The following is a 72,089-nucleotide window of genomic DNA, read 5'->3' as shown; positions in this document are numbered from 1 at the left end:
TTGGATCAGACAATGATCCATTGCATCAGGCATTCTGCCTACAACAAAGGCCAACTAGACACCCCTGAAAAGTCCGTAGCAGAGTAGAGATACCCAGTTAATGTTTTTTACCCCCAGAAGAGAAGAGAAGGGCTCATTAGTAGGACCAAATGTTATCATGTACTTTGAAAGTTGGATATATAGCTGAGATCCTTAGAGAGAATTCCTACCTCTGCCATGCCATCTTCAGCTATCTTTCCATCTCATGAAAGTTAAGCTATCCTGACATACCATGTAATACTGCCGTGAGGATGAACCTGAAAAGCCATTGGAAATTAAAAGCATTGACATTCTGCCACATTCTCTGGCCATTTGTTCTAGATTATTGTAAGGTGCTCGAGGGGAGGCATTTGTCGATTTTTGCTTCACCAGCAACATCCCCTTGTGCGCATCGATTATGCTAGTCTTTGAAAAATTAATGACTGGACACCTAGAGTGCTTATCTCACCCTGTAAGCCACTGGCAGAGAACAGCCCTCTGACAATTACCTCAGAAATTAGTCTTCATTATTCGTTTATTCATTCAAAAACATTTATACACCACTTTCCTTAATATGAAGTCAGTTCACATAAAAAGCAAAAAACAACTCCAAGCCACAGTTAACATAAAGCATGGTGGTCAGCAATAGAGTTGAGCAACAAAAAGAATTAATCAAATCCATATCTAAAACCTACTCAGAAATACACACACACACACACACACACACACACACACACACACACACACACACATTCTAGAAAGGTTTCATGAATACCCTATAGAGGTCATCACATAGGCTTGGATAATTAGCACACAAACCAGCAGTTGGATATTTTAATTCATGTAGCATAAATATACAGAACAGGGATCCGATAACATCACTAGTGGAAGGAGATAACCATACAGGGAGAGGTAGTGTCTAAGATAAATTGGTCTCAGTCCATAAATGATTTTAAAGTATATACCTTGCATATATAAACTGCACAGATTACTAAGGTATTATTATTATTATTATTATTATTATTATTATTATTATTATTATTACTACTACTACTACCACCACTGCACCACTGTATTTACTTCAAACAGGTTTTCTATTATCTTGCTCCTCTTTCCTATACTGTCTGTAGCTTCTAAGTTGTCAAGAAGGGTAGCCCCACACAGGGTGATTATAGAAATCATCTCTAACACCCCATGTAAATTTCCTGGCATTCTGAACTCCTACAGGCTCTATAAGTCTCTGGCTTGGGACCATTCCAACTGGTCCTCCACACTTGCCTTTGAAACCATATTATGGAGGCACGTATGGAAACATAAAGGCTCAAGGGACTACCAGTATTTGGGTGGCGTGTGTGCTCTGGTACAGAGATGTTTGATTTCTGCACTCTTGAGAGTTACTAGACTCTCCGGGGCTAAACAGTCCAACCACCTTGTGGGTGCATAGGCTTTATAATAAAGCTGACATAACCAGCAGCATAAGCTTCACAGGTACAGAACATGCAAAATATCACACTGATAGTGATGTGGATGTTTCAGAGAGATTGAAAGCAAGAGCTTACATGTCCAATGTGAGCTTTCAGTCTGCATTAATCCTTGTGTGCTGCTTGGCTGCATGAGCATGAGCGCAAACTATCAGTATGTCCATGGTGAGTCCCTGCAGGAAGAAAGGCTACGTAGCTAAAAATAAATCCGAAAGTGATGTGTATGAATTGGCTCTGAATTATTCGTGGGTTGCAACCCAGGTCCAATCCTCACCACAGTTACATGGGAGCAAATCCCAGCAAATCTAATGGGATACTTTTTGGCCCAAGTGCCATGGAACACATTACTTGCTGTTAATTATTTTCTGAGATAGTGGGGTAACATCAACAGCAGTGCATATGAGAAGTGCCGGGATTGCATACTAATAAAATGAGAAGTGATAGGAGTCCTCCCCCATCACCGCTACGGTTTTGTTAGCAATTACAGTACCTTGCAGTCAAAAATTAATTAGCACAGCTCATTTTGTTGACGTCTTTTGTGCTACTTAAAAAAAACCCCCGACTGCTGAACTAGAAAATATCTTTAGATACAACAGTGCAGTCACCAAAATGGAGCACTGCCTCTGAGCTAACTAAGAATTTATCTAACTTGGTTTCCAACAAAACAGCTGTAATAACGGTGATAGGGTCTTTCTGATTTTCCTTTCCTAACAGCTTTTACAGATTATTTTATTCTAGCAGTTTTTTTAACATTCTTACCTTGACTTTCAAATTATTCCTCATTATATGTCAATGAAAATTATGCTACTTGATTAACTTAACCTCTTATTTATAACTAATTTTTTGCAGATATCTCAGGTGAGGAACAGACTTTGTATTTCTTTGCATAGCGATGTTACTAGAACAAGTACAATTTGCACTAACGTTCAACAGCTCTAAGAACATAAAGCTGACATTGCCATAATGGATCAAAAGAACTATCTAATTTGTCAACTACTGTATTTAACAGTAAAAGCTGGAGTGATCGCCTCAAACGATGAGGCGAATATTATTTATTGAAATGCTTTTCTAACTGACCTATCTGGAGGCTTTACAGACCTCAGCGCCTCATCCCCCAACAGAGGGCATAAGAAGCTAAATCACTTTGCCAAGTAAGGATACCATGGATTTTGTGCTCCTGTGCTTCCATCAAAACTAAAATCATTTTGCGTTAAGAAAATGATGAAAAAATACACTGGATGGTGTGGGATAACAATTGCTTGATGTGACATCATAAAACCTCCCTGCACACAGATGAGAATTAATATTCAATAAACAACCAATGCTATACAACTTCCCTGCAAACTTTCTGCAAACAAATCAGTATCAGTTTTCAATAAACAGGTTGCCTGTAAGTGATCAGAGTTTGAAATGTTTCACTTGTACCCAAGACTGCCAATGAAACTTGAATGCATGAAAAAGAAATGTTCCATCAGAGTTTGCATTAACTTTTTAAATTCTATGGAGAGCATGTGAATTGATTTTCTGCAGAACACACAAAATAAATATATACAATTAAATGTCTTTGGAAATGTCTTAAAACTAATAGAGAACTGGTAACAAAAGGAGAAAGAGATTCATTGAATAAGCTTGTCTGTCAGGGCAGTGGCAAAATCAGATTTGCAGCAGCACAGCTGAAAAATGTGCCATGGTTCCTCTTTTTATATTGTGTCTGTCTTCAGCTTTAAGAAATGAGGTCTTGGTCTGCTTTAACTGAGACTCCTGCCCAGCTAATATAAAATCCGTAATACACAGTGAAGCAGAAAATAGAATCTAGATTGCCTCCTTTGGTCTGGAGATGTGCAAAATTTCATTGAAAAAAAGACATACTTGAAACGGGTCTCCAAACTGCAAACAACAAGGTTAGCTTCCAAAGTGGAACTGAGAATTGAAAAGCTGTTTCTAGCACACCGTCAAAAGGAACATGTTTTCTTAAACAGTAAGATCAAAACCCTCTTCAGTAATGAGTATCAGAATACTATTGAAAAGCTGGCAGTGGGCCAGTATAGAATATAATCTCATTTGTATGGGTAGCCTAGGAAACTTTCAATATCTACAGTCGAGCAGGGAGATTTATTTATTTTATAGTCATGTAAATTGGTATGAAAGGCTCATAATGTTTGGCAAACAGGGTTTAGTAGTGCAGCTGGGTAATTTTAGCCTCTGGACATAATGGGCATTTCTTTAAGAAGGAATATGTATCACCTCACTTACAGAAAAAGGTGGTTCGCCAGCTCTACTGCTCATTTTTATTGAGTTGGGCCCTGGACTTCTGCCTCAATGTCCTGCCCTGAGGGTACCATTGACAGTGCTGGAAGAAGGAGACAACTTATCTGGTCATCCTAGTCAGTGGTGTGGCATGGGGGAGACAGGGGAGGTTGCCCCAGATGCAACACCCGGTGCTTCCTCAATACAGCTGTGCATTTCTGTTGAAAATAGCTTTTCCATGCGAACTAGGAAGTGACCTCCCCGGACAATGGAATGACTCTTCTTATTTCTATGGATGCAATCACCTTGGTGTTGTGGGTGCCATTAGGCAGTCAAATGTGCATGCATACGCCATTCGTTTTTCACCCACCCACCCACCCCTTCCATGCAGCCCCGGGTGCTGGCAACCCATGCTACGTCACTGATCCTAGTTCATGACTAATGAAGAGCTCATCCAGCTATATGCAACCCAACTGCCTGACATAAGAAGGGCCAAAGCTCTGTGGCAGCACATCTGCTTTGCATGCAGATGGTACTTGGTTCAGGTTCTAGCATCTCCAGGTAGGGCTGGCGATGTTCCTTCTCTGAAACTCTGAAGAGCTGCTGCCAGTCTGTGTAGACACTCCTGAGGTAGATGGACCAACAATCTGAGTCAATACGAAGCAGTTTTCTACCACTGTGCTCTTGGGGTGGGAAACAACATTGGCCCATATGTGTGGTGCGCTTACTTCTGCTCCTGGGACGTTTATCACATGGGTTTATGATGTCCTGATGCTCCAATGGGAGGACTGGACATCTTCTTGCTGCTCTGCCACGGTCTCACACATGGTTGCTGTGGAGATCACACAGGGCCCCCGGAGGTTTGACGGTCTATTGACCCTGTGCCACCACTGTGATTGCTTTCTTCGCTGCCACCACCCCGTTTCTCCCGGGGACACACGGAGTCCAGACAGTTGTTAACATAAACAAATAATCAAGGTTATTTTTAAATGCAGGAACAAGCTTATGGTTTCAGTTAATTTTCTTGACCATTTCTTAATCTTAGTTCCTAACAACTTCAAACTGATTATCCCCAACTATCTATCTGACTCCACCTAACAATTCCTCTCACTCTCTCACAATACAACTCGACCAACCCACTGACTATTCCTCCCTCTTCCTTCTCCCAAACCTCAACTGACTTTCAAAACCTCCCACTCTAACTTTTACTCCTCCCCTTGCATTCCCACTGGCCAATCACATCTCACTCACTTAACCCTTTGCTTATGGCCCACTTAGGAGGCAAACGCCACAGTTGTGTACTCAGCATGGTAGGACCTTCCATATCCTTGCCCTCCACACATGGAGAGCAAGATTATGCCCAAAGTCATTTTACTGTCCACCAAACTAATATTAAAAACCCCAGGGTTTGTTCTAATATGCCTTTCTAAGTTGCTGCCAAGAAATGAGTGTAGGACTCATTTGCTGCCACAAGGATAGATTCTCTGGTGTGCTTCCCTTGAGTTGGAGATGTAATTGTGATGTAAAATATATTCCAATAAATACAATCTCTCATGTTTTCAAATTTCAGGCCAAATAAGCAATTTTTAGCTGTCTCGGTTTTGGGCATTAAAGATTAATACATCTAATATAATTTGCGTATAAGCAAGCCATTTTTCAACATGCACACCAAATTGGATCATCTGATTTATTCTGGATATAGCAAGGTTATTGCAGTCATGTTAAACCCCATTGCCTTGGAATGGAATTGAGCGGGTGGGACAGGCATGCACAGCTTAACGGAATAGAAATACCTTCTGCTGGTCTGTCTGGTGGTTGCAAGTTACAATTTTACCATATCAAAACAGTCCTCCAAAGGCAAAACTATTAATCTTTACTGGATTATGAAGGGAGCCTGTATTTGATTCTGAGACAGAAAAGTGACGGCTGAGAAAAGAAGAGCACTTTTTTTGCTTTAATATTATCGTTTCTGTTTCTCTGCAGGTGGCCCTACCTCACATTTGTTCTCATCTACACAGCATTGCATAATAAGGCTTAGCATTTTTTCCTTGTTTATGTGTATGCTATGTTATGACTGGTAGCAACAACTTTAAAACTTTTGAATAAAAGTTCTGATTTTAAAAAAATACATCCAGTACTACTTTTCTACAAAAAGAGGTGCTGGAACTCACCATGAATTCCTCCTTTGTTCTCTTAAAATGGCAATGGCGCCCACCTGAGAGGGGCTGGAATTGAGTCCCAATGAGTTTGGCCTTAAAAAACCCAGCCCTGATTACATCTATATTTTTCAGTATTTTTATCACTTCATATACAGTATTTTTTAGAAAAACAATCCTGTAAGGTAAGCTGCTGTCACTATCTCAACATTATAGATATGAATCTGAGGTTGGGCAAATGATGACTTGCCTTAGGCTTATGAACAAGTTTGAGGAGTATCACAAGATATTTATCAGAGATTGTTATGTTATGTTATGTTATGTTATGTTATGTTATGTTATGTTGTTATGTTATGTTATGTTATGTTATGTTATGTTATGTTATGTTGTTATGTTATGTTATGTTGTTATGTTATTGTACACCTTTAGGCGCCAGGCAAAAACATTCCTTTTTAACCAGGCCTTTGGTTGACCTGATCAACATCCCATACCCTTTTAAAATGTGGCTCTTTTTTGTGGAGGTGGGGTGGGTGGGTGGGTATTATTGGATTATTGCTTTTTATTTTATTTTATATATTATGATATTTTTATGGGAACCACCCTGAGACCTCCAGGTATAGGGCGATACATAAATTCCATAAATAATAATAATAATAATAATAATAATAATAATAATAATAATAATAATAATAATATATTTATTATATTACATTATATTACCCACTCTTCACCCTAAGGTCACAGGGTGGGTTACCGCATGAAAACACAATATGCACAGTATACAACATTATGGGGAATATTTGGGTGTATCAGAACTGGAGGTCCCATTTGTTTACTCGTGTTCTGGGTCAATAAATCATTTCAGTAGCTCTACTCCCACTTTCTCTATGACTTCCACATTTCTAATTATTATAGTGCTTGTCAGTCCCACTGGCTGCCAGACCCTGTTGGCTCCTTCTGCCTATGGATAGAAAATGCCAGAAGGAATCTTGTAGACAGCATGTCACATTGGTTGGCACATACCTTTCTGGTTTCTTCTGCAAGCTTGTGAGGCATGCCCCTGCCCTGTGTGTGTGTGTGTGTGTGTGTGCGCGCGCGCATGTGTGTGTGTGTTTGTGTGTGTGCCCTAGAGGGTCTGGACCCTCTTCAGATACATCTCAAGTCCGACTATGGCAAATCTGTCATCTACAATTTTCTCCTTCTGGTAGAAGGCTTGCAGCAACCCAGGCCGGACTGCCCTGGACCCTTCCTCACATCAGTGCTTGGAACCTGACTCTCACAGGTAGGTAGGAACGCCAGCTATAAATCTGGAAATCATCCCTAATCTTTTAAAAGCATGGACGCAATAGGGCAAGGTGGGTGGAGGATGAAACCACTGTGCTATTCCTATTTGAATTCCTCCCTGGCTCCTTTGGCCATCCTCCAGTTGTGGGTCAAAATGAAGTTCACTTCACAGCCTAGATGGGAGAAGAGGGAGTGAAGGAATGGTGGTGGAACAGTCCATCCATTAGGGTCACAAGCTGCACATGTTCTCACTACTTCAAACAATTTGATCCTCCTGCACCCAACAAGCCCTATGTTGCAGGGTGGGGGAAATAAATGTTTACCACACGTTGGAATCAAGTAGACATAAATTTTTCAAAATGCTGATTTGACAGCTTTCAACTGCAGATCCTGTAATCAAACTTTCTTCTCACTAGTTTCTTGCCATCATATTGCACCTCCTTAACTCCAGGTGACCTTCATGCTGTTTCAAAACGCCATCTACTCTGCCCTTGCTGTTTATTTGCCTTCATGCCTTGCCAGATTTAAAGATTTTCTGTTCTTCTCTTCTCTCTCAGCTCATGATCCCAATGTTAAAAAAAGAAATCCTGATGTGAGGATAGTTTCACCACTTTGTTCTTAGATGCTTCCTCGACCCCCAATTTTTATCTGTGCAATTTGATACAATGCCTCCTTTTCTGCTGCCAAAAAATCATATTGCTTTGTCTTTATGGTTTTTACACTCTGGAGTTACAACTTTCATTAGTGCATGATCGGGGCTTATGGAAGATGAATTGACAAGCCAGTTCCCTTGTGTTTTCAACTGTCCCATTATCTCTTATTAATTCTTCTATAAGGTCTCATACATGCAACGTTCAGCAAGACTGTTATAAAATGTTCAGCTGCTTCCCCTCATTACCAGCACACCCTATTAAAGGTTGCCCTTAAATGTGACCTGTATAATATTATGTCTCCCTATAAAGTTGCCATCAAAAGCATTTTTTCTCCATTTGGAGCATAATCTCACTGTTTCATTTTAGTGAGAAATGACGTGTAAGGTATGATCAGCATTATCACTGGAGGCTGACGTTAGCACGTTTATGTAATGTTCCTGTGATTTATTGCATGGGGTGGGGAAATCTTTCAATTCTTTGTATAGTTTTAGTTCTATTGTGTGCTTAAAAATACTCCGTGTTAGAGTTGAGTTGCAAATCCACATATCCCGGGACAATTCTACTGATTGCTATAGAACTAATCTGAAATAAGTGGTGGTGAAGCAGAACCATTTCTGCACTTTGTTCTCAGACCTGTTGGTGGACCTCATTGTAGCCCCCATGACACTCCCCATGGACTATGATCTCACTTTAAAGCATGCCTAAAAACCACCTGCCGCAGCTGCATTTTGCACAGGGAATATCAGTAGTGATTGGATTTGCTGTCTTTCTGGGTAACTTGTCCGCCATATTGATCTGCTCAATGACGAATTCCTGGCAAGCTTCTGAGGATTCCTAGGGCTTACCAGGATACAGTTTGAAAACCATTGGCTTACTATACCATTCATCTCCCATAAGGAACCAAATATGTTTTCATTGATGCATTTATTATTATATTGCTTTTTAATTATTTATAATGTGTATAGGTTGACTTTTAGGGTCAAACCCAAGGCAGCTTTCAACACATAAATTCACAATTTGAAATCAATACAAGTTTGAAACCATCAAACATAAAAAACCTATTAAAAATACAACCAAAATACAAGGATTCAGTCTAGTAAGTAAATCAGATATTAGCACTGTTCATATACACAACAGACTATAATAAGATCTGCATTCAAGAAAAGGCTGTTTACAAGTTGGTCTTTAGAACCTACTAGAATGCCTGCAATGATGGGATGCATTTCAACTAGAACAGAGTTCCAAAGGTCTGAGGTCATAGTTTAAAAGGGCTATGTCCTGCGGGCACACAAGCTGAGGCTCATCTCAAAGTACGGGCAAACTGGTATAGATGAAGGTGGAAAGTAGTTTTGCTTGATGCTTTTTAAACATGATGTTCAGCTGCCAAGTCTCACCAAGCCCACTGACCATTACCCCTACCTTCTGATCTGTGAGGGTACAAGTGATACTGCCAGATACAGCCTCCAATATATTCCAAGGGACTCTGAGACTCTGGGTAGAAAGCTAAAGGACCTTGGTTACTGCCCAGCAAGAGAAAGGAAAACACTGGAACTAAACAGATTGTATCATCAGGAAAGATTTGGCTTCCTGGACCACTGTCTCCACGTCCACAAAGAAAGACTTCCGGCAAGAGATGGGTTGGCAAGAATGTGTTTGCTAAGAAGAGAAGACTGAGGAGTGATATGATAGCCACTTTCAAATAGTTGAAGGACTGTCACACAGAACATGGAGCAAAGAACACCAAAGGTTGAAATAATTTTCACTAAAAATAAATAAATAAATATTTATAATTTTTATTTCAGTTTTACTTGAGACATTATATTTAAAAAGATAACAATATTTTGATTAGATAGAAATGATATTTTCCTGGGTGTAAATGATAAATTATTAAAACTTAACATGCCCTGTTACTGAATTTATATTCCAAAGTGTAGTGGGAAGACCATATTGCTACTGCCAAGCTCACATCCCAAGTGTTCAGGGGGGGAGGGGTTGGGGCAGGACTGGAAACTGGTGGGAAACTCATGAATAATTGCATATGTCTATGCACATGCACATGTGCAATTTGGATACCTTCAAAACCTCAGGTACTTTAAAATGCTGTCTGACACTGCTTTTTAAAAAGTGTTGCCTTCCTTAAAAACAGAAAAAGAGAAGAAACGAGAATGAAAAAAGGAAACCCTTACTGAATCAGATCAGTGGTCCATATACATAATATCCACCTCATTTTTTCTGCCAGCTCTAGATACTTTAAGGAAATGTAAAAAAAAGTTCAAGGTACTAATTTATTTTGTTGTGTAACCCTTTTTTGAAAAGATTTTATAGAACAACATCTATAGAAACAAAATAAGGGTGCATTAATAAAAATGCACAATAACATCCCTTCAGCATATTTTCTTTTCTCCTTAAGTTGCAAAGTAAAGTCTTCAAAATAAAAAAATATATAAGACAGGTTAATGAGGTGGAACTTGAAAGAGGGAGGGGAAAAACTACTGGAGGAAGAAATATATGTTATCTGGGGAAATGCCAGAGAGCAGAGTGCCAGATTCAATTAAAGTATTCTAATTTTCCTCATTTCTAAAATACAGTCCATACTCTGGTTGCCAATAAAGTCAAATGTGAGGATGTGTAATAATTTGCAATGCAGGGAAGATGCAAAAGGATTAATCTGTTTCTGTTCTCCCAATCCCAGTGGGTAGCTGGTGCCATTGGGTTTTGTAGGACAGAAGGCAGAGTAACCAACAATAGGTGGAGCCACAAACAGGCAAGCCAGATAATTCTAGTTTAGTCTCCATCCTCCTCCTTGCTGATCTCTACAAGGGCAACACAGGCAGTGCCACCCCCTGGAATGGATTTAAGCAGGAAGACAGGCAGGCAGAGAGTTCTGAGGTTTCCCCAGATGGCACATGGGTGGGAATAGTAGGGCAGGGCGGGGAAACCTTTTGCACTAGCATTAATCCTTGTGCTAGCGCAACTGTTTAGTTGAAAACCAGGAAACCATGATTGGTGGAAGGGATAAGTATTGTCCTGTCTCCCTATCCTATCTATAGATGTGCACGTGAACAAAAAGAAAGAAAGAAAAGAAACATGTAATATTTGCCTATTTACAAGAATGTTTCTCTGACTATATGTATTTCAGGATTACACAAATGGGGGAAAACAAGTCAGAAGATTGTTGTAGAAACAAATTCCTAGCAGTCGTCTGCTATGCAGCATCAGCGTGGGGGGATCAGGGGGGGTCTTAAAGAGGAGTCATAGAAAAAGAAGCAGGTGGAGAAGAGACATTCTAATGGTTTAATAAAAGCTAAGTCTACCTGAACTTAGCTGGCCATCAATACTTTTTAATAGTCTGTCCCATTCCATGTGATGAAATTAATGTCACATGATATAAATTCATTTTCAGAAAACTATAGCCTCCTTTCTGGGCTCTTGGCTTGTAATTTTAAGTAAGCCCACCATGGCCTATCCTGTGGACCCATAAAAAGTTCCTAAGTATCTGATCAATCCTAACGAAGTATTTATGTGGAATTATCACTAGCAAGCTCAAATACCATAGATTATATATGGAAGAATGGCCACTTTAATAATGTTTATCCATCCCCAGAGTGAAATTTGCAAGGCCTGCAACTTCTGTTCATGTCAGACTGACTCTTAATTTCATTTGCCCCCTCTGGTTCTCATCTGAAGCAAATCAATAACAAACACACCATATTCTCTTTTCTACAAGCTAGTAATAGGTTTATCTGCTCCTGTTTACTTCCCATCAGTGTGGCATCTCTCTCTCTCTCTCTCTCTCTCTCTCTCTCTCTCTCTGGAATCCTGATCCTTTTAGATTTGTACAGATGGAATTCCATATTAATGAATGTTTGCTATTTATTGAGGGCTGATTCATGTCTGTCTCTTGAAAACATTCAGATGACATCACTGATCCCAGTAGCACACACACTCGATGGTGGCTCAGATTTAGCTAATACCTGTTACTGCACTCAGTAAGCCTTTGAAATAAGACATACTAACAAATGTATAGGACTTTTTGATGACCAAACACTGCCAGAAACAGACACATATTTCTGGTGTACCTTTCCTTGTGCAGCTGAACTAAGGATCAGAAATTGTCAGTTGGGCGTGATTTTTCTGCAGCCTGTAGAAATACAAAATTTCATGGATTGTCTCTCATTCTGTCCTTTACCAGTAATGATGGAAATGAGGTCATTGTCAGTCATTCACTGCAGACTGAGAACTAAAGGAAATCTTATATGCCTTATGGTTTTTTTAACTCATTGGGAAAGAGTACCGTTGGGGGAAGCTTTGAAGTTTCACTATATCCCTCCATTTCTTTCATATGCAGGTCCACTCGGTCAAAAAAAGCAATGAAAAGAATGAAGGATTTTTTTCTTTAATCCATCACATAGCCTATAACATTTTCTTTCATTTAGTGATTGCTGTAACCTCTGAAAACCACACTTCTGAAAACTGCTTAGTCACACCGTTGGCCTACTGCTCTCTTCATTGGATAACAGGATTTTTCTTGTATATACTAGATATTACTGACACTATAGTTAATGAACGTAAGGTTCTTTGACAGCTATGTGCAGCTGCACTGTAATAATAAAGATACCTGCTCATTTGAAAGAACGATAAATTGGGTGCTTGGCAGAGGGGCCCTGAACGAAAAAAAAAGAACATTATACATTTGTTACTGAACTTCTCATAGCTATAATTGTAAGACTGTGGGGTTGATCTTCAGCTGTGCCATAAGCTTTTGTGGACCAGAGCTATTAACACAGTAGTCCAAGTCCAAGGTAGTCCAAGTATGGACAAGTTGCCATTCTGCGCTTCTTTGGAGAAATGTACAGGGTTTAAGTCTAATATTAATTATTATTAATCCCTCCAGATGTTGTTGGCCTACAACTGCCATCATCTTTGACTATTGGCCATGCTGGCTAGGGCAGAGGGAGTTAGAGCCCAGAAACAGCTGGAGGGCTACAGGTTGCCTATCTGTGGAGAGCCTAAGTTAAAACATTTGCATCTGATAACAGGAGCCTGGTAGTGTCATCTTGCACAGAGACCATAGTCCAGCGATTACTCCTATTGGCTCAAACATAGAATCACAGAATTGTAGAGGTGGAAGAGATACCAAGGGTAATCCAACCCCCCCCCCCCCATGCAGGAATCACAGCTAAAGGATCCCTGACAGATGGCCATTCAACCTCTGCTTAAAAAATTCTAGTGAAGGAGAGTCTACCACCATTGAGAAGCGGTGGAGTGCAATGCACTCAAAAGAATTTTTACGTACTACCTCCCCTGTGAACACTGGATGGGGAAAGACTATGTGTGGAAGTGTATCTTTTATCATTTCCTTTATATAAGAAGAGACTGGAATACGAGGGCAGAACCACTGAATGAGTCTGGGGATGCAGGAATGTGGCTGCAGGTCTTGGGTTTCTATTTTTGTCTTGTAAAACCACTCCTTCCAATAATGACATTTTAACAAAGTGCTGATTTTGTACTTTGAATGGCATTGATTGGAACCACCATCAAACTAGAAGGATTAGGAGGCACTATCTTTATGGCCCTAAAAGGAACTTCAAGTAAGCTGGTTGCTTTTCAGAGACTGTGTCATCTGTAGCAATTGGCACAACAAATGAATTCAAGGTCCCATAAACAAGCAAAAAATTGAAAATAATAAAACAGCAGCAACAACATCAATTCCGTCAGTAACAAATAGATTCCTGTTCTAGCTTGCTTCCAGGCACGCGTGAAGTCTCAAACTATGAGTGAAGAAACACACTCTGTCAGCCATACAAACAGAAACAATTTCAGGAAAAGATTCCAAGATTCAATGTGAACAGAATTCTAACAGGCAACAAAGAGCAAAATTAAGCCAGTTCCTCAAGTGCGTTGGCTTGGAGGGTTCGTGGTGACTCACTTGGCTGCGCGGGGTAATATAATGTCAGTAGATAATAAAGAGTCCTCATAATCACAAGCTCCTTCTCTTTGCTGCAGGATAAATGCATCAGCATCATCTCTGTTTCTCAGATAACCGTCATTTTCACAGTGTAGCATCTTAATCAACTGCTGCCTTCCACTGCGCTGTGCATTATACACTTGTCTTGTTTTGGCAGGGACAAGATAAAAACACTTCTAGTTTAGGATCGATCCAGAGCATCATCCGCCTATGTCCCCACTGGTCTATAATAGTGGCTGAGGATTGCCAATATCAGGCAGCAGCTATGCAGATCAGGAAAGGTTAAAGCTAAATTCACAGCAACAAGGAATTAACTGAACAAAGGAATTAACTGGACCAGTTTTCAGCTGCAGGCTAGGATGTTGCTTCATTTGCACTGGTTTCTCCTCTGAAGGATGATCTCCTAGCCTGTGGAGACATCTCCTTCAGGAAATACAACTCCTGTTCTATATGGCTATTTGCAAAAAAAACACAGAATGGAATTTTCAGATGGGAAAATGATGGAGAAGTACAATCTTCACTAACACTGGGGAAGTTTGGAGAAGAGGAGCAACTGCTCCACCCAAAGCCCCACCAGCGCCAGTTGGCCAGAGCTGAAGGAGATGGTGGTGGTGGGCAGATTTTTGCTGTGCCAGCTGTGGACCTTAAAGCCTCTAGCACTCTATCCCCATAAAGACTATTTCAGGGCTTTGTACTGGCTACCACAAGTGGGAAACCTGTCACTGGTAGCTATCTGCCTACTCAGGGGGAGCACAGGCCTCCACCATAGTGAACCCCCACCTCTGGTGGTCCTTTCCACCACCAGCAGAGGTCACTGTGCAGAATCCTGTCCCCCAACACGCACCATGCCATCCATCGGCATTGGGAGTTGGGGTTGCAGCCTGGAAATTTTATTTTCTCTTATGCTACCTCAGTTGTTAAAGGGATGCACAGATGAGATGGGGCCCATATTATTATCTACTCAACTAAGAAAGGTTTATTGCTACTGCTATTAGCTATTACCCTTTCCAGAATAACCAGGGGAAGCATTAAACCTTTACTGTGGACATCTGTGTAGCCTGGAATTATTGTTTATATTATAGCTGGGCCCAAGAATATTTTTTATCATTTTATAATTCCTTCCTCATTTTCTAATTATATTTTCATGTTGTAATTAATAATTATCATCAGGTAGAATGAATGCTGAGATTAGCCCAGCAGTCTGGTAGGCTTATGGATCAATGTCTTATAACATACTAATTGAAATTTTACCAGACAGTAAATAAACCAATGCCTTTATTTTCTTTCTTTCAACCTTCAATTTTTAAGTAACATTTTTTAATACCAGCACAGGGTAATTCCTGAGTATAAATGGCTGTGTTACCCCAAGACATTTCTAAAGTATTAGAAGACTAGAAGTCTAAATCAGATTTTAAATCCAGTGCATGATCCTCAAGCCAGATAATAATAATAATAATAATAAATTTTATTTATATCCCGCCCTCCCCAGCCGAAGCCGGGCTCAGGGCGGCTAACAACACTAAAATAGTGCCACATTATAAAAACATCATAAGAATTAATTAAAATCAAAATTGATGGCAACCATAAACTAAAGTATTGTAAAGATTGCCAAAGGAGGGAGTCAGGCTGTGCCCTAACCAAAGGCCTGGCGGAACAACTCTGTCTTGCAGGCCCTGCGGAAAGATGTCAAGTCCTGCAGGGCCTTTGTCTCTTGTGACAGAGCGTTCCACCAGGTTGGAGCCGCAGCCGAAAAAGCCCTGGCTCTAGTTGAGGCCAGCCTAACCTCTCTGTGGCCTGGGACCTTCAAGATGTTTTTATTTGAGGACCGTAAGTTCCTCTGTGGGGCATACCAGGAGAGGCGGTCCCGTAGATACGAGGGTCCTAAGCCGTGTAGGGCTTTGAAGGTTAAAACCAGCACCTTAAACCTGATCCTGTACTCCACCGGGAGCCAGTGCAGCTGGTGTAGCACCGGATGAATGTGATCCCGCAGCGAAGACCCCGTAAGGAGTCTCGCTGCGGCATTCTGCACCCGCTGGAGTTTCTGGGTCAGTCTCAAGGGCAGCCCCACGTAGAGCGAGTTACAATAATCCAGTCTGGAGGTGACCGTCGCATGGATCACAGTGGCTAGGTCAGGGCGAGAGAGGTAAGGAGCCAACTGCTTAGCTTGGCGGAGATGAAAAAATGCCGCCTTTGTTATAGCTGCAATCTGCGCCTCCATGGAGAGGGAGGTATCGAAGATTACACCCAAACTCTTAACGGACGGTGCTGGCACTAATTGCACCCCCGCAAGAGATGGGAGTTGGTTCAGAGTATTCAGAAATTGGTGAATTTGTCTTGGACCAAGGTGGCCTGTACTGAGAAACAATGTGGTTAAGTGTTTGCAATGTAGAGATGAGCAGATCTTTTCTTTTCCATTGCATTAGTTTTCTGTAGGTTAACACCGATCCATATTCAAGTTCAACTTGCAGAACAGACAACACCAGTTTTGAAGTGGTGCACACACAATTTGACAGAAACTCTTAATCGTGTATCCCCAGCCCATTTACAGACAACCAACAGGCAAAGGAATGCAGAAGAAGAAGAAAAGCAATATTTATACAATTGCAATTGCATGATTCCAGTGGCGTAGCGTGGGTTGTCAGCACCCGGGGCAAGGCAAGTAATTTGCGCCCCCTAACCCGTGGATTTGCGCACCCTAACCCTAACCCCCAGATGTTGTGCCCGGTGCGGCCAGCCCCCCCTGCACCCCCCACGCTACGCCACTGCATGATTCAGATAACTTTTACTAGAATCTTCATGAACTGGAACATATATGCATTCAAAATGTATTTTAAAAAAGAGAGAGAAACAGGTGGGGACAAAGTCAACTTTAAAGGTGGCTAACATGAAAACTTCTGGAGCTACCCATCTCAAATTTGGCAGGGTTGATCCCCTCTGTAGGGGCTACTATGACCCTAAATTTCATGTACCTACTTGAATATTGTTTGTGAGTCATTAGAGTGCCACAGGATCTTTGTCTGCTTTGGGTGCAACATAACATTTGCTACCTTCTTTGGAATTTACTTCACAGAATAGTTGTGGTGATAAAATAAAAAGACTATACATACACTCTCATGAGCTCACCAGGGAAAGGGAAAAATACAGATGTGAGGAATACAATTTCTTCTGCACACTTTAGGAATGCGTGACAGTGCTTCATTGATGTGTCCCAAGGTAGTGGTGATGATCCTGTTGTCCTGGCCTTGAATAATCCAGGTCTGCCCGAATATATGGTACATGTCTAGGCAATGTGGTGCAGAATACATTCTCATGATATATTACCACGGTGAAGAAAATATATTACCATGGTGAAGAAAACAGCTACAGCATGTTTGTGCCTTAGAATGAATTAGTTGCATACTTCATTGCAAACCCTGACCCAGAAACATAATTTCGTGTCTCTTCTTTAGTTCTTTTGGAAAATAATTACATTTGAATCAAGACTAACAGCTGGAAACTGTTGGCTTCAAACGCATTCCTTCGCCTCTTGTTTTCTTTGCTATTCTTTAAGTTTGCTCTTCTCCCCCCTGCCCAAAAGGATTCATTATTGACCTAGAAATAATGGTTCATCAGAACTGAAGCAGATTGTGACAAGCCTTTAAAATAATAAAAAAAGAAGAAACCACACAGCATTGATCAAGTATGTTTGGGGAAGATTCTTTCACCTAACACTAAATACAGAGTTTATGACAAGCCAAGCCAGAGCAGTTTGATTAGCAGACATTTCTTCTTTGCATGTGATCTGGGGTGTTGTGAAGGTCAAATCACACATTTAAAAGATGAGTTAGAATCCCTTATAAAAGGCTGCCTGGGCCATACATTCAAAGGAAGCAACCGTTTGCACAGTGAAGTGTTTATTGCTTACATGACATGAAACCTAGCATGCCTCTCAGCCAAGTTGGAATCACTCCCAAACAAGCACTGCAGATTTAATCGTACTCCTGAAAGTGTTTGGTTTTGGGTTTTGTCTGAACAAATTGCTAGAGAAATGAATGCAGCCAAATTAAAAAGAGAAGTGGGTGGGGGGAGAGAACAAGTGTGGGGGTGAACTGGAAAATGGATTGATTTCAAAACTGTGAAAATTGATTTAAGTCTACTAGGGATTCAGAGGCCTCTGGGGCATATTAAAAAAAAGAAGAAGGAATGATGAAAAGGCATGACAAGCATAGCAAATGAGGATAGATTGATGGTGTCTAGAGTACAATGTATGTGGAACGAAGCTGTCTGGACTCTAGTGTGGAATAAGCAACTTTTTTTAAAAAAAACAAAACCTAGAGTGAATGAAATTGCCTGTGGTGGAATGATTCTCTTTATATTTTGAAAAGGAATGGCAATACCCACAATAGAATGACAAGTACAAGTGGGACCTGCAAAAAAAAAGTTGCAGTGCAGAGTGCTCCTGTTTACTGTCCCAGTTAGTCATTCACAGACAAACCTCAGTTCTCTGTTCCCTTGCTCATTAGTCAGTCAGTATTCCACAACCACTGAACATGCTCATGGGGCTCCCACCCCACTAAACATGCTTTGTACTTCTGCAAACCTTGGTCTTCTCTTCCGCAAGATGGTGATGCTTCCCATATCAGTTACCTATGGCTAAACAGGCAACATCACTCAGGCCTAAACATTAGAAACAGAGGAAAGGAGTGGTACCAAGAACAAAACATTGCAGTGTGGAATGCTCCTGTTCATTGTTGCAACGTATCAGCCATGCACTCTGCTCTCCCAAGATATTCTAGCCTATTCCATTCCACATAGTTTTCCATTTCTTCCCTCCAAGTCAAGCCAGCATTCCAATGTTGCTGAGCATGATCAGTGCTCATCGGGATGCCTTTGGGGTTTCCTCTCCTTATGTCCCCCCACATAAATACTTTTTGGACTTCTTCTACAAACCTTGGGCTTTCCCCAAGTGGGCTCATACCATCCTTTTTTTTTCCAAAGGTGATATCATTTGAGATACATAAGCAACAACACTCACTCCTATGCAGTGTAAATGGAAGGAAGGATCTAGCTAGGAATAATGGTGGGATAACAGTCTACAGTGGAATATTCTTTGATATATTTCACACGAACTGTTAATTATGGAATTATTAGGGTTATGTTGTGGTGATATTATTGTTTTTATTCTGTGCTCTTCTTGTACCATTGCATTTAAAGGCTGCTTATTTTCTGTGAATTGCTTTGGGAACCAATGTATTTGTGGGAAATGCTGCATATAAATAAAAGGAATGACTTTATTTGTTGAAAGACTTATCCAAACAGCATAAGATTATAGCATGAAGACTAGAAAGAAAGGATCTCAATTAGAATTAATGTCATTATAATTCACCACTGTCACTTCAAATGAAATGCTTCCTGCCAATCTCTATGTAAATATCTGAGTGGACGTTTTATTTATTTTTTTACACCATTTGCTACTCCAGGGTGAAGTTAAAGGTACTTTCCTTGCTTCGAATTCACTGCTGCCAGTTACTCCTTCCATTCCAACGTTTCATTATTGATTGTATCATTTTGTATTAAGTTACTATCATTATTGTAGGGGGTGTTGGTTGGTCTCAAGACATTATAGAGACAACCCTGTCACACCAGCCTAGTTATTATATTTTCATCCATAAATAAAAGCCCTCCAATCCGGGCATGGCATTTCAATTCATAGGCTTTGCTCCCCATTCATCCCACTGGAGCGAATGAGATGCCACTATCCCTCCACACAGTGCTCTATAGCACTCGTATTTGATATTTATTCAGCACTAAATAAAGGAAGCAGGGAGCAGGTTTCGAAGAGAGGCTTGAGGAGCAAAGGGACCACGTCTCCATCGACCCATCACTCCAGAAATCCCTCCGCCGCCCGGCTGCTTGCGGCTGCCAATCCTCCGCTTTCTATTCGATTTGTCCTGGACCTTTGCAGCCCCCGCGGGGAGTTTGCGTCAAAAGCAAAGCAAGGGGCGCCGAACGGGGGACTAACAAGAGGCAGCTGAAGATGGCAGGTGGCCAAGAAGAACGGGCACACATCCCTAGAAAACCTAAGTTTTAAAAAACTTTTTTTTTTCCCGTCTGAAAACCTTTTGTTGACATGGGCTAGAGCCCGAGGAGAAAACTCCAAAGAAAAGCTTGGAAGCGCTCGTTTTTTCTGAAAAGCCTCTCGGACGCCACAAAGGCCGCAGAGAGCGAGCGACCCGCCCCACCCGCCGCCGCCGCCTCCTCTCGCCACAGGGCGAGGAATGCGCGGCGGAAGGGCTGGGGCGGGAAAAGGGGCGCGCGCTGGCCGCTGCCCGGGGCAGCCGAAAGCCTTTCCCGCCTTCTTTCCCTGGAGGGAGCCCTGCGAGTGACGTGCGCGGCGCGGCTCCACGCCGGCCCCCGTGCAGCTCCTCCCGCCCCTTGCCCAGACAGGGGGAGGGAAGAGGGGAGGAGTGATGTGCTGCTGGGGAGAGCCGGGCTGCGCGAGCCGAGAAGTGGCGACTGGAGGGAGCTGCCGCCTCCCCGCCTTCCTCGTCCGTACCTGAGCGACAGGAGCCACAGCAGCAGCAGCAGCAGCAGCGAGGTCCGCTCGCTCCCCTGGCTCGGGCGGCGGCGCTGCTAGCCGAGGAGCGCCCGCTTCCCCGCTCGCCCATGGCTTCCTCCGGCAGCGGCATGGAGGAGGTGCGCGTCTCGGTGCTGACCCCGCTCAAGCTGGTGGGGCTGGTGTGCATCTTCCTGGCGCTGTGTCTGGATCTGGGAGCCGTGCTGAGCCCGGCCTGGGTGACAGCCGACCACCAGTCTTACCTCTCCCTGTGGGAGTCCTGCGAGAAACTCAACAACCCGGAGACCTGGCGCTGCATAACTACCTTGAACAGCGGTGAGAGGGGGGGGGCACCTGCCCGGCACATTTTCCCTGCCTTCTTCTTGACTTGAAATTCCCCCCCCGTTCCCTCCCCGTCCCGCGCCTCTCCCTCTGACCCCACCCATTGCAGCAGCGCCCCCCAACATCTCTTCGGAGAGGGTCCTCCCTGCTCCCCACCTCCATCCCGCCCCTAGAATAGCATCTCCTTCCCTCATTCCCCCCCCCCTCGCAGCTTACCCGCCACCCGCTCAGGTTAGCCTTTTCCTCCGCAGCACCGGACTACTCCTCTGCCCCCCGTTTTGCCCCCTCTTTCCTCTCCAGGATCCATCAGCGTCACCTCTTAACAGAACGCCTTTTCTTATCCTTAATACTTATGCTTGCATAGCGGTAGCCTCGCCTTCTCAAAACGCCTCTTTTGCCCCATCATCCGGAGTCGGCAGCCCGTTGTTACCCACGTAGGGCATAGCTCATTGCCCTCACATTGCCTCCTGCTGCCCACCTGGACCCAGCACAACCCGCCTCTCCATCCCTGACCACTTTTCTATCTCACCTGACTTCACACCACAGCACTCCCATCCCTGCATCCTAATTTGAACCTACTCCTTTTTTCCTCCCACCTCATCTCAGATCCTCCCCAGTAGTCTTTCTCATTGCCCAAATCCAAATGCCACATTCTGCTTTAAGGTAAAGGTAAAGGTACCCCTGCCCGAATGGGCCAGTCTTGACAGACTCTGGGGTTTGTGCGCCCATCTCACATCTATTGGCCGGGGGCCAGCGCTGTCCGGAGACACTTCCGGGTCACGTGGCCAGCGTGACAAAGCTGCATCTGGCGAGCCAGCGCAGCACACGGAACGCCGTTTACCTTCCCGCTGGTAAGCGGTACCTATTTATCTACTTGCACCCGGGGGTGCTTTCGAACTGCTAGGTTGGCAGGCGCTGGGACCGAGCAGCGGGAGCGCACCCCGCCGCGGGGATTCGAACCGCCGACCTTTCGATCGGCAAGCCCTAGGCGCTGAGGCTTTAGCCCACAGCGCCACATTCTGCTTTAGTTGTGATCAATTCATCATACGTGCCCCCAATGCCCTTCCTTCCCAGCACCCCATGAGCTGCAGGCTCAAGTCTGCCATTCCAAGTTCCAATCCTCTACCTTTCCCTCTTTCTTATGCTGAATTTATTCTTTATGTCTGCCTGCTTATTTCCCCAGCTGTCCCTCCTCCTCATAGTCCCATGTAGACAGAGAAGCAATATGTTTAAATGATGTGTCTACATCTACACATACAGCATTATGCACTCCTTTTCTCTTGTCAGGGTACAGGATTTTCTCAAGTCAGGATACAGCAATGGCTAGAAAACAGGGCTACTGTAGCTTTTTCAAAGCATTTGCATCATAGGATACCCTGTTGTTGTTTTTAATGAATTGGCGTATTCCGTTCATGAAAAGAGCCTCAATCCTGCATGTTGTGGTGTGAAGGTGTTTTGTGGATTATCTTGCTGTTGTTTTTAACTTCAAATCAGCATTTTACCCTATACCCAGTCCTCAAGCTGAAGCTGACAAAAAAAGTTGTGGCTTTCAGTTCATTGAATCTGTAGCCAACATAAGAAGCAAGACTCTCCTGTCACTGTATTCTGACACTTTCCCTTTTCTGTTATTCCTGTGCTCTCCTCCTTCTCTGTCCCTGATGAGAACTTTCACTAGGCAACATATGCAGCTTTGTCTCTCAGCCTCTTCCCCCCTCCCCCATGTACCATATCTTGTTGGCCTTATTTATCCTGTTTCATTTTTTCTTTCAGTAAGCAAAATAATATCTCCCCCTAATGGAAAAATTGCCCCTTGAAATGAGCAAGATTGTTTCAAAATCATCCCTCCATCCCCATATCAAGTGGCTTGCTCAGTCTGCAAAAATCCTTTTTGTGAGAGTTGCTTCTATTTTCCACTGTATCACAGCTGCTTCTATAATCTCTGTTGGAAACATCTACAAGTTAAACTGTAGCCTTCACTTACTAAGCCCTAAATCTGGTTTTGAATCATGTATTACCCTTGTGTTTTAAGAAATTGTGCAATAAGAGATTGGTTTCCTATTGGTTTGACTGCCTGCTGTGTATTTTGCTAAATGTCTTTGTTTCTTTGAAAATTCTTAAAAATGTTCTTGGAGATCTTTGCTTCAAAACTGCAGCAGAGGTCCTTTCTTTTATTTTGTACTTTTTATCACTCCATCAAGTAAGATTTGGTGTTGGGTGAGGTTTGCTGTCAATTGTGTCATGTAAAGTAATTCATTTTTATTTATTTATTTAAATAATTGCTTCTTTGCGCTGTTACCAGGGAGTCTAAACAAACTTTGTAACAGAGCTGTATTTTTAAAAACTCTCTTCTCCCCTCCCACCCCACCCCCTGAAATTTATGTAGGAATGTCAGCTTTGACTTGATGTGTCTCCTTAGCAACAGGAATCCTTTTGCCCCTTTCTCTGTCTTCTAAAATGATATCCCTTGATTGCATAAAGACTTTTCAGATGAATTGGGTGGAGGTGGGAAGTGGGGGACCAAGTTTCAGTTCAGCTGGTTTTACTTTATTTCCTTACCTTCAAAAGTATGAGGGATTAGGAAGGTTAAATAGTGCGCAGATCAGCATTAGAGGACTGCTAAGCACTCTCCATTTGCATCTGGCAAACATCTCCCTTTTTAGATTTTTCCTATAGAAGTGTGAGTGAGGGGAATGGGTTGGATGTGAGCTGAAGGCTTGTCATTGCATTTTTGAACAATAAATGAATGGGAAGAGCAGGTATTTGTTGTTGTGTCTTCCTGAATGCCTTCCTGCTCCTTCAGGAAATTTTCAAGGCTCTCCCATTCTATGGAGTCATAGACTAAGCTTTACTGATTTTTTTTTTTGTTTGTTTAAAATAGTTTTCCATGTTTTACAAGCTGCTGGGAATGACTACTGAGGCTATTTTAAGCAAGACCTTTCCTTTAATTGTTTCTGGGTCTAGAGTCAAGCTTTGAAAGCTTTCCTGAAATATGAGAATGTGCACTGTTTACACAGACATGCATATGCACAAATGTTTGTCCTTTGATACAAACAAATCCTCTGCACAAGCTGGCAAAAGGCCCTCATTGCATTGGGTGAGTAATGGATTGGGTCCTAAGTCTATAGTGTGATTTGTTCTACATTCACAATAGTCCTTTGTTGTTAAGAACTTAGCTTTTTTTCTTCTACGTAAAACAAAGTATCCCTATTCTGTCTCATTGCAGGCAAGGCTTTTAAGGTTAAAATAATTGGGATATACTGGAAATAAGCAGAAATAGCTTCCTTTAGGAAGACTTTTTAATTATGACACCAGGGCAAAGAGCATTGTCACTGGAGAAACAGAAGGAGCCAGAGGCACAAGGCATCTCCCCCTACCGTCTTAAAACATTTGCTTCATTGTCCCTTGAAGGAGAGCACCTCAAGTGGCACAATCAAGGGCAGCCACACACCGGAGCCTGCTAAAGCATATCCAGGGTTTAATTAAAAACCTTTGTCTTAATTAGACTTTAGGTCCTGACTGCTCTCAGAGAGGACACATTTGGTTGTATCTGCAGCAAGGAACATCCTCTGAGCAATTACCAGAAAACAGTCTCTTTGTCCAGTTTTGCTAACGGCCAGCATATCCCTTGTTAACTATATAATGTGCTATATAGCTGTAACACTAACTGAGCATCAGCATGTTTCTGCTAACACTGCTAATACCAAAGTGGGAGAGAGGGCTGTGTATATATTTTAAATATTTCAGGAGGCATCCAGCCGTATTAAATTTGCCTGATAATAAACTAGACATGCAGTTGTCCCCCATCTGTGCAGATGATTTGATTAAAAAAAATACATGTTTTGATCATGGCATTTTAAAATAAGTCGGTAGATTTCAGCAAAGACCCCAGACTCCCGGGCAGCCCTGTTGATTTCTCTGAAGCTACATGGAAGTAAAATTGTGAAGAGTCATAGCTTGGAAGTCTGACATTGTTGTTTTGATGTAGATTAGGCCATTTAAAATAGCAACATGGCTTATTCTTACATCAGAGCTATGTGTAAGTGCATGCATACTGTATTTTCTTATGATGTTTAACGTGTGAAGAATGTAGCCCACATGTATGGCACACTGCATTAGGTTTTCAAAGCCTTTGCTGTAGAATCGTATGATGCTGAATTATGCTTGACATACTATGTTGTTTATTACAGATCAGGCATACTACCTTTGTAGTATTGGCAAAATTAAGTGGCACTTTGAGATATGGTCTTTCTAGACAATGTGTATTTTCACTTAAGCACATACACATGCATTTATACAAAAAAAGCCTTTTGGAGTCTGAATCATCAAAATAATATTACACTGAGAAAAACATAAATAAACATTATAAAGCTTTCTTCTTTACAGGATATTATTGTTCTCTCTGGTGAAACATGTATCATAATGTTTATACAGCAGCATTCAGATGTGTTCCTTATAACTTTTGGGAATCCATAGGACTAAATGCTTACTAGTTTCATCTAGGATCTTTCAATGTATTGTTAAAAATGTAATACAAATCAATTACTCCTTTCTTTCCACATTGCTTTACCGAAATATTGCAATATCCCATTTTAAATCTATTATCTACTAACTAACCTATGTTTTAACAGTCATAGTTTGTGTGTCTGCTTATTTTGCATGAGAGCAGCTGTTCCAAGTGGAATTGACAGCTCAAAAGCAGCTTCCTCCTGGGAATATGTAGATCATGGCTTTAACTGAGTTGATAGTGATGGATATTTGCAAATAGCTCAGCAAGACTGATAGTCACAACACACTGTTCTTCCCTGCCTTCCTGGAAATGTTTTCTTAAAACTGAAAAATAATAGCTAAGCAGAATGGAAAAAGCAATTGTTAACATAAAAAGTTTTACAGACGCCATGGCCAACAAGCTGTATAAAAGGCAAATTCATGTCTTACTCTGAAACGTAACTAGAAGATGGATTTTAAAGAAGGCTTTATTTTAAAGCTTTCCAGAATGTACCCTCTTTTCTCAAAGGAGTAATTGTGATATATTGTATAAGAATGCAAATCTTTACAGCATCCTTGCATCTGTGGTGGAACCCCTCCCCATTTTGAACTGTTTCTACAAGTTCAAGATGCTTCCTCTGCAATCCAGGAAGGCTAATCTACATAGAGCGTGGTGCTGATAACACCAAGGTTGCAGGTTCAATCCCCTTAAGGACCATCTGCGTATTCCTGTATTGCAGGGGTGGACTACATGACCCTCAAGGTCCCTTCCAACTCTACAATTCTACGGTTTTCTGATTCTTCTAAATCTTTTCTTCTCTGGTGGCAAGACATGCAGCAACTGGGAGTGTCTAAATGGTCCTCACCGGCAGCCATACCACTAAATAGATAGTAGTTACTTTGAGGAATTGAATAGAAATGTGCAAAATCAGATTTTAAAAAGCAAGCACATCAACATTTCTGACACTTCCAATTCAGAAATCCTTATCCATTTCAATGGATTCTATAGTATAGTGGTACCTCTGGTTACGAACTTAATTTGTTCTGGAGGTCCATTCTTAAGCTGGAACCGTTCTTATCCTGAGGCACACTTTCACTAATGGGGCCTCCTGCTGCACGCGTGTCTCTGGTGCGCAATTTCCATTCACATCCTGGGGCAAAGTTCGCAACCAGGAGCAGCTACTTTCGGGTTAGCGGAGCTCGTAACCTGAAGCGTTCATAACCAGAAGTGTTCGTAACCAGATGGGCGGGGTATAAATAATAAATAATAAATAATAATAATAAATTATTATTATTATTATTATTATTATTATTATTATTATTATTATTATTATTATTATTATTATTATTACCACTGTATTGTTTATTAATTTCTACAGATTTGTAGACTGCCCTTCATCACTTCAGTGTGATCTCAGAGTGGTTTCCATCAATTCACATGCACATACACACAAAATAAGCAACAAAATAAAAACAAATGTTGAAACAATGCATTTAACAAAATAGTAATAGGGTAACAGCATAAAGCATGAATAGTAATAGTAGTTGCTGGTTAGCTCCAAAAGCCCATGTTATCTTTACCTGCCAGCAGAAGCCCATAAGAGTCTCCATTATTTGGACTTCCAGAGGAGGGGACTTCTAAAGTCAGGGGCCACACCAGAGAAAGCCCTGTCATGCACCACGTGGTGGACCAAGCCCATTGAAGCGACCACAAGAAGCCCCCCCCCCTGTCAGCCACATAGCCCTAGACAGATGGCAAAGTCATGGACAAACATGGGCGACTTTAAAAGAGGATTAGACATGGCGTACATGGTTCTGACCCTTCCCAATTTATCTTGACAACAACTCTGTGAGGTAGGTTAGGCTGACAGTGAGTGGCCCAAAGTCACCCAGTGAGCATCATGGCTGAGTGGGGACTTGAAACCTCGGTCTAGTCCAGCACTTTAACCCCTGTCTAGGAATGATAAGGTCAGTGCATGTTCCTATGCTCCATAGGGTCACATCACCAGCACTATAGCAATGTTTCACCAGTGCCATGCATTTCCTTATGTAGTCAGCAACATCAATGCCTGTACTTGCCTCTAGTCAAAGAAGAGCTAGAGTCAGGTCCACTTGAAATCTTTGTGCATCTTGCAAGGTAGTCCTATAGGTGTCTACGTGGAAGTAAGCCAAATGTGGATTGCCTCCAGGAAAGTCTATAAATAGGATTGCACTTCTAGGAAAGGTTACTCCTTTGCCTTTAGCATTGTGTGCCAACACAATATCAGGAAAGACACACAGCAACCCATGTTTCTTTGATTGTGATCTAGTTGTGAGTCTGCACATTATCACGTGGTCCTGTGAAGAGACACTAACACACACAGGAATGTCAGGGAGCAGCTTCCACAGTTTACTAACTACCTCTTCGTGTTCTTGCACCTTAAGAATCAAGTGAGCAAAGGCTCCTTATCATGCCTGAGGTGTCACCCAAATCAGGGGGGAAATACTGATGGAATATATGGCGAGTGGCCTAGAAAAGGGAGGAAAAAGCAAACAGAGCAACAGACACATGTTCTTTAAGATCTCCCAGAAAAAGAACATAAGTGAGCCCCAACCCCAATCCAATAAAATCCCTATTGGTCAGTTTTTAGAGGATAGACATATCTGTGTCGGTTACCTTGATTAACTTATGGCGAAAAGGCTACACATCCACCTTGTGTTTTAGACACAACAGGAATAAATGCAGACTGACAGGCAGTGGCTCTTCCACGTTTCAAATGAGTATTTTTCCAGCCCTATATGGAATAGGCCAGGGATAGGCTTGGGCCTTCCACTGAGTTATAGCCCCTTTCTCTGTGTCTCTCATAACTCTTCTAGATCTTTCTGGGAAGTTTGTGCTTGGACCATATCATGTATAAGCCAACTGTTGTATTCAGTTTTTTTATTCTAAGCATGGAAGAAATCTTCAGTGAAGTGTATCCTAAACTAATTTATCTTGCTGTTACTGCTTTTGTATATTGCAGCATTTAAAATTTTAATGCCTGCTTCTCCTTTAAATATTTTTAATTGGGCTTCCAGAATTTAAAGGATGCTTTTACTGCTAGTGATAATATAAGTAGTCTAAATATTTTATGAGGTTTATATTTAGAATCAAGTGGACTGTAACCTTGACTCATACTCAGTTGCAAAAGATGATGTGGTAGGATTCATATTCATAAGCAGTGGGAAGAGAGAGGTGCTAGCTTATGCAATATTGACTTCTTCAGTTAATATGACAGTGTTTTTTCCTAGAAAAATAGATGCTGGTACTCACCATGAAATTGTAAGTACCACACTTTTTAACGACAACAACAAGGTGCCGGTACTCCATACCCTTGAATTCCTCTGAAAAAAAGCACTGATATAAGGAATAGTAATTATTGGATCACTGTCAAAATGAGAAACAGTAACAGGTGGCATTCCACAGGAGCCCCTTCAGTTTAGTGCTGTCAACATATCATTACTGACTCCGATGGAGAAATGGAGAGTATAGAAAGTTAGGACACAAACCAGCCAAAGTTAGCACTTTATACATTTCAGTGGAAAAATGAGCCCACATGGCCAGCTCTCTTCCATTGGAATCAATGAGAATGACCACTTGATGAACCGTTCTCCAAGTTTGCCATGCTAGAGAACTAGAGAGAACTGCAAATGCTACAGAGCACAAGATAACAATATTTTATGGTAGAGAGTTCTATAGTTTAACTTTCTCTCACTACCCAGCTTCATTGGATGACCCCAAGTTTTAGCACTATGTCCACATTCTTCAACACCATGAATAATTTCTACACCTTTATCATATGTCCCCTTAATTAAATAAGAAGTTCCAAACGTTGCAACCATGCGTCAAAAGGGAACTGCTCCACCCTCCTGATAGTATTGACTGCTGTCCCCCTTCACTTTTTCTAGTTCTACAATATTATTTTTAGGATAAGTTGACGAGAACAGTACATGGTATTTGAGGTGTGATCATACCATAGATTTGTATAAAGGCATTACAATACAGGCAGTTTTATTTTTAATCCTTTCTTTAATGATCCCTAATATGGAATTAACCATTTTCACAGAAGCTGTATGCTTGGTGATCATTTTCACTGAGCTCTCCACCACATCTCTAAGATCCCTTTCCTAGTCAGTCACTGCCAGTTCAGACCCCATCAGTGTATTTTTTTGTCCCAATGTGCGCCAGTTTATACTTCTATTAATATGTGTTTGCTATGTTATTGTCCATTTACCAGGTTTGGATAAAACCTTTTGGTGCTCTTTCCAATCCCTTTTTGTTTTTACCCCCTGAATAATTCAGTGTTGTCAGTAAACTCATCCACCTCACTGCTCACCCCTAACTAAAAGTCTTTAATGAGGAAGTTAAAACCCAATATAGACCCTTGGGGAATCCAGGTTATTACACCTTACCTTGTGAGAACTATCCATTTATTGCTTCTGTCTGCTTCCTGTTCTTTAATCCATTTCCAATCTATAATAGGACCTGTTCTCTTATCCCCATGGCTAAGTTTACTCATAAGTCTTTGGTGAGGGGCTTTGCCAAAAGTGTATGGCCAACTTATCCTGTAACTTTCTCAAGATTCAGCTCTCTAGCTTGTGAGGCCAGTGTGTGCAAAGAGGGCATATGCATGCATTGTATCTATTGTACACAGTTCAAGTGCCACTTTGGTTATGATGCTTGGTTTGCCCGATGCCTAGTTATGACACTTGGAAATAAATAAAATGTTATTTAAGACAAGTAAAAATAAAATTTTGACAGAAACTATTTACATTGAATATTTTGAAATGTGGCTACTGTTGATTTTCAAGAACAGTAACTATGAAAATAGAGGCACAGTAACAAGAAAAAGAAGCCGCGAATTGGGGGGAGAGAGAGGGGAAGAGCTGGAGGGCAGACAAACACAACACATGAAATCAATGAGATAAAACTAAATAGCTGAAAGAGATCATGGAAGTTACTAAGGCATGAATAAAGTTGACCCAAAATGCCTTTATTCAGTGCAGTGATAGGAAAACTTCTCTATGGAATTGATACTTCCCACAGTTATAAGGGCCAAACTAGATGTGATATTAAATGTGGCTTTGCATTTAATATGCAGGGTTTTGTTTTTTTGTTTTTAAAGCAAATCATATCTGCTGGGGACAGAAGTCATCATTAATGAGTTTGCATCAGGCACGATATTTACATTGTTGCTAATGCAATGTTTTCTCCCCATACAAATACCCAGTTCAGAGGAGATGTTTTCCTCAGGCCCACATCACTGGTGGAAAGGCAGGAGCAACAAAGTGGGGCAGCCAAAGACAGCTGACAAAGAATAGAATTGAGGGGTTAGATAGGGCTACAGTGTTCCACACCTTCAGTATTCTTATTGGCTGAGTCTGGGGAAAGATACTGGGCTTTGGCTATCAAAGAAAATAGGTTGCTTAAAGTTGGCTCCCAAATAAAAAGTGTCTTTCCCTCCACAAATTATTATGCTACCTCAACAGACTCCCATATGAACACACAAGGCAGCAGTGAAAATAATGCATGCTGTGTCGCTTGAAGTTTCCAAACTTTTATATAATGGTTTGGGTTTTCTTGATTTGTTCCTTCTATACTGTATTATAGGAGAAACACAGTGTCCCACCCCACTTTCTGAGAATAAAGAGTGGCTCAGATTTTAGGGTATTTACATAGTACAGTTGTGTGTTTTTACTTTGGGTATATTAATATGGTTTAATTGTCAGCCTTCTCTTAAATGACAGTTATCTAGTTACTTTCAGCTTTTTGTCTAAGGAGGCGATTGGTAGAGGGCAGTAACAAAGAGGTGCAGAAGGAGGCATTATTATTGTTGTTTCATTTTATCTCCCCCTTCCTCCTAAAGGAGCTGTGGAAAGTGGAGGTTTCTATTGTCTGTGTAAAAGTGTACAAAGAAGTAAGAAACAACAGCATGAATGTTTAAATTCTAATAACACTCTGATACAGAAGTAGAGTGTGAGGTGAAAGATAGGATATTGTGATATTTTGCTTAGATTAAACTGATTTGTTGTGGAAGTTCAATATAGCATGGAGGTTTATTGAACGCACTCCAGCAGCTTACCTATGGTTTGTTTACTGCCAGCATAATGGGAAGTCATGTACTGTTTGCTTACAAACCTTGGCTATTCTTACTATGACTTAGCATTGCATGTGAATCCAGCATCGACCTCCAACTCTCACCAAAGTACAAAGGCACAAGGCAAGAGCAGCTGGGAAACAAATCAAAGTTTGGAGAAACAATCCATGAATGTCTGAGGGAGCAACTAATGGTTAACTTGTCTTAGTGTTTTGTGTGAACCAGGCCTTTTTGTTTTGCACTTGGAGAGTCTAATCTTACAAAACAAGACATCACAATGGGGAATCACTGAGGTTGTTATAGCCACCAACATCACGATGAATACTCTTTTATCCTGTTAAGGAGAGAATGGGCAACTGTTTTACTGACATGAGGTGGATATAGTGGCATGAGAAAGGGAAATAAGGTCTGAAATTGTGGTACAAGGGGATGAAATATTTCCTTTCTTCCTATCCCCCAAATACTGACCTTGCTCAGGAAATTTGATTACCCTTCTGCAAGCATGATAATAAATTTGTTGTACATCATGTGAAACATTCTTTTAATTTTACTGTTCTACTTTAAGTTGTAATTCAGTCTCTGAAGATTGTGATACTATTTTATACCTGTATGATGCCATTCAGGAGGATTGCAGGCAGTGTTAAGGTGTTGCAATAAAACCCTTTTGCAGGGGAACATTTCTTCGGTGGTGGTGGTGAATTATTTTCAAGGATACCACAGTATTTTCTGAGCCAGCCTTTATTCAGACTATCCTGGCTACACTTCTGAATCCTAACTAGAAAAATAATGATTGTTCATCGACACTGTCACAAAAAAAGATACTTTCTCCTCTCCCAATTTATCCCATGTAAGTGAAGTGCACAATGGGAAAACAGATATTGCATAAAACAAAACAGGAGTGAGAAAACTGTGGCCTTCCATAAGAATATAAGAAGAGCCTGCCGGATCTGACTATTGGCCCATCTAGTCCAGCATCCCGTTCCCATAATGGCTGACCATAGATGCCTATGGGAAACCCACAAGCAGGACCTAAGCATAACAACACTCTTCCATCCTGTGGTTTCTAGCCATTGGTATTCGGAAGCATACAGCCTCTGACAGTGAAGGCAGGGCTTGTAGCCAGTGACAACTGTATCCTCCATGATTTGTCTAATCCTCTTTTAAAGCCATTCAAGCTGATGGCCGTCACAGCCCAGATGTTGTTGGCCTCTGACTTCCATCACCCCAACATCTGGCCATGCTAGTTCTCCATTTCTCGGCTTAAAGCATTTGTGGCTATCCAAAAGAATTAACTAGGTTTGCATCAGTTTTTTGAAATAGCTGCCATAGGTCATCATGTCTTATTTTCAGTTCCATTGGGGGGCATTTTCTCATTCTAGGAAAGAACTGAAGCATCATAAGTACACTTTCATTGAACTTATGTTTCTTAGTGTTATTATACTTTAGATTCAACCACTTAGTGGGAAAATGTATTTACCCAAGAAATCATCTTCTGCTGAAACATAGAAGATCAATAGAAATAGTTCTTAAAATTTTATTTTGGTCTGGTACTAAAGCAGCATTATATTTTAAATTGCAAAGGTTTGTAATACTCTAGCGTTCTGGAAAGTCTGACAAGTGATGTGGTAACTACTATGTTCAACTGTGAACATCACACTGGGTAGTGATGTACAGAATCAGGCTGTGACTGCATTTTAAAACAGATAAGACCTATGTAAGTCATCACCCCCTTTTTTTAATCAGCAAAATATTTTCTTCACATAACCAGCAGAGATTTTTTTTTTAAGTCACTGGCAATGGAATCGTATGCATGTCTAATTTCCCATCGGGTTCAGTGGGGCTTACTGACAGGTCAGGATTCCAGTCTAAATACTAATTTCCTGGATGATCTTACCATATGTTGGTGTTTGGGTAAACTATTTCCCTGCACAAAAACTAAGGGGGAAAGTCATCTCAGAAAAGTCCCTTCATATGTTAAACACAATGTCTCTCCCCAATTAAAGGGGCAGTAGGTCCATGCAGCAGTACCTGCACCTTAGGGTCGGATTGCTCCCTGTCTGAGAAGTGAAAGCCTATATATGTAAAGATCCAAACATGTAGACATGAAGTGGGGAACTGAATGTGGTCTGTGGGCCAGTACCTTATCTTTCCTATCCCCTGTGGCTTGACAGGTGGCTGTGTTTGCCCAACTATCCATCATAATGATGTCCCATGATAACCTGTCTATGTCTGCATCAGTGATCAGCTGGTTGTTGTGGAACACTGTGCAAGTCCCTTTGGCCCAGAAGCATCTTTACTTACTCCACACATTACATTATATGTGATACCATGTATAGGGCAGGTGGGCACAGTATGGCCAAAGCAGATTCATGGGCCAACTGGGGTCGGCTAATTAGACCCATTGGTCAAAATTTTCCATTTAATGTGTGGATATCAGGGACAAAGCCAAGGAGCTGCGCAACCCTAGGGGTGTGAACAACACAGACCTGCTGCCCTGTTAATTCACATGGGCCTTTTCACAAAAGGGTCATAGTGTCTTACACTAAGGAATTGCCATCTGAGTGAGTCCTTTATGTACACAGCTTCTAAACATTAGTGGCTTCAATCTGCTTCACAGCACAAAGAAAGATTTATATATTTCTTGCATTGGGATTGCCTACATGTTTAGAGAGTTATCAGCGAAAGCAATGAGAATCTGTATTTCTGAAGTTTGAAACAAGTTCTTGTAAATATTTGTAAAGCAGACAGTTTGCTTTGTAGGGCTCTGATGCTTCAGTGTGGTCAAAATGTAGCTATTAAAACCACTTGTTCTGAAATTTTGAAACTGAATCAGGGATTGTAAACTCACTGTGTATGGATGTAACAAACTCCTGTTTAATCTGCTTTAACATAATGAAGTGTGTGTTATTGAGTTACTCCTGAACCCTTGGGAAGACTGTTGGCTTCACCACAAACTCCCATTATATTGCAATGCCACCATTCAGCCCAGTTTAGGAAGCTTATCAGATGTACAGTTAGTTGTGATCTTATTGGATAATGAAACAAATGGAACAAGAATCTATTGCTGTACATTCAATACTTACCATAACTTTCATCCGATAACCTACATAACTTTGTGCTAAAAATATATTGGTCCAAATACAGAGAATTCCGTGCTTATGAAATCAATTGAAATCACTAGGACAAGTTCGTTGTGACTAATTTAGGTCCCGTTAATAATTGGATCATAATTTATTTGGATTTGTATAAAAATGAATTAGTTCTACCTTTTTAATTCATCTATCTTACATGGTTGTTGTGAGTATAAATGATAACAGCAGTTGCAGAGCAGTTCCTGTTAGCGATTACCATACATGCATTTGAAGACTTCCCAGAAGGTTCAGTTGGTGCAAAACAGTTGTTAGAGTGCAGACTTGAAACTGGGTATTTGGAACAGATCTTGCCAGTCTTAAATAACAGTATTGGCTCCCAGTCTACTTCAAGGCACCATTCAGAGTGCTGGTTCTTACATTTAAAGGCTACAAGGACTGTCTTGTGCCAGGACACTGAAATCTTTTCATGAGACTCTCCTTTGAGTGCATCTGCCATGAGAGATGAAGCAGATAGTGACCTAGAACCAGTACCTTTTTTAAGTTTTAGAGCTCTCTCCCCAGATAGACTTTCCTCGTGTCAAGTTTGATGTCATTTCAGAGTCAGGTGTAACATTTTTCTTTGCTCAGGCATTTTCCATATTGTAGTTTTCTACTGCATTTCAACCGAGCTGTCACTAATTTATTTCAAAAGCTGTTTTATAGTCTGCAGTTTTAATGTTGTTTTATTGTATTTTTAAATCTTTCGTTATCTGCTCTAAGGTTCCCTAGCTGAAGAACAAGGAAAAAATAAATTAAAAGAATAAAATAAAGTTAATTGTGACATAAACTAGATCTGGTCTACCTGAGCCAGCAATCCAGATACTTTCCATAGTTAGGAGTGGTATGCATGATACACTCTTGTGTATTACCGGTAACTCATTGTACTGCCACAAAACTACAAAAAAGAGCCTGTAGGTCCACAAAGGGACACAGTGTGAAGATAGTTTAAATCAGCTGCCACAGGAAAAGTGGCCTGCATGCAGTATCCTCAGTATACATTTCATATGCATTGCATTCCTGTGCTACTGTAGACCTATTTTGCCAGTCAGTTATTAGGCAGGAGAGCAGGGTCATTTTCACTAAATGCACCCCTACCATTATGACTCAGGCAGGCCCCTCCCCAATGCTAGCTAGAGACTGGAGACAATGTGTTGTTTCCAACACTGTCCATGAAGGTTAGGAGTACAGTGATTTGACTGAGGACTTTTCTTCCAAGCAGGTGTGAAAAAGTCCATTTCATTCAATGGGATACTAGAGAATTGACTCTTAAACAAAGGTATAGTGATTAATCATTTATCCGTGAACTGGCTATCACCAATTCACCATATGTCCCTCCTACCATGATTTCATTCAATAAGCTTTTCTTTTCTTTTCTTTTCTTTTCTTTTCTTTTCTTTTCTTTTTTCTTTTCTTTTCTTTTCTTTTCTTTTCAGTGTGGGAGTTGCGGGATCTGTATCTGTTTATGTAAGACTATCACATGTCAAAGGTAGTGGCTTGTTTCTTTCTATTTACGACTTGTATTCATGTATTAACAGTGTGGTATTGATATAATGTATTAGGTAATTTTCTCCACTCCAGTTGTAATAAAAAATGACCACAATGAATGTATCACTATGCAATTATCCACACTTCCATTTCAGCTTCACATATAGAATTAAGTTAAATCTTATGCATGACTCGCTTTCATACCTTTTAGAGACTCTTGCCCAGCCCCCCCCCAATCCTAAAGTGATTACAGACTAAGCACCCAGAGTTTGAGGTCACAAGAGACACCCTACTTGCTTTTGGTTATGCTGCCCTGCTGCAGACTTCCTCCCAAACATTTGGATAGTGTTGGGAAGTGGCTGGTGCAGGGTGCCTCATGTGATGTTAATCATACATAACTTGAGCATCCAAATAGGACTTGTTTGAACCAAAGAAAGTTTCGCTGAATTCTTTCATAAGCCGTCAATTACTTACATCTCTCTGTTTAACAGTACAGCACTGTTCTGTTCTGGTATGTTGAGTGTTTTGGTTTGGGGGTGGGGTTGCATAAAACATTCAACTACCTACAGTTCTCTTTCTAAAGTAAAATAAATATTATACACATGTGTGACAGAATTTGCTCTTGAATTTGAGAGCAGCTCTACCCTTGCCTCAGCTCTTGCTACATTTCATTAGCTTGAAGAGCCTTTAGAACTCTTGCATTAAGAAATTCTAAATTAGCTGGGGGATTTTAATTCACCACACTCATTAAATTGGCTTTGAAAATCTCAGCCCAAGATTATTTGGTGTATTGTGTTTAACCTGATTTTGTGCCATCAATTATATAACATAATGCCCTATTTCTTTTGCCGAGAAGTCCAGCTTTAAAATTAATACAACTGTGGGATTGGAGAGCGTGCAAACTAAGTTCCCAAAGTTATACAGTATAAAAAAACTTTTGTCTACACAAAGCACAAAATCCTGTAGTCTAACTTGTTGCAAATTATTGTTCTTACCTAGGCTCACTAAATACATTTTTCTGTGTGAGGCAAAGAAGCCAGTGGTGTCCCGTCCTAAGTCAACCTAGGAGAAAAACCCCTACACTTAAAAAATAAAATAAAATTATAAGTATATCCAAGGTGGTCTGCGGTCCTCCCTGACATTTTTTCTTTCTTTTAAAGACCATTTAGCAAGTGGTCTTCCTGCACTCATTGAATACATTTCACTAAAAAGCTACTGGAAGATGTAGTATGGTATGACAGAGTACCCCTTCCTGGATAGTTAACAAGAGAAAAAGATGACTGCCCCCAATGTACACATAGGGGCAGCTATATTTTCATCTGTGTGTGAGTAATCATAAAATCATAGAGTTGGAAGGGATCCTGAGGCCATCTAGTTCAGCCCCTAGTGCAGGAATCTCAGGTAAGATCATTGACCTATCTAGTGCAGTATTGTTGCTGCTGACTGGCTGTAGATCTCCAAGAGTTCAAACAAGAGACTTTTCCATCTCGACCTGGAGAGTGTGGGACCTTTTGCATGGAAAGCATGTGCTCTGCCAGTGAGCTACAGCCCTTCCCACCACCAAGATCCACCTGCAGGGCCTGAAAGAATGGATTCAGTTCCCCTGTGCTCCTATTTTCTTGCAGAATAGCTGACTAATTATATTTTATATTATAAATGGTCTCCACATACTGTTGAACTGTGGCCCTGAATACCTGTGTTTTAAGATTAGCCATCGGGGCTCTTCTTTGCATTCCACTGTTAGAGGAGATACATTTGGTGGTGAAACAAGATGGATTTTTCTCTGTGGGATGCCCTCCCCTTGCACGTCGTCTGACATGGTTGTCATTTTGGTGCCAAGTGAAGTAGTTCCTATTTTTAGGTTTTGAATGAGTGTCCGTTTTAGCCTTCTCTGTTTAGCTGACTTGAACTTTAGCTGACTTGTGTTTTTTTATGTTGTATCCTACCCTGATATCTGTGCCAATGAATAACAGGCTATAAATCTTTAAAATAAATATAAATTGTAGCCTGGACAAATATATCTGAAACAATAGAATTGTTTTCAATCAGAAGTATCATTTGTTTTGGTGTATTCATGTTCCACCCATCATTCAAATGCACCTTAGGATTATTGGGCCATTACAGTGGCGTAGCGTGGGTTGTCAGCACCCGGGGCAAGGCAAGTAATTTGCGCCCCCTAACCCATGGATTTGCGCCCCTTAACCCATGGATTTGCGCACCCTAACCCCCAGATGTTGCACCCGGTGCGCCGGCTCCCCCTGCACCCCCCACGCTACGCCACTGGGCCATTAATAGCTCTAGTTAACTAACTGTTGAAATTCAAGTGCGTTCATAGGTGCCAGCTCCCTGGGGCCCTGGGTGCCCAAGCACCCACAAAATTCCCCAGGGGCCAGGCATGGAAAAGGTTTGGTGTCAGGGCCATGTATGCTGCATGGCACCCACAGCCCTGGGCACCCAGGGTCACAAAGCCAAGCTGGCACTCCTGAGTGTGTTAATTTGCAAATAGCCCTCTGATGGTTTTACTATGAGTTTTTCCTTTCTACTTTAGTCATACCAGGTTTTATTCAGCTCCTCATTATTGTAAACCTTTTATAACTAAAGCTACAGTTCTGTCACACTTCCCTGGGAAAAAACATGCATAGGCATGTGGCTGTAAATTAAGGAAGGGGTATCCCATTAACTACTATAGGAAAGTGGTGAAGAGATAAATGGTCAATATTATAAGCACCCGATATCTGCATTACACAGAATCTTGCAGTTTTTCCTTTGGTACCTAAAATAGAATACATACAGATAGCATCTTAAATCTGACTAAGAGAACTGTTCTGAAAAGCTATTTTTAAAAGTCTGAATGCAATTGTATTTTCTGTTATGAATAACACTTTTCTGTGTTTACTGGAGTCCTTGTTTGTTTTTGCATTTTACATAGACATCCTTTTTATATGAGTTACTATCTAGTTTCAATTATTTGTGTTTCCTTCTCTCTGCAGACTGGCAGATCGCTACACTTTCTATGCTGTTGGGTGGTGCCGCCATAATTCTTATAGCTTTCTTGGTTGGATTAATTTCTATCTGTGTGGGATCCCGGAGGCGGTTCTACAGACCAGTTGCTGTCATGCTGTTTGCAGCAGGTAAATCAGATTGGTTCTCTGAAGTATGCTAGAATTTCCTAGCTGTAGTTTTACGTTTGTGCAGAAAAGAGTGACTCATTGTGCATTGTAAGCCAATAATCAGATCATTGCCCAAGGTTATTTCAGAAGTTCTTGATTATACAGCATGATCAACCTTTGCTTACATGACAAAGAATCTCTAGCACCCATGGCCAAATCATTCACAGCTAAGCATTCATGTGCAGTAACTGATGCCTTAACTCAACCTGTCTTGCATTCTGAAGCATTATCATGCTATTTTTTTTTTAAAAAAATCCCTTATTTCTCATTTGAAAACTCAAGAATATAAAGTGATCTGGGGGGTTCTTTACATAGACTGGGCTTTTTCAAATTTTTTCATTCCCTGATATGTGGAAATAGTCATGAGATCGATGTGATTTAAAGGGTTATTATCAGAGTGTCAGTTCATTCTTATCAAATTCTTCCATTCAGTTGGGTACATACCTGTGTGGTGAAAAACCAAGTTGAACATGTGGAGATTTGTAATCATAGCTGCACTTTTTTACTGTACTTATGAATATGGAGACAACTGCTCATTCCCCATGTTTGCACTGCAATTCATCGTAGGCTGTCTCTAAATAATAATAATAATAATAATAATAATAATAATAATAATAATAATAATAATAATTGTACCCTGCCCATCTGGCTGGGTTTCCTGGGCCTTCCCCTCCTTATTATTATTACCTGTATTTTAAAATATATCTTTTTTAATGTTTTAATTCTATTAGTGTTTAACTGCTTTTTAAATTACTATCTTTTCTGTTTCTACTTTTTCTATTTTATCTGTAAGCCACCTTGAGTCCCAGTCGGGGGAAAAGGTGGGATATTAATAACAATAATCTACAGTATGAAGAATCCATGAACAGGACTGTATGGAGCTGTCAACTATTCAACAACCAACAGTCCAGCTATTTGAGCAAATGAACTCTATATGCTGTTATATGACAGAGGTGCATTACTTTTACAAGAAGTCTATTGGTATTTAACCTAGTAGTGTTGCAGTTTTGAAATTTAATATAGGGTAATCATCACTGTCCACATTCCAGGCCTTTGTAAGGACAGAGCCATTAACAGTGCAAATTATTTATGTTTAAGTGATAATAAATCCCACTATGTTTAATGAAAAAGTTGCAGCCTATATGCAGCAACTTTTGATGGTGTTGATGGTTTCTTTCTTTCTTTCTTTCTTTCTTTCAGCTTAATGCTATTCTTTTCAAATATTTGATTGTAAAAGTCCCTTAAGTACTAGCTCTCAAAACCATCTGTACGAAAATAAATAGGATTAAACTGAAAGGTGTTTATATCTTCCCCATGCTTCACAGGAAGAATCAATTTCATTGTGTCAGGTTTACTTTTTGTAACAGCCATCACATTGTAAAGCCTTTATTTTATTTTGCAAAGCTTCAAAGGAAAGAATTTGTGCTCAGAAATACTTTTAAGAAAGACCCACATAAACAGATCAGCCCAAAGGATAATGCAGTGCATACTATATGCATTGAAATCACCACTTGGTATGCACTTCAGTGTCCTTTGGGTTAGCCAGTAACAGTTTTTTCTCCCTGAAGTTTTCCAGGCACTGCATCCCTCCATTCTGTCAATCATATCTGTGCTGGAACTGAAACAGTAAGCCTGTATGATATCCCATAATGGAGAGAATGACAAGGCCATCTTCTCTGCTAGATGGATTTTAAAGATCCATTTACAAGGAGGTGGAAAGATAGGTCCTTAGTATTTCAAGAATTGAAATAGTGATAAGGGGAAGCATCCTACTGCCCCCTGCTGTTTCCATTTTTTTAGTTAAACCACTATAGTTTAGCAGAGGGCACATGAGTTTAGGCTACCAGAATTCTATATCTCAATGAGTCGTCAAAGAAATTAGCAAAATAGATTCATGAAATATGTTAGTTTTATCTAGCATAATTGACGCAGTGCTGGCAACAGAATGGTTTACTAAAAATGAGTTTTAAATTGCTTTTTTTAAAAAATGTCTTCTAGGCATCCTTTTTCTATTATTATTTTTTCTAGCCACTTCTAGTTGTTGCCTTCTGTGTAATTCCACAGCAATATGGAAGCCACTAGATCTCAGCCTAGATGAACAAATTATATTCAGTATAAAATGCATGGGCCAGAATTAACTGATTAGCTGTGCTTGCAATAGCCAGCACAAGGAGTCCCACTAATGCACCAGGGCTTCCCCCTCTCATCCCTAAACTCCCTGCTCACCCTCAGCTCTGGGGGGTTGGGAGAACCCCTAGGGCAGCACAAGGCAGGGGAAAATAATGCTCTATTTGGCAAGAAGAAATGTTTGTGCTCCTGTTGTTGCAATGCCGACTTCTCTCTGCCCCTGGCATGCAATACAACACATTTGAGAACACAAGATTCCCATACAATCAAAATATCACTTTAAGCAAGCTGTAAAACTTAAACCACACTCAAATAAAACAGCAAAAGAACATACACATAAATTAACAATTTGGTGGAGTGAAGATGTTCCAAAAAAGGATACAATGAAAGACAACCGACAAAGGACATTTCTCCACTACAGAATCCTGCTTTAGTTGCCCAAGTATGGCTCACATAGCAAGGACGACTCATTAGAAGATCTTGACGTTTGTTTGGGAATTATGGGGCAAGGCACTCAAAATTTGTTTGGAATGACATGAGAGAAGGCACTTGCTGGCTCAGTGCCAGTGCTCAGACCATTTAAACCAGTGGCTTGAGTTGAGTCCAGAAACTAACTGGTGATTCATGAAGATGTGCTAAATGAGGTGCAAAACAATCACACCAGCCTGCACCTAACAATAGTCAGGCATTCTATACCAATTGAACCAAGTTTTGATTATTGATTGATTATATATTAAGCATTATAGCAATTATATATATATATATATATATATATATATATATATATATATATATATATATATATGCAGGTTTTGGTGTCTTCGGGTGTCTTCCCGTGTAAGAGTTGGGGTGTCTAGGCGACGTTTCGACGAGGTCTCACTCGTCATCTTCAGGCTGGTGCTTTCGGCTTCTTGTTACTGGAACAGAGCAGGATCTCAGTGTTTGAGTTCCTATAAATACTGTTGAGGGGGTGTGGTGTATAGCCTCCAACGTTCTGGGCAGAGAGGAAGTTCCCAGGTTAGTGTGCCTTTTCTTCTTTTGTTCATTAATTACTTGAGGGATATCTTGAGTGATTTCTTGAGTGATATTCTGAGTACCACTTAGGAGGGTCATTAGGTGTGGATTAGTTGCTAAAGCTTTCGTGTCTTGACCTCTTGAGCTTGTGAAGAGTTTTTCTGAGAAGATGGCTGTACTGCAAATAGTTGTGCTCTGGCTTGGCTTCGTGTATAGGGGCGAGCTGTGGTTTTGTGCCCTGTGCCAGCCAGATCTGTGTAGGGATTGCAGGGGGGTGCAGCATCCGGAGGTGCCACTATGGTTTGGCTACTGGATGGTGTCTGTAATTTATCTGTGGAGAGGGTCTGGGTTTGGGTCTGGTGTGGTTGATTGGAGATGGCGTTCTGTGTGCCTCTGGTTCTGGTGTCGGTTTTTGTGGGGAGGGCTAATTTCCAGATGTCTGGCAGGCGGGACGTGTCGTCACGCTTGTTCATGTTGTGAGGGTGTTTCTCTATCTCGATGGCTTCCATGATTATTCTCTTGTGGTGATGTTCCATGTTAAAGAGCAATTTGGAATCTGCAAAATTAATTTCGTGTCCTGTTTCTTTCATGTGTTGGTAAAGAGAGGAAGTTTTTTCTTCTTTTTTGACGGCATTCTTGTGTTCTGCGATACGTGCATTTATTCGTCTGTTTGTTTGTCCAATGTACGTGGCTGGGCAGACTTTGCAGGGTATTTCATAGACCCCTTGGTTTTCTAGCTGGATTTTATCTTTGGGGTACATTGGACAAACAAACAGACGAATAAATGCACGTATCGCAGAACACAAGAATGCCGTCAAAAAAGAAGAAAAAACTTCCTCTCTTTACCAACACATGAAAGAAACAGGACACGAAATTAATTTTGCAGATTCCAAATTGCTCTTTAACATGGAACATCACCACAAGAGAATAATCATGGAAGCCATCGAGATAGAGAAACACCCTCACAACATGAACAAGCGTGACGACACGTCCCGCCTGCCAGACATCTGGAAATTAGCCCTCCCCACAAAAACCGACACCAGAACCAGAGGCACACAGAACGCCATCTCCAATCAACCACACCAGACCCAAACCCAGACCCTCTCCACAGATAAATTACAGACACCATCCAGTAGCCAAACCATAGTGGCACCTCCGGATGCTGCACCCCCCTGCAATCCCTACACAGATCTGGCTGGCACAGGGCACAAAACCACAGCTCGCCCCTATACACGAAGCCAAGCCAGAGCACAACTATTTGCAGTACAGCCATCTTCTCAGAAAAACTCTTCACAAGCTCAAGAGGTCAAGACACGAAAGCTTTAGCAACTAATCCACACCTAATGACCCTCCTAAGTGGTACTCAGAATATCACTCAAGAAATCACTCAAGATATCCCTCAAGTAATTAATGAACAAAAGAAGAAAAGGCACACTAACCTGGGAACTTCCTCTCTGCCCAGAACGTTGGAGGCTATACACCACACCCCCTCAACAGTATTTATAGGAACTCAAACACTGAGATCCTGCTCTGTTCCAGTAACAAGAAGCCGAAAGCACCAGCCTGAAGATGACGAGTGAGACCTCGTCGAAACGTCGCCTAGACACCCCAACTCTTACACGGGAAGACACCCGAAGACACCAAAACCTGCATTCCTGTACCCGTGAAAATCTACGAAAGCATATATATATATATATATATATATATATATATATATATATATATATATATATATGCAGCATACAAAAAAGCAGCAACTGACAACTTAAAGAAAATGTTAAAACATAAAGATGTTACATTATTAAAAAGTTACTAATATGTATACACAGTATCAATCCATTTTGCTTTACACACACACACACACACACACACACACACCCCTCAGCCTCCAGGTTCTCACCCAGGGTCCAACAAACTCTCAGCTCAGTTATCTTGACTGTTTCAATCAGCAGAATTGGCACTACTACAGGTGCCACTTAATACCCATTCCGCATTTGCAAGAACTCTGCAGTTGTTCAGCAACCACCCACTCAAGTATCAAGTATCAACTATTGTACGCCTGCCTATAATTGGCAAGAGCTGCAGGATCCAAAGACAGGGACTATACCACTGTTCCTTTCAAGTCAACAAGGGTCCAAATCCAGACCAAGGCTGCTAACCTTTCGTGGCTATCTGTTACAAGCCAAGAAAAGGGATAAAGTGGGCATGGATTCTGTGGAATGGATGTTGAGAGGAGCGGGAGAGGCGATTTGCTCCAATGTTTAAAGGAGAAGGAGGGTGGCTCCTTCTTTGCAAAAAAAAAGACCTGGGATGTTCATACAGGAGCACATGGGTTGTCTTAAAGCCTGCACAAGTCTTCCCATTCCTACTTTGAACTCTCTAATGTCAGGGGTTAAAGGGGAACTAGGGATATTTGCAAAGCCATACAAGGGATTTTGACAGGTGGGCAGCCCTGCCCATCTATTGAATTTGGCCTGCGAGGCCAATCCTGATAAGGATCTGGCCTGTGGAGCCAAAAAGATCCTTCACTCCTCAGCAGCAGAGGAAGCCGCTCGGGCGCCTGGGGCAGTGCGCCCAGGGGTGGGGCGAGCCACCCATTGAGGTGGGGTGCACTGTGGGGCCTCCGGAGTCTGCCTGCCTGCTCCCACTCTGCTGCCCTACAGCTGGGGGGAGGGAAGGCAGCGGGTAGACTGTTTGGGCAGCGTGGAGCCTGCGCATACCCAAGCTACCACGTCTCTCCCAGGAGAGTGCCGTCCAGGATTTTGTCACCCCCCCTCAGTGGTGACACCTGGGGCGGACCGCACCCACCGCATCCCCTTCCTCCGCCCCTGCCCCCTCTGCATTACAGGGTCAGAGAGGGCTTCCTGGTATAATCTAATGCACATTTGGTACCTTTGCCATAGGATCTAATTCATAATTGTAACCATAGTCATGTCAGCTGATGTTTGTCATCCACATCCAGAGCCAATGCTATACTTATGGCATCTTATTATTACTTGTGCAGGTACATAGACTTTGTTTAACTTTTGTCTTTCAGACAGTTACATAGACCTGATAAAATTTTGACTGCACAACTTTGCTTTGGTAATAATCAGTGACATCAAGGCTATTTCTTATTGAGTACTTACTGTTCAAAACAGATATTTGAATGTTACAAATTATTAGGAAGCTTTATTGCACTGTGTGGAAGGTAAGAATATGGCTGTGTCAGGAATGTAAGATATTAATTGGAGGTATATGTATTTTTAATGTGCAATTCCAAATGAATTCTGTTGTAATTAGTTGATAAATGATATTCTTTATTACATTGAGTCATATAATTATAAATGAGCTTTCCTAAATTATCTATCTTCATCATCCCCTACTTTATTTTTCCCACTCTTTTATGATCTATTTATAGAAGCCATTAGCTTAGTCACCTGTGTTCTTCTGTTATTGCAAAGAAAGTCTGATCTGCAGTAAAGGGAAAAGGATAATTGATATGGCTTATTCTTCAGAACCCTGAAATATCAGGCCATTGCCCTGTTCCAGAAATATGTGTCTATATACATAGGATTATATTTAGATTGCCATATTCTCTGTGGTCTAAAAATAGTACGTTACAGTAGTCTAACCTGAAGGTTACCAGAGCGTGGACTCAATAAATTTTAGATTAAATATATTTTACATGGACTGCACATTCCACCAGGAATGCTGTGCAAGGTTTATTGAAACAAATGCGGTTTTATGTGAATTGAAATGACTGCCACTGTGCTTTTGTGCTAGTTCTGTCATTTCAACAGGACTTGTTTCAGAGAATTTCCAATAGCATTATGCCCATAAATTGGAAGCTAAATTTCAGGTTTAGAAACAGCAGCAGCTACAGTGCTTACTGGATCATATCAGTTCACCTGGAAGATGAAGGAAACCATAGCTGAATGTTTTCTCTCATACACATAACACTTAAAGGAAGATTTGTGAGCCATAAGTGGTTCTTTTCTTTTTCTAGTACTTTTTAATTGCTGTCAGGATACTATTTCTATGGCTATTTGTTTCATCTTCTTCCTCCTGTTGTTTTATAGTGTTTATTGCTGTTTAACAACAGTTTGTGAAACTAAGTTACAGTTGTAGCTTACGTCGTTAGCCCCCTTGAGCTTGTTGAGGAAAGACAGGGTATAAACATTCTTAATAAAGCAAACAAATGACTAAAGAATCCCACCTTGTCCAGGTGGGGAGCCAGTGAAGTGCACAGATTGACACAGAGTGCCTTCCATCTGCTGCTGGCCCAGCTAAACCCCTGTCTGGACAGGGATAGCCTAACTTCTGTTGTCTATCCCCCAGGAACTTCTAGGTTAGATTACTTCAATGCATTATATGTGGTGCTGCCTCTGAAAATGGTTCAGAAACTTCAGCAGCTGCAGAATTCAGTGACCAGGTTGCTCACCAGGGAAAGGCGGTTTGAGCGCATAACACCAACCCTGGTCTGACTGCAACGGCTGCCAATTTATTTCCAAGCCAATTCAAAGTAGTAGAACCATACAGCTGCCCTAAATAAAGCAGGAGTATGTTACTGACAGGGCTCTAACCCTTTCTATTTCTCAGAAGTGTTTTTCTTTTTAAAGAAGGTTTCATGCCAAGATTGTTCTCATATCAAGATTGCACTTTGAAAGTGGTACAGTCCAGGCAGGAAATCAAGATTGCATTTCTAAATGCAGGCAACTCTCCACTTAATGTGGGGGTTCCGTTCTGGAAGCCTGATCGCAGAAGTGAAATCATGTGAAGTGGGGAGTCCCCTTTAAACACTCTCTCTCTCCAATCCAGACAAACCAGAATTGAGTCTCTGGGCCTGGCTGAAGGCTGGAGCATGAGTGGAAAAGTAGCAGCTACTACTGCTGCTGCTGCCGTTTTACCGCACACACCAGCTGTTAGGCAGGGAGACTGAGCAGCCTAAACAAAACCCTGCTGCACCTCCGGTCTCTTCAGGGCTTCATCCACCCTTACTGACATCCTCTTCAGGCTCCAGGGAGGGTCTCCTCATGAGCCACAAGGACTCTCTAACTCTCTCCAGCCATTTCCAGGTTTGAAATGAATTACTGGTATTTATTTATTTCCTGGCACACACATATACATGGTTGCACATGAGCCAAATGCGCATTAAGTGGGGAGTTGCCTGTATGTAGTATGCTCCTAGCGTACATCAAAAACTCCACCAAAGGATTAGTGATTTAGCATTTTATTTATTCTAAGAAAATGGATGAAGCCTCATATTTGACCTTTCCCCCCTTTTCTTTTTTCCCCAGTGGTTCTTCAGGTGTGCAGTCTCGTCCTGTATCCAATCAAGTTCATCGAAACAGTCAATTTGAGAATATACCATGAGTTCAACTGGGGCTATGGACTAGCTTGGGGTGCAACTATATTTTCATTTGGGGGTGCCATACTGTATTGCCTAAACCCTAAGAACTATGAAGACTACTATTAAAGGGAGCTACTTTAAAAAGCAGAAGAAGAAGAAATAACACAAGGATTGTTCTGTTTTTTCTAACTCTGTGTTTTTAGAACTTTTGTAGATTGTCCAGCAGTCTGCCCTGTTGATCTATCAGCCTTTACCTTGGGCTACAACTCTTGCAATTAACTTTTTTAACACCCCTTTAAAAGAATGGCAAAAATTACACCTCTTCATCAGTACATTAGCAAATGCTATAAGCTACTGATACATTACCTTTGGTAAGCAAAGATCAGTACGACTTGAGGACGAAGGTGGCAGCAGTCATCATGAGAAACAAGCTGGAATGAAAATATGGCACCTGCATTTGCTGTCGCCTGCAAGGGAGTAGCTGGCCTAAGTAGAAGCTCCTTTGTATTATACATGATTCAAATTCTCTATTGGTCACTGAGTTACACCACTATGTTGTATTGGTGCACTGGGATTTTTGCTGAAACAAACTTCTAAATGATTGGATGCTGAGAAAAGCGAACATAGTTGAAAGTACATATTAATCTGCTATTTCCTGACAACACAAGTTTGTACATTTGGCAATCCACATTTTCCAGCCAGCTGTGGTATATCAGGAAGTCAAAACTTGGAGCGCATTCTTCTAATTATGTGGTTGGACTTTGTGTCTCGGCTGTAACCAAGTATAAGCAGAGAAGGACACTGAATCTGTTGACTCCCGTGAGAGAATAAAAAGAAGAGAATACATGCATGAGATGTGCTAGCCCTGACCATCTTTTGATTTCCAAACACTGCAGTAAGGTTTCCATAAGGAACAACTATTTTTATAGAAGGTGTTTATTGGTATTACTATCAAGAGAAAACATAGCTCAGCTCAACCTATTCCTAACAGCGGGCTGAAACAGTAAAGGTTCGAAATGAATCTCGATTTTCAAGAACTGTTTCTGAATATTGAGTAGTCTTCAAAATATTTTAATGAATCCTTTCCCATATGAATTTATTCTCAAAATGCTTGATTTAAAGCTTGATGTGCCAGATTAGGATGGGGTGAACCAAGTGCTTGCAAAATTAGAAAACATGGTGTTGGCTTCATTTAGATGATAAAGCTGGATTCAACTACCTGTTCTGTTAGCAGAAACCAGCGCAAGGACTCTTGCTAATGCAACAGGACTTTCCCCATATTCCAGTCCCTCCTCCAAATCTATTATGGAGAGTTGGGAGAACCCCCAGAACAGTATGTGATGGGAGATTGTCCTATCAGAAAAGCAGAAATGTTTGCACTGATGGAACAATCTCTTTAGCACTACATGGAATTCTACCCATGGTTTATTATAACAGGAATGAGCATAGGCAACCCTCAGACTTGTGGGGGACCCCCATGCCCTCTCCTCTTCTGGTTCAGCACAATGAAGTGGTTTAAAATCTTTTGATATGGCTTTTTATTAACTGAGGTTTGTTGTCTTGTTAAAACCCAACAAAACGTAGTTAATCCTAATAATGTTTCGTTCAAAACAAGCCACCTGCAAACTGTGGATTATGAAGCTGGTTCATTTCAGTAAATCAAAGTGATAATTAACCACATTTTAGGTTAGACTTAACACTAAAGTGCAGTTAATCAAAATATCAGTTCATCTGATATCACAGCTACACCAGAGAAGAGGGCTTCACTTTGGCTTTTTCACATCATGAGAAACCATGGTTAATCATGATGTCCAAATGCACCCATGCTGTCTATTTGGCAGAGGCACTATGGTAATGATACAGTTATGTATATAAAAAGGACAGTGTAATGATATCTTCTTTAATATTGTTTTAAAATGAAAACTAATATGATATTAAGATGGAGTAGAAGAAAAATATCTAATTTCCAAATGGTAGCGATTGGCTCAAAAAACATATACTGATAGGTGGGTCCCAATGGAGGGAAGTTATTACAGAGTTTTATTGGTAAATGAAATCATTAAAATAAATAATGCTTTCTACGACACAACTAAAAGTTCCTGAAGAAGAAGAAAAATATACTAATGTGGCAAATTGCTGTTTCACTTATATTTTATTTTTAAAAGTAATCCAGTGAACACATGTTTTCTGTAGGAGACTAGCTGTTACGAAAATTATAATTTAACAGTATAGTATCAGTATCACTATTTTCTCCTCAAAATGTAATGGATTGGCTGACAATTATTTGCATTTATCTCAGCTTGTTTAAGTTATTTCTTACTTAAATTTTGCAGAAAATATATAAAGTATTTAAGACCCAAGATTAATATTTGGGGTAGAAAATTTAAATTGATTTACACAATGTAACATTTATTTTTGTTTACAATCAGCTTATTGGGTATTTTCAATTCTGAAAATATTTTTATACAGTGTATACAATTCTAAGATACATATTTAGAAACAATTATTTTTGTTAAATGGAAATTAAGATATATCCTAGCATGGATTTTCATTAAGAGCACAGTCCTCAAAACTATAGAACTATAGTTCTTTAATGTTAAGACCTCAGAAGTAATTTTAATTACAGCAAATCAGAGAGAGATTAAAGGTGTGTTTTATAAATCATAAAACCATGATAAATATGTTTACCCACGCCATTATTAAAAATGCAATATTGTTTTATAAAAAATAAACTGTACTCTGACCTGTGTGCAAACATAGGTTTGTGCATGAGGCAGAGGGAGCAGTAAGAACCTGCACGTTCAGGAGCAAGAATGCATCTATGGTGATCCTGTACTTCAGGGCTGGAAAAACCACAGCCTTCCCGATGTTGATGGACTATAGCTCTCCCCCTTCCTGACCATTGACCACGCTGGCTGGAGTTGGGAGTCCAGCAACATCTGAATGGCCACAGGTTTCCCCACCCCTGCTACACTACACATACACTGGCAGAACAGACTTATTAATGTGGTCAGCTCCCTCTTACCCTTCATCCTGCAACAGATGCTAACTATGGTGGTAGGTAGCTGATGGAGTACAATAAGACAAAAAAATAATAATTATCTGTATGTAGCTATAAATTCATCCAAGAAGGATAGAGGGTGTTTAGAATGAAAAGGAGAATCACTGAATGTGCAGCATGGGTAGCAAAGGATAAAGGGATTTTGGCAACTGAGACTGCAATGTACATTCACAGGTGACTGAAGCTTAAATAAGCCAAAGGATTTTGAATAGGGTTTAGCAAGTATGGTGGCATATTATTATTATATTCTGGACTGGGATGTTAGGCTATTGTTTGGCTCTGCAGAGTTGTAAATATATATGCGATAATATAAAATTTGGAGCTTATGGCATTGGTAAGCCCAGTGGTGGCCACCATTTTCAATAATTGTGCCATTTTTTTCATTCTATAATATAAGATACTTCTATTTCTGTGCACACTCCCATATGCACTAGAGCCCAGTGACAATGCTTTGTATGATGAAAGGCATAAGTTTGTTCATGTACAGCAGGGATGGGAAACCTGTGGCCTTCTGGATGTTGTGGGACTTCAGATGTGATCAGCTTCAGCCAGGGGTCATTGGGGTTGTGGTCCAACAACATTAGAAGTGCTGAGAATGATTTATGGCTAAGAGTTTGGATACCTGCCGCCAGAAAAGATAGTACAAAAGGCAGGTTCATCTTTTTATAAGCAGTTGCCAGTGTTGGGCTTTCATTTTATTTCAAGCTGTAAACAGTGGTAACTTGTAGCTGAAGTGAAGGCCTGACTCTGTTCCATGGGTTTAACTTCCTTTGACAACTTGTGCCAGAGTCCTGCTGTTTGTGTGACTTGATTTACCACACATTACATACAGGTTTGTTACTGTCCCCATGGTTTAGATCGGTGGGGAAATAGTTTGGTCTTCTTGACTCAGCTTCCATTGAAAGAAAATGGAAATGACAGTGACAAACTGACAAGGTTGATTGGTTAACCTTATGAATCACTATGAGATGTGAACCCAGGATTGTTATTAGTATTCTTTTAGTACTATAGCATTGCATTCAAAGTTAGAGAAGACCCCTTAAAATTAATGGACAAAACTATTTTAGCTGTGTTAAATTCTGTGGGTCTACTCTGAGTATGGCTTAATTGGATACAGCTCGGTAATTTTACTGTGTTTTTGTAACATAGCAATCAGAACAATTAACTATAGCATGAGTACAATGTTTTTGAGTCTTTACCATAAGAAATCTGGGGGGGGGGGAATTAAGGAATGAAAAAGATTACATCTTGCCCCACCCTGTTGTCCCTGTTACCTCAGTGCAGATTTTAATGCTTCATTTACACCTTCTTTGAAACATTGACAGTTCTACCTTGCATAGGATTTCTGTACTGAATTATAATGCACATCAGAAATACCCTTTTCTATCTACAGGATTAGACACTTTAGTGTTTGATTGTATGTGTAAAAGATCACATTTTAATGTATGATTATCATTATTGTATTGAATTGTTAGCACTCAGTTGTATTTGGCTTTATGTCACTAACAAGATGAATTCTCACACTACACATATATTGTTTTAACTTGCAGATGCGCGTGCACACACATAAAACTATATATAGCAAAGCTGCAACCAGGGCTAGATATTTGTATTTTTAAAGCTTAAAGTATTCTGTCCGGTGCTGACAACTATCTAGGACCTCTCTTGGATTTCCTGCACAACTACGTTCAGCTTTTGTAAGCTCAACATGTAAATTTTAAAGACATAAATATAGAGAGAACTATGTGTTTGAAATACAAGTGAGAGATATATAGATATATATATATATGGATTAGCATGTAAACTGTATATTATTAAACATGCAATGAACTGACTGATAAAGTGAAGTTTAATCTTATGGCTAGCAATGTAATTTATTCAGACTGTATTTTTGTACAGAACAGTGCACACTAACCTATTGCCTCTGTGTCCTCTATAATGCCTAAAACTGTGCCTAGAGATTTCATTTCTGTCTCTTGACAATGAACAATGAAGGGTTCTTCATGCTGTTGATGGTATTAGTTTCTTTAATGTTTTTATAATTTATTTTTTTTCTAAATGTATGCTATGTTTTATTAAACGATCCATCAAAATGTGGTTTATCTTAGTCATGGGAAAAGCTGTAAATGTACTTTTTTAAAAGAAAAAGAAGAAATAAAAACTTGGTGGGGTGGTTCCCCCCCCCTTTCAGTTCGTAGTATTACCATTTCACAACTTTTGTAGCTAACATTAGGTTGTATGTTGAAAAAGTAATCCAAATAAAAACAATCCTGATACATAACTGTAACACACTTTTGTCTTATGTACATATTTCAAGTATTACCAGCTTCCATAGATGCACCTGTGGAGTAATGAAATGTGTGAGATGAATGCACGGCATCAAGCTAAGCACCATATGGTTGGAACTCTCCTCTGCAGTGTTCTGCTTGGTAATGGCCCTCAGAGATTAAAAAATGCATGAACTAAACTTAGTTTGGTGACCTGGCCAAAGGAACAGAAACTAGACACTGATTGGTTTCCATTCTTGTGCAACTTGCCGTATCGCTCATCTTATTTATCTGATTAACTGATTAACTTGGGCTTGCTCCAAGGTAGGTGGTAGAGAATGGCAGTCCCAGTCTCTTATACCAAGCTTTCTGAGTTACTGTAGTTTGTTGTGGGAACAACAGGAAAACAATACCATTCTTTCAGTCCATGCCACAAGACTACATTAAAATGAAACATTAGAAGCCTGGAAATGTTGTTGGAATCTTGTCTGTTTCGAGAGACAATGGAGTGTGCCTCTGGGGGTGAAGTCAAACCATTGTGTTAGCAATGCCAAAATGACCACCCTGGGGTTCAAGCCTGGACAATGTGTATGGAGGTCCTGGGCTGCCCAGACAACAGGAACCCCCCTTGGCCTTGCTAATGTGCTCCAGTGGAAAGCAGAGCAATTCATTTGGCATCAGCTTGGCTGCAGGAGTTGCTGGAAGGAGGCATACATAGCGCAATCCAAGTGTCTTAGATCCTCCACTCTGGATTTGTGTAGGGTTTACTCCTCAGTCTTTTCTTCTGAACATATCTCGTAATACAGTGGAGGTTTAGGATCAGAGTTTTCCTTCTCCTAGATGGGCTACTTCCTTACCTCCTAGATGTGCTCAAATGTTTTCCATGGGATATATTTCCTTAAACAGGAGTTTAAGCTTTCACATTTAAGAAGTCTTTTTGCCATTCAATATGGTCTAGGCTAGTAGTCTACCTGCTGGTGTGACCCACCTTAGATCAGACTGCAACTTGGTACTCACTCCTGACTTGACCCACTAGTTGAAGACCACCAGGGTATTGCCACCATGTTACTCAGCTGCTGAAAAAACATGCACTGGTGGCCCATTAGCGACCAAGCTAAGTTCAAGGTGTACAGCTTGGGACCAGGATACCTGAAAGATAATCTCACTCCTTGTATACCCAATTGATCACTGTGCTTTGCAGGGCTCCTACAGAAACTTAACTCATTGGGATATCTGTTTTGCATAATACATATATTGGGCCATCAGAAAAAAGCATCAGCATCACAGCTAGTTAAACAGTTTATTTTGCAACCGTGAGTAACAACAATGATCATTATAATAAATATCTGCAGCATGATGGCATCAATAAATTCTGTCTTCCCAGCCTCCTTTTTTAACTTTATGGTAACTTTTCCAATCACTAATGACATATATGTTCTCCAAGTCACTGAAATGGTAGCAAGCTGATGGACTTACATGTTGCATTCTTGAATTTAAGCCAACCGAGCACCACAGAAGTTTGCTGAAATCTTAATTCCAAGTGTTTCCAAGTCAGAATGTTGTGGATCAATAGCTGAAAGCGTGCTTGAGTATTAAGAACTGTTATCTTAATAAAGGAGGCTGTTGTTGCAAGTAAACATAGAAGTGAGGTTTGGTCACACATTGCAGGATGCCACACTTTTAAATTAAATGTTTGAAGTATAGTGTGGGCAATATAAGTCAATGATTAAAAACAAAAATCCACAGCTTTTATTTGATTTCAGTGCCAAGACAATAGATACTAGGAAATAATTAACAAGCCTCACAATTGTCTTTTGAGCAAGTTTTTTTTAATATAAAAATAGTTTTCATAACTTATTGAGAAGCCTGAAAGCAGTTTAGTTAATTAATTTTACAACAGTCAAGCCAACATGGTCTGCACTAAGCTAACTGGATGTATTGGGATTCAGACAGCTGACACGTGAAAAAAGCACAGTTGCTTCTCATAGCCACAATACACTTGGTAGATGAAGAAAAAATACAAAGGACTAAGATTAACTAAAGCTATGTCCACAGCCAGTCCTATCTGTGGTTCTTAAAGCATAGCTTCTCCAGTTGTTAATTACCTGACAATCATACGCCGTTCTTAAGGTTCACACATTTTTTGCTCTCAGCCTAGCATATTAATTGTACCAAACAAAGGCTAAACTGTTCAGCGGGGAAGGAAATGTGTGGTCTTTTCAAGCCAAGACTAACAAAAAAGCTGGAAAATGGTGTTCTTTGTCCAACTCTGTCTGTGCTGCTGACCTTAGCTCTGGCAGACATACTCAATAAGCTCTCTACTATTTGCCAGTTAAAGACAGCACACATTTATAAAATATATATTATAAAGGTACCTCTACCAATTAAGGCTGGAACTTTCCTTTAATAATAATAATAAAAACTATTTTAGCATGTGCCGGAACTGTTGAAATAATAATAGGTTAGGTAACCAAGAATGCTAAAGAAAAATAAAACAAGACTCGCAATACTACTTCCCTGGGATTTTTTAGTTTTTAGTTTTTATTACTGTACATACCTATAGTCTGTTACTGACAATCCAAAATCTGCAGTTCCCACCAGAATTTAAGCAAAGAGGAACCCAAAGGATATTGGAATGTCAGAAGAATAATGGACTGTAACTAAGCAAATCCTTTCACCCCTATTCCATAACACGCCAAAATGAAGGTGTGATAAGGGTTCAAGGGTACTAATAAAGAGATGTGGTCATGGAAGAAGAAGAAGAAGAAGAAGAAGAAGAAGAAGAAGAAGAAGAAGAAGAAGAAGAGGAGGAGGAGGAGGAGGAGGAGGAGGAGGAGGAGGGGGAGGAGGAGGAGTTTGGATTTGATATCCCACTTTATCACTACCCGAAGGAGTCTCAAAGCGGTTCACATTCTCCTTTCCCTTCCTCCCCCACAACAAACATTCTGTGAGGTGAGTGGGGCTGAGAGACTTCAGAGAAGTGTGACTAGCCCAAGGTCACCCAGCAGCTGCATGTGGAGGAGCGGAGACGCGAACCCGGTTCACCAGATTACGAGTCTACCATTCTTAACCACTACACCACACTGGTAAGAGGAATGTGATACTCTGATCTGCATGTATTAACTATGGGGAGACTAGATGCTCACCCTGTTAGTCTCACGTCACTGGCCTCTCTGGCCCTTGTATTTCGTACTATTATTATTATTACTATTATTATTATTATTTCAAATGGAACACTCTTCATCTGTGAAACAGAGCAGTCAGGCAGACAAAAGACTTACACAAAACTCTATACATAATGGCACATATCAAAGCTTCACAATGGGCTGGGTTGTGCCCAGCACAGGCACAATATCCGATTGTTAAGTCATAGTGGTGAAGGAAACATAGGGGAGGGGGGTGGAACAATCACAGTGGCAAGAAGGGCATTATTGCTCCATTTCTCTGATCTACTTGGGATTTGTTTGGCCCCTTCCCTTCCTATTTCAGCAACCTGTTGGAAGGGTGGGAGATAAAGCTTCAGAATAATCAAAATGACATAAGCTTCTGCCACAGCAGGTAAAGTGACTACCTCATATTATATCTTACTGGGTAAAAAGCTTTCCTATATTCTGCATTCAGCTGCAGCCACATTCCATCATTTGAGAGCACATCCGTCCTTCTTTCAAAGACTTCAGCACACAGCAATTATTTTCTCATGCAGATTATAATGCAATATTTTATTGCTGCCACTGTTCTGTGCCAATCATTTTACAAATCCATTGTATCACTTTACCTACACTGGGTGAACAGAATTCTTTACAATGTCCTAGTGAAAACGTTTAAAGCCATGGTCTTGCAGGGTTTTACTAGCAGGAAATAAAGATATCATATTCCTTGGGGGAACTACAATAATCCATTCTGTTAAAAAAAAGGATTCAGATTGTAGGATATTGCAGTAACTTGGCTCAGTGTTGGCACAACAGGCCACTTTCCTTCATAGATATAAAATGAATAGTTACAAGCTCTCAGAGTGTCCAACTTGGCAGTATGAAGACACCATGCATATGGCTTACAAATGCTGCAGGTAATATAGATTGCACAGGTGGTATCATTTTGTTTAGACACACTTCATCTCTTTTTGGATGGGTTCATTTCAAAAAAAATGTATGTCCTGGGGGACAGGGAGGAAGATATGACTCTGCTATTCATCTTCGGTAATATTAACCATGACTATCCTTCGTTCACCTAGCCTTTCCCAGTACTAGCTGTGACTTCTTTTTTAATAACTGCATTGCTGCAGAGTGCAGAAACTTTCCAATACACCTTGCTGTGCCTCAGCAATTTTATCCATGGTTGAGGAACTTTTTTTTATTAACAAGGCAGCTTGAGACTTAAGCCTGCTGAAGTACTCTTTTAGATTATTCCCAGGCCTCTCCCCCAATCACTCTAGCACATTATCTAATCCCACTAAGTTCACAAAATGTTAAAATGTGAAATACTTGCATACCTTTTCACCAATACTCTGTCATATGCCACTGATTTTGACATTAAAGCATATGAAGAAAGCTGCTGGATCAGTCAAGAGCCCATCTAGTCCAGCTTCTTGTTCTCACAGAGGCCAACCTGATGCCCATAGGAAGCCCACAGTCCAGACCTGAGCATGGTAGCCTGCTCCCACCTGCAGTTCCCAGCCACTGGTATTCAAAGGCACCCTGCCTCTCAGCAGTGGAGATAGAAAATAGCCATGGTGAACACAAGCTCCCTAAAAACACAGGTGTTTGGGCAACATTTATGCTATGCATTTGCAAGTTCAGATTCCTTTAAAATAAAATTTTATAGTATACCCCCCCAAAATCATATGCACAATACCACCTATAAATCATAAACACTCAGTTCCTAATCATTCATAAATGAGTGTAGATAAGCTCATTATTTGAATCCATTCCAGTCTGGTTTCTAGTCCGGGGTGGAGACCGAAACTGCCTTGATACAGAATGTTCTCAAGGAGGTGGAAATAGCAGCTGGTGCTGCTTAACAGGTAGTCACCAAGAGAAACTCATTGAGTTTCCAAAACCATTCTTAACCTGAGACTCACTTTTGCTAATGGGGCCTCCCTCTGCGCCGCCACCGCACGATTTCTGTTCTATCCTAGGGCAAAGTTCTCAACCAGAGGTACTACTTCCGGGTTAGCAGAGTTTGTAACCCAAAGTGTTTGTAACCCGAAGCATTTGTAACCCGAGGTATCACTTTATAATACTAATTCTTGTCAAGACTGGACTGGATACTCTCCAGGTTATTTTCATCCCTTTGATTCTATAATTCTGTGGAACAGGCTTTTTAACACCCGCTTTCCTGGGAACTACTGTTGTTGTTCAGAAATCAATATTTTAAATTGTATTTTTCTTCCAAGTTTGTTAACATTGTTTCTTCTGTGATTCAGCATGGCTAGCTTTCGGTGCAAAGTCAAATGCCATAAAGATGACAAGTTATCGGTTTAGCACATGCCAAACATACACAAATTGTTCCAGAATGTAGTTGTCACTAAAACAAGACTGCTTTCCTGGTGTGGAGATGGCAAGTGAATGGTAACAAAACAGCAGAGGGGCAAACCATCCTCATTAAAGCTGGGAGGGGGGTTCTGCAAAGAGGTAGAGAATATTGTTACATGCCCTAACAATATACTGAGGGTCATAAATAATGAAAAAATATCAAATTAAATTAAATCTAAGGTGAATAGTAAATGAATGGATATGTACTCTCTTGCTTATTCTGTTCTTGAATCTTGGACTGCAGGCAGCATGGATGAATGGAGTTGTTGTAGTTTTCTCATAGTTATATTCCACCTTTCTTATGTTATGAAACCCAAAGCAATGTGGAAGTCATTCCCAGACGTTCACCCACCTAGGCACTGAGCTTCAGGTCTGCATTGCTTCAGCATGGTGACGGTCTCATGTACCTACAGACTATCCCCTGGCCAGTGAAATAAAATTTCATTTTTGTCTATAGGGCAAAATACAGTACTTTTCTGTACCCTGCTGTTTGCTAAGTAGATGTCAATGAAGTTTATTAGGAATATGACATCCAAATATGATAAATTCATTCCCCATAAGCACATAATCAAACATGATTTAAATCAATGATTACCAAACTTTCGCCCCTCCCAGCTACTTGAGAATTGCTGAGTGTCTTGGAAAACCACTTAACAATTTATCTGCCTGTTGCAGAAATTATAGTGTGCTGTGCTAGACACTGCATGGCTTTTAATTGCAATACAAGAAAAAACATTATAAGAAGTAAAAGAAGAAATAAAAATACAATTGAAAATCAAAATGAAAATGTAATGCAATGGGTGTGCCCTCTCCCATCTTCAACCACAACTCTGCAGTCAGGCCATGGACCTCCTGAAAGATGCATAGTTCTATGGACCACTGTTTGGGAATCCTTGACTTAGATCAACACATTTAATAGAGCAATATTAGTATTAAGAACCCAGTCAGATATTTCCTTGAGTATGGAATAATGACATTGCTGAGGTCTATGCTCCAGTAGGGCCCTGTTGTCAAACAAGGTGTTTGCCCTGCTCTTTTTTCTGAGAGTGTCTTGTCCAAGTACTCCCCAAAATCTGGAACCAGCACAATATAATGAGGCAATCGGATATTCTTCAAAGATAATGAAATAACTCAGTATGAAGAACATTAAAATTATAGATTAAAAATCAGGCAAAGTAAAAGCCCTTTCCTATATTTGGAGTTAGCCAGCAGTTCTTTACCTATAGTTCATATTCCTAAAAGTCTGTATCTTTCACCCTCACCTGTAAATTGTGACTCTGTAATTTTTGTTATGACCTCACACATCCCGTTTACTTTTCACATCATAAATGTCCCCCCAAACCACCCATGGTCACAATCTTCTACTAACCTCTTTATTGATTTTGTAAATCTCAGCTTTCACTTCCAGTTTTAAGGTCCGTTATAAGGTCTATTTGTCAAAGGGCTGTTTCATATAATACTGGGAAATGCCACGGAGCGTTACTGCCAATACTTCATGCATTCTTTCAAAGGCTCATGTGGTTGAAGATACTGAAAGAGGATACTGGCAACAACTGAGAACACAGTGATAGGTTAGGGGGATGCAATACAGCAGAAGCTCAGATTTTAATTTACATATTTGGGAACATTTGCACTACTGTTAGTATTCTACATCAGTGCCTCAAATAATTTATTGTTGACAATTGAAACCAAGCGGATTACTTAACAGAAACATCTGACAATTTGCATGTTCTTTAATCATCATTTCCATTTGCACTTGGCCACTATTTGCATTATACCATTACAAGACATTAACATTGAGCTTTCCCTTCTCTTACTTATAAACGACACATTTTTATAATAAAACTATTGTTTGCTTTCCTACCCCCTCCTCCTTGTTTGACACAGAACAATATTACTAAATTGGTATCATCACAGAAGACATGCTGATGTTCCCCAGATGCAGCAAATTACTGAGATCTAGTTAATTGTTTCCAAAGTTCAGTTTCGTTGTAAGCTATGGACCTGAGGGAGCCACAAGTACTAGCCTCTGTACCCCAAACTGGAGAAACCATGGGTATGTTTCTGGTAGTATTAATTCACTTAATGAAAGCAATCCCAGCCCCCCCCCCCCAAATTGAAGAATTTTATCATTCACTTTTTTGGAACTGGATGTATCTAGAAGCATTCGTGCATAATTAATAGTTTGCACTGAAGAGAAAAACTGCGTTAATAGAAGATACTGTGTCATTCTTCTGTTTTATCTGGTATTCTGATGTCTGAAATGAAGCATAAATTTGTAACAATACCTTATCAATTGCCATCCTTTTTATCCTACTCCTGTTTTCCTTCTGAATGATTTGTGCTATGGATTATGCTTACATTTAATCTATTTTAAGGCTACACAAACAGCTAGAATTCTGTGAGATTTATTTCTGTGTACACAACTGTTACTTAGCTGCTAGTGCTGCTGTTTCACTACAAAGGAACTTGCAGTTACAGCAGGAAACCAGTTTCTGGTTTGAAAAATACTTAACTCTTCCTTATCACTTTTTTTATATATAAAACCCCCTCTTTTCATTTTGAACTTTATCTTAATAAAACCACATGCTTTGAAACTGCTGAATTCCCCTTAGATAAAGAAAACTCTTTTGACAGTTTTGTTGTTGTTTTCAGAATATGTTCTAAATACAAATATGTGGTGTAGGGAATGATTGTTCAAAACAGCAAGCAAATGCAATTCCGCCTCCCCGAGTTCCAGTCTGATCTAGCTGTAGCAACTCATACATACGATTTCAGTCGTACTCAACTTTGGTCATTAGATAGAGTTGTGCATCTTATCCTCATCAAAAGGTACATCCAGCCAGTTCAACAGGACTGGATATTTCTGGGAGAGATGCATTATGCTGCTCCAGAGACAAGGATGTGTGTAACATACATCCAAAATACCAAAATACATGTATTACATCATAACACAGCAAAGTAGGTGAGGTTTGGCAGGCAGTGGCGTAGCGTGGGGGGTGCAGGGGGGGCCGGCCGCACCGGGCGCAACATCTGGGGGTTAGGGTTAGGGGGCGCAAATCCACGGGTTAGGGGGCGCATATTACTTGCCTTGCCCCGGGTGCTGACAACCCACGCTACGCCACTGTTGGCAGGGCATTGTAGCAAGGATCTGTTTCCACTTCAATCATCCAATGTTTTGTTCAAGGAAAATCTTTCTTAGCACAGCTGCTGAGGACCCAACATGGCACAGGTCATGTACCTGGGATCCAACTGGCAACCTGAAGTGAGTGACATCACCACCCAAGCTATGGCTGAGACCTGGTGGAACACCTCAGGACTCTATATGAGAGTCCTCCCTATATTTGAGATGCCATTTCTGCCCAAGTGGAGACAAAGACTAATGCTTAACAAAGCCAGCTTGCCCCTGAGAAAAAAGGAAAAAACCTCACAACCAAGAACCAATTGTGAATGAGAGTAAAATTCCTTTCTGGCCCTGAAAAACCAGTGACCACCTAAAACCTCAGTAAAAGGTGATAAACTGAGGGAGAGTAGGTTGGGAGAGCTCAATGATGGGCAAAGGTCTGGTTTGGCACATGAGAAGGTCCTTTAAAAGGCTGTCCCTCCACCCCTCCCCAATATCCTGTAAGGCCATGTGAGACCTTGCAAGTCCCAGGGAAAGACCAGGCCTCCTGCACAACTGGAGTCAGCTACACTGCCCCACAAATTGGACCCTGGCATGCAGGGGCTTGCAGAACCATGCTCTGTGAACATCTGCATTAACATCAGGTGGGATGTGTGTGAAAAAGCCATCTTTTCTGCTTGGATGAGCAATACACACTTTAGAAATTAGTTCCAGTAGCACTGTAACACAAGCAAGTCAAAGTAGACTGAAATAGAGGATGCATTGTTCAGCTAACAAAAGGGGATTCAGTTACTTGCTGGGTTCCTGGTGTTTTTTTCCTAGATTTGTTAGAAAGAAAACATGAGGCAGTATAGTTATGAAGGAAAAAGCTGGGGGGGGGATACCCATAAGATGATCATTCTGACCACAACCAACAAAAGATGCAAAATAGGTTTCCCTTTGTGCTTGAATCTTGTCTGTTAGGTAATTGATGAGTAACAAGGAGGTTGCAGTTCATGCACCCCTGTAACCTTTCTTCTTTGACATATTTTGCAGGCTCTTCAGACTCTTCTCCCCTCGCCTCACACTTCTTACTGTAAACAGGAGTACATTTCCTTCTACAGCTTGAAGATATATGAAAATGATATATAGATGCAACTCAACTGTTTCTGGGTAAAAACAAAAAAACAAAATAGAATGCAGCCATGGATGATGGTTTGAAAACTAACGTTTTATATAAATATGCTATGTAAAAATATATGAATTAGATTCTCCCTCTCCCTTAGAAAATGGTAGGTTTGCAGTGATGTTCATTGCTATATTGTAACAACTTTGTAAGCAGTATTTTTCCAACTCTCTTTTGCATATCTCCATCATAGTTAACTGGCCCTTCCAGCTTAGCAAATATAACAATTTTGAGGTTAGAGTTGAGGTTCACAGGATTGTAGACAGAACGTGAGTTGTGTTTAGAGTTCCTTCAAATGAAATAATAAATCCTTTCAGGAAACCACAGCATGTAGCCAATCGGGATATTCAAATTAATCCCTATGCAGCTCAGGCATATCTATTCAAAGAGATATTTTTTTTCTTCTTTAAGTGGGAAAGGTATTATTCTTAACAGTAACCGGAAACTAAATCTTGCTTCAGAGCATCCTAATTTTTCTTTTTTTCTTTTTAACTACATAGAAATCTGAGTCTAGAGATGACAAATACCAAGCAGAGATTAGCTGGGTGTTTTCACCTTCCAGGCATGAGGAATTTTTTCTCTGTTGAGCATCACATTCCCTCAGAGGTCAAAGCCAGTGGTAGGCAGAATCAAAACCAACAATTTTCATGGCCATCCCTTTCTCTCTATTTCTGCCTCCTCCTTTCTCCCACCCCAATTTTCTCCATGTTGCCAAAGGATCACTGTTGCAAAGTTCAGAACTGAACACCCCCACAGGCCTTCTCCTCCTCCTCATCCTTCCTTCACTTCCTTCAGCTTTTTTGTTTTTTGTTTGTCCTATTTCCCCAGTCCCACCTGCAAGAAATGAAGACAAGGGCCACATGGGGGCAAAGTCAAATGGATGTAATAGCAGCACCGAAGTGACCTCCATAAGGCACAAGCTTGGGTAGTGTATATGGAGTCCCTAGGCTGCCCAGACCCATGGCCCAACTCAGCCTTGCTGATACGGTTCAAAGGAAAGCAGAGCAATATGATTGGCACCAGCTGGACTGGAATTGTGTAGTTTACTCATTAACCTTTTCTTCTCCTAAAGATATCTCACAGGGCAGCAGAGGTTTAGGGTCAGAGTTTTCCTTCTCCAAGGTGGGCTACCTTTCCAGGTTGATGAGCTCCATCTGCTCCTCAAAGCATGTGCAGAAATCACCTTCTTGACTGCTGAACCCACTATTGGTCTCATCTGCTCAATCTGCTAGATCTTGTCTTTACATGCAGGGAAAGTCCCTAACTCACCGAGGGTTTGAGACCCATTGACAACCCGCCCTCTCACCTCGTTTAGCCAGCCAGTCAAAGCTCTTCCTGGTGTTGTGGCCACTGTTGCATGCTTACAGATTCTAGGAGCCACAGGTAAGAGCTGGGTGCAGGATGGGAACCAAAAGTGAACAATCTACTCCAGAAGGAGCACGACGTGTCACGCACCAAAGGTACGCGCCCTCCCCTTATATCCCATAAACACTCTCCTGGTTTTAATTCTTTCAAAGGCAGGCTATTGCCAAGTAAATGAAAGCAGTATATGGCACATATGGGCTTTCAGCCTGTGAAATGATGTGTCTCTGCATATGTGACTTGGGAAGTTCTCCTTTGTAAAAGGACTGAGGTGTCCCTGTTTCCATCTGTGAGGTGCAAAAGGCACAGTTAATGGACAATGGGTGCATGAGGGAGATTTAAAGTGTTCATATTGTGTTTCTTGAGAATTCTAAATGATCTCATGTTCAGATCCACATAAGAGATGCTTTTATAAATGACAAGCCAAAGGATGTCTTCTGTTCATAGTATTTCGGTGAGTAAACTAGTGGCATTCATTCACTCTGCTCTCCCAGCAACAAATATATATTTTTCTGGACAATGGATGAATGGTTTAGCATGTTGTGTGGGGGAAAATCAATGCAAATGGTTCACCTAGGACCATCTACAAGCCTTGCTGCATTGGTTTACAGGGACAAAGTGGTATTTAAGAGGGCATGCTTGCTGCTTTGTGACCCTCTGTTTGCTGTATGCTTTATTCTCCATCTCTACTAAACCCACCACCAGACAAATCAGTCTTAATATAGTTACTAAAAGGTTTATACCCTGCATACAGCTTATTGAAATGATCTATAAAACCAGAGGGACGGTGCATATTATCTAGCACAACAGATTCCTCTGAGCTATTGATAATCCTTACAATTGCCAAATTGGTATGTTTTGCTTTCTGCTGTGGGGTACCAATACTTCAACATAAAACAAATTCATTTCCTTCCCTTCTGAATTCCTTTCCCTTTGTCATTGTGCTTTATTTGATTCTACACAACAGTTTTTGTCTCATTTTCCCAGGCTTGCTGGCTGATGCTGGTGATGCATTGGTTAGTTTGCATGAATTAGGTGGACTCAGATTTCTATCATGTTCAAGCATTTCAGTTTAGGGGGGAAAGAGATGCCACCAACATTCTTGCATAAAAAGCTAGGCATAGCAGCAAAACTAAAATGCTCCTTTGAAGGAGAGAAAGCCTGTGCTATTGCACTCGTCTCTTAGATGCAGCTAGCCCATTGTAGCAGACTGGGCTCCCATCTTTTGAAATAAATAAGTAAATAATGGGGGGGGGGGTTAATTAACTAGAGTCTTCCGGAGCAGGAGTAGATGCCAGAGTGAGTGTTGAGGCAAAGTCTATCCATGGTGGGGAACGTCTTGCCCACAGGCCTCATTAGGCCTAATCTGGCTTAATTAGATTTGGCTAAGGAACTTCATTGTGGCAAATTCCTATATGAAATGACCTGACTGGACTAATGGAATGATTGGAACCAAGCCAGAAATGCAGTAGAGCAGAATTATGGAAAATGTCATGGGAAAGTGACATCGATCAAAAAGCAGCCCCCCCCCCCCCGCTACACACACACTATGTTTTGGGGGGAGCTATTTGTCTCTTTGTCTGCCCTCTGTGCATTTGGACACCTCTTCGGATATCATAATCTAATTTTGCATGATGATTGCTGAGACCAAGGAGCAAATTTTTGCCTATGGTTGGATACAACTGGGCACCAATTTGAAACAAGATGGTGGAAGGAACCTTTCCCAGCTGCACTGGTTTTATCCTCTGATTTCAGAACTGCACCGACTCGCTTGGTTACTTAGCTTTCCTGAGCAACACCACACAGGGGTGGTGCATCCCATTTCACCAGGCAAAATGGGAAGGTGTTACCCTGCCACCACTGTGCTGCCAACTCCTTCCCCGCAACCTCCCTTATCTGGGTCACATGGTAGCACCCGCAAAGCAGAGGCAAGTTCCAGCAATATCTCATCAAGTTCTTGCAAGGTCTCGCTGGAAGCCACCACTGCTTTTCCACCAGCGGTGGAGATGGCAGAGTGGACAGAGCTCCTGTGCTCCACTGTCCAAGGTGGCTGCCTCAGCCTGCCTCATGAACAGGCTGGCCCTGACATCAGGCACTTTCTGCTAATCGTTAAGGCTTCCTTTTACAATAGTTTAGTCCTGCTCTTTAACCTACTCTAAGCCCTTCGGACAGAGATACGTTTAAAAGCTAACCAAATTATGAGTGCTTTGCTGTCTTGGAAAACTATCTATACTTTTTGAATTAATCTTCCCTGCAGACATTTCCCCCTGGAGATACAAGGAAGAAGTGCAAGGTCAGCTATCTATCCTGCAGTTAACTACATTATAATGTAGTTTAGATTTAATGTGAAAGGATGCTGTACCTTTAAGATAACTTCAAGGCACATAATCAGTACATATTACTTTACCATAGTTATTTATAGGCTCCAGACACACACACACACACCATCCGTAAATTATGTTTGTCTCCCACTTCTTTAAAAAAAAATCTTAATGAGATTTGTTTCCTAGATGTTTGAAAATAAGCAAGAGCCTATTCTCATTTGTTCAGGGGTTCCCCTTCCCTGCAAGCAGAAGGGATATGCTGAATCACTAATGAATAATTCACTTAGGCTTGATGTTTTCAGTATGAGCCAATTGCTAAATGCTGCAGGCTTCTCGCTCAGCCATTCACCTTGTCCTGTATCAGGTCAGAGGGAACAGAGAAAACAGATCAAAAGTGGCAATCCAATCAAGACCAGCATGACTTCCCTTTCTCTACATTTCAGCCAGCTCATCACATTAAATTATTCATACCATGCCAAGTCACATTAAAGTTTAGTGATATCTCAGTTTGACTGCAGACTACAGCAAATGTGTGGGTAAAGGAGCAGGGAGTTCTATAGCTTGGGAACGGTTTGGCAACACAACCTTCTGCAGTCCTGTAATATTTTGGCAGCTGCAAAGTAAATCACAATTGTGGACTGGAGTGGTCTCGGACAATATGGGGTGGGACCTTACAAAGTCAGTATGGAAGGGAGAATGTTGGCAGATTTTATTTCTAGTATTTGCAGTGAGAATGTATAGGATCTTAAAATGAGAGGCATTCACTGTCCTTTACTTTGCCTGGTTTTCTCTTTTCAATCACTTCCTTCCAAAGACACTTTTCTTAACAACAAAAATGTTGTGGCTTTAAAACATGCTTTGGGTCATCACTTTAATATCTTTCATGAACCAGATGAAATCTTAAGTTTTTCTAAGTATAATTTAACCTCTAATGAGTTTAGTAAGATTTCCAAACAAGTGGGGAGTTATCTTTGCTTAATCTTGTGTATATTGTAACTGACCTTGATTCTTCCTGTTTGCTATCTCTGACATGTCCTATATCAGCTCACATTCCTACAGCCACACATTTGGTAGTTTACGTCTTGCTAGCACAAAAGCAAAACATAAAATAGATGATGTGATCACAGACATAAAACAGGAAAATGGCTGGCAAATGCCAAGACCCACTACCTTAATACAATAATGCAGAAACTGTTCTGCCAAAAATTATTCCTTCTACACACTCTTAAAATAAAGTTACCAGATTTTTTTCAATGAATCTGGGGACACTTTTCAACTTCCTACTAAATAGATGGATTTTGTCAGGGAACTGATTTGTAAATCCGGGGACTGTCCCCAGGAAAAGGGGATGTCTGGTAACTTTATCTTAAAAGTACAATGGTATGTGTTGACTTTGAATATTCTCATACAGGAGTTGCACTGGAGTGATCAATATTTGCTGCTTCAGGAATAGCCAGATCATTGTGGTTATTGATGGCAGTGATTTGAACACATCTACTTTCAGTCTTGAGGCATGATACACACACAGTCCCCTCTGCAGTAAGCAAAGCAGACAAGAATTTTCTTCTTAGCTGCTGAGCCCTTTAGCGGCCATTTCCTGAAAAACATCCAGTTATCAGAGCTTCTGGAAGGCAAAGAATGAACCAAAGCAAGAATGGGTCAGCAGAGGCTGATACCAACATTTTCACACCAAGAAGTGCCATGTCCTTGGATTCAAAGAGAAATCAAGCATTGCTCTGATTCTCTCTGGCTCCCCAGACTGCAGCTTTTCTTCTTCTAGCTTCTGGCTCACATCACTCAACTCTCAGCTCTTGCTTTGCCATTCTAACTTGCCATCTGCCTTAATGACCCATTACCAAGACTATCACCTCACCAGGAAGCTAGCTTGGCTATTCCAAGAATTAGATGGGGCCCCAGGAATTCAGCCTAACCCCCCCCTCAAACACTCATAACAATACTAAGACATCAACCCTCACAACTGATTGGGTGAGTGATGACTGGAGCCTAACAGTCTGCCTTGAAGGTTTCACAGACTTACTGAAGTCATCACCAAAGGCAGTGCTTCCACGTCGTGCTCCCAGCAAGAAGGTTAATGCCAAGTCTGATTCCAGATACAGTGGTACCTCGGGTTAAGAACTTAATTCATTCTGTTCTTAACCTGAAGCACCACTTTAGCTAATGGGGCCTCCTGCTGCCGCCGCGCCGCTGCTGTGCGATTTCTGTTCTCATCCTGAAGCAAAGTTCTTAACCCGAGGTACTATTTTTGGGTTAGTGGAGTCTGTAACCTGAAGCATCTGTAACCTGAAGCGTCTGTAACCAGAGGTACCACTGTATTGGCTCTGGAGTGGTTCAAGTTTGTATCATTATTATACCATTTCAGGAAGCTTTGACTGAAGAACCCATGCATCATTTTTGCATGGAGTGGCTGCTATGGCTGATTGGGTGGTAGCAATTTTGGCTGGAAGTCCTTTTTTAAGTTTACGTGGAATCAATAGGCTTCCATTATTCTGGGCTCCTCTGCTTCTTCTTTGAGAAAAACATGTTATGAAGTTCACATTCCATTGATTAAGCTGTTGCCTTGTGTTTGTCCAGAGTGCTCATAGGAGCTCTACTATTTTCTGTGCTGGTGGCAGTTGCTTGTTCATAGTTATTGGCTTATCTCCTATGGAAGGAAGTAAAATTGGGGGCACTAGGAACAAAATTCAAGCCTCAGTGGCCAGGCAGATGGCTCTTGGAAAGCCATAATCCATTATGTAACTTTGTGCCCGAGCCATATTCCCATCCAAATCACCCCCTGAGCGTTTCAAGGTTGTATTTTACATAACATTAATCATACTCCACCTTAGGTTTTATGCAGGTAAGTCAACTTTTATGTAGGTAAATGAAGCCTTTTTAAAAAGTTTATGGTCTTTCATTCACCAGGCCAGAGGAAGTATGGAAGTGGTTGTAGCCTTTTAAGTCATTCCCAGAAATCACAGCATGTCCAGGCTGCATCAGAATGGTACACTGAATCTTCTATTGTTGCAGAAGCAGGAATTTAAGCAAATAAATTTTCCCCTCTGCAGGAATACACACACAGACACAAATATTGTATGTGTAAATTATGTTTGTGAGAAGGGGAGGTTTGGCTTACCGTGATAACACAGGAACAAAGGATTCGATTCCCCTCTTCTCGCTGAGTCAAGGCTCCAATTCCAGCCATTCAATTTCCATATCATGTGTAGTTTGACCCTAATCTGTTGCCCATCTGAAAGTTAAACGGCTCCCCATCCCTCCCACAAGAATCCTGAACTTACAATCTTCTGTGCAGCAAATGAGTTGACAAACCATCTGACCATACAGCAGCTTGCATACAGTTCCACACAAATTGTTCTATTTGCGGCGGCAGGCAAAATTTCAGCTTCTTCTGAAATGAATCAGGATGACTTGTTTGCCACAAGTAGGCAGCTGCCAAGGGCACAGAAAGGTGGTTGCTATAATCTGGCTGGCGAACTGTTACAGAGCTGTGGGCGCTGGCTCTCTGCTTCTGATGTGAGCTGTTAGAAAACTTTGGGGAATTATATCCTTACATTTATTTGTGATTTTCATTAAAAAGACAAGATGAACTTAATAAGATTTCTGTAGCTGTGCAATTCAGCTCTGTGTAAGAAGAATTACAAAGCTAGATTTCATAATAAGAGTTAGAATTTATTGGATTGCCCCTGTCTCAACCCTGGAAGAAAATTGAAACCAGCTTGTAAAAGGATAGGCTCTCATTTTCTTTTGGTCAAAAACATAGCCTAATATGTTTCCACTGCTGAGCAATGCCTTTGAATGCCACTGATACATGGGACTGACATTCACCTGCATATTAAAGTTATTGACAAAATTATTCAAGGCATAGGGCAAAGTCTGCCACAGTGCAGTTTCCAGGATGTTTCGCTGTGGGGAACGTCAGCTATAAGGCTAGTTCTTCCAGTTTAATCCAAGTTCTGAAATCTTCTCTAGGATAACAATTGCAAACAGACAAAAATATTAACCTCTCTCCTTTCTTCAATAACTTAATAACTGGGTATATCCTGAGGCAGTCTTTCAAAATGTGGAAGAATGCTTTTTCTTTTTTCTTTTTCTTTTAAATCACCTTGAAGAAAATAAAGGATATCAGCACAAATTTATTTCACAATTACATGGTATCCAGAATGTGCAAACCAAAAGTTTTGTATGTGTGTAGTGGCAGTGGCTGGAAGCAGAGAGCCTAGGTTGTTTGTAAACTTGGGCTGCATATACACCATACATGTAGAGCAAATCTAAAGCAACAGACTTGCCCCAAAGGCTCATGGGAACTGCAGTTCGTTGAGTCTTCTGTGAATTATAGCTCTGTGGGTGGTATGGTACAGTTCCCAAATTGTTTGGGCAATGGCAAGTGCTTTAAATTTATGGTGTAATTTTTGGTGTACCCATTTCTGTTTACTCTAGCTCCAGTGCACTCCCACTGCTGATATTTGAAGCAGAATACACATGACATTAGCTATAGCCCATCAGCGGCGTACCTAGGCACTCTTGTGCCCTTGGCAAGGAGCCATATTGCCCAGCTGCCCAGAGCAGTGGAGGAGCAGCCTGGAGACTGGAATTTGCATATTTACAGCAGATCATTGGCCAGATTTTGTACAACAAAATCTGTATAGAAGGCTGCTCAATATCCTCCTGAGCCCACACTGCCAAATGTCAATGTCACAGGATAACATATCATTCTGTGACTGAGCCCTCCGATTTGTCACAGATCATTTCCCTTCCTTTTTAAGTCCTAGAATTAGCCCTTGTACTAGAAGCAAAAATGGAATGCCATTCTGTCACATACCTGGACAAAAACTTAACAGTTCCTGAAAGCTAGGTGTCTCATTCAAAGTTCATTAATTTTTCATTTTAAAAACTAATTCCATAAAGATTGCATTTGCCACAAACCTTGCAGATCATTTTCTTTTTACAAAGATCCAAACATTCTTTTTTGTGGTGAGTGAGATACATTTTACAAAGATGCCCTTTTTTGTGAATTTTATTGGACACAAGGAGTTAAGATGAAATGCCTTTTCTTATCCAGCTCACAATTCATGTATAACATAAACTCTAATAAGCTCTAATGAAATTTAGTGATCACTCAAGATTTCTAGTCAAGTCTAGGCCAGGCTATTGATACTTGTGCATAGCTTTCTTTACTGGTGGGTGACACAGTCTAAGTCTGTGTACTGTATTCATAGTAAATTTTGCCATGGCAGAATGCTCTAGAAGTTAAAATATCACATTCTTCTCTCTAAGAAATGGGTTTTGGAAGTTGTTCATCTTGTTAGCATAAGCTCGGGAAGAAACACTTTCACTGATCCGTAAGTATGTTTTGTGAGTATCATAGAGCCATGAGGATTACCGCAAACAGAAATGGTAGAGATGACAGAGAAACACAACACAGTTCACATTTAAAGGTGAACCTACCTACTTCACAATTTCCAAAACAAGATGTGAACTGAAACACAGCCGTCCTTCAAAATTCTCGTGTATCCCAATTTTGCAAAGTGGTTCTCCAGCCAGGTAATGTGTACAAAAATGCACAGACTAAATTATGCTTATAGTAAATGCATTTATTCATGAAAGTAACATGCAAGAATCCATGATATGATTGGAAATTGGTTTGCAAAAATTTGTATACAGTGGTATCTCAGGTTACATACACTTCAGGTTAC

General features: G+C 40.8%; 1 protein-coding gene across 1 annotated transcript; it reads left to right on the top strand.

The window, feature by feature from the left end:
* The first annotated feature begins 20,067 nt into the window (after window positions 1-20,067).
* Window positions 20,068-52,892, top strand: TMEM47 (transmembrane protein 47). The gene is made up of 3 exons (XM_081197823.1): window positions 20,068-20,678; window positions 38,892-39,032; window positions 47,492-52,892. Exons 1-3 carry the CDS (start codon window positions 20,453-20,455, stop codon window positions 47,668-47,670), a joined length of 546 nt encoding a protein of 181 aa, XP_081053949.1. The 5' UTR covers window positions 20,068-20,452; the 3' UTR covers window positions 47,671-52,892.
* The last annotated feature ends 19,197 nt before the right edge of the window (window positions 52,893-72,089 follow it).

This window comes from Podarcis bocagei (assembly GCF_964188305.1).
Source record: "Podarcis bocagei genome assembly, chromosome: 6".
NCBI lineage: Eukaryota > Metazoa > Chordata > Lepidosauria > Squamata > Lacertidae > Podarcis > Podarcis bocagei.
The sequence above is the reverse complement of the archived record's forward strand: the minus strand, read 5'-3'. Positions and strand labels throughout refer to the sequence as shown.

What these genes read in the sequence shown, in the direction of transcription:
- TMEM47 (XM_081197823.1), top strand. Translation starts at nt 20,453, where the DNA reads ATGGCTTCCTCCGGCAGCGGCATGGAGGAGGTGCGCGTCTCGGTGCTG. An exon ending in CATAACTACCTTGAACAGCG is followed by an intron (nt 20,679 to 38,891) that starts GTGAGAGGGGGG and finishes TTCTCTCTGCAG; the next exon opens with ACTGGCAGATCGCTACACTT. An exon ending in TGTCATGCTGTTTGCAGCAG is followed by an intron (nt 39,033 to 47,491) that starts GTAAATCAGATT and finishes TTTTTTCCCCAG; the next exon opens with TGGTTCTTCAGGTGTGCAGT.